Here is a 72089-nt window from a genome sequence, read left to right as displayed (position 1 = left end):
GTTTTACCTCCTATATATATATACAACTTCTCTGTATATTTAATGATTAGGACATTTAAAAATCTTTTGCCAGTTAGAGACAGGTATTACGAAATACTCCTCAACTGTATTGGGAGTCTCTATTGGGTGTCTGTTAAACAGGGAGTACCAGTCATATCGTAATAAAAAAGTGATAAATTTGTTATTGAACCACAATGTAGCTGCTCAGAAGCACTGGCTCTATTTCCTGCTTTGCCACTCTTGCTCTATAATCCTGCGAAATTTGTTCAAAATTTCTGGGTATCTATATTTGGTTTTTATCCCATTTTGGTTTTATCTACTTAAACTATTTATCACTGTAAAGACTTTTCCTCTGGCTTTCTGTGTATTTTGCTCTGCACTCTAAAACCCGCATCTAATTTGGGACCTGGGCACTGCTGTAGTCCAGAAATAGTGAGAGATAACAGTAGCACTAAGTTAGGATTGAAAAAGGCAGTTCCTCTGACACTCGGCATTTCCTGTAATGTCAATACGCAGAAAGGTTTGAAGAAGGTGTTCTGAATCATGCTGCTGTCACTGGTGAAATCTCCGAGCCTTCTGAAATTGAGAGCGGCACGTGCGGCTCATGTTTGGATGGAGAACCCCAAGAACACAAGGAAGTTTTACTGGAGCCTGCTCTTGGTAGCAATTGTGTAATCAATGGGAAGGACAGACTTTGAGTATTTTACAAGCATGAGATTTGACATGACTAAAATATTTTATCAGTGGCCTCTGCAGGAATTTCTTTAAGCACCACTGATGCACAGTTGATTGCAATGGGGAAAAGGCAAGACAGCAGGAAGCAAAAATGCTCGATGCCTAATGACATTAGAGCTTTTACAGACCAGTAATTCTGAGGCCACAGTGAACTGCAGCTTTGCAGTTAACTAATAATGATACATCCTCAGGCAACGCAGGAAGAATTTTTCCGTCTCAGACTAGATCGGGACAGTTTATCATCAGCAAAGACACTTTCTGTAAGGATATAGGCATAGTTTTCTGATATCTTAGTAAATTTAGTGTGCCCAGTATACACCAAAGCACAGTTTAATTTAAATTCAATAGGGATTCCATACAACTTTTTACAAGGGTAGACAAAGCTGATCCCTTGCACAGTAGGATTGTTTCATAAATTCCCTTGGCAGTTTCACTTGGATCAACTGTTCCCTTATCTGCTATTCAGTGTTATGAGCTGCTAGAAGATCTCACCCGCAGCTGTCTGTATGTCACTGATAAGTGAAGTAACTGCAGTCACTTATTTCAGCAGAGTCTGTGGGTCCTGTTTGAGCTCTGGGTCCTGTATAGCCGCATTCTGTAGAAATCTGTAAGAAGCAGCTGTCAGCCTGGAAATGGGCAGATTCCAACAGAAACTGGAAATCTCACAACAGCAGCACCACCAAGCTTAACCTTCTGAACTGGGATTCCAGAACCAAGGGATCACAAAGAAATGCTGAAATGTGCCTTGACCTCAGGTTATCTATAATGCAAATGTACCCTGGAATCACAGCCTGCACAGCAGTGCCAGCTAGGAGTCTGAGACTTTGCAAGAAACCATCCAGAAAAGTTTTTGGGAAGCCCAGCAGCTTCCAGCAGGTCTCTTCTGATATGACAAACAGGTGTATTTTGACAAACAGGTATTTTTCAACAACAGCAAAATTATTAATTTTTATCATTTTTATCATTTTATTATTAATTTTTATAATTTCTACTTCCAATTCTGAGTTGGTCCTGATTTTTTAGTGCAGATGACAGGCATCAGTTAGAGCTATTCATGTGTTTTCCATAGAGAGCACAAAACCTAAAATCCATGCCTTGCTTGCAACGTTATTCAGTCATTTTTTTCTTGAGAAAATCTGGAAAAACCCAATAAATTTTGATTTTCAGGTTTTTAACATGATCGTTTTATTCCCTTTTCCACTGTGAGCTTGACATTTTTTACAGGCTGCATTTATACTTCTGTTGTAAGGCAGTTGCTAAGTAGAATCACAGCAGTTAGAGATGGTAAGAGCTTCCTGAGTCACGTAGTTCAAGCCCTCTGCTAGGTTATATTTGAAAAGTAAAAGAAATGGGTTTTACATAAGGATTCTCCTGGTTCAAATGATGACAAATTTGCAGGATTGGTGACATAGGATTTTCAATTTTGTTCAATAGTTTTGTCATATAGGAAGCAATACCGTTGTTGCTAATGATGGAAAATGAGGTTTGCCATGTTGCCTGGCATGATTTATGATGGGGTGCAGCACACTATAAAGTTCTCTAGCCTTTAATTCCACAAAGACTTACAATCTTTACAACCAGAATTCTCAAAAATTAATTAAAGTAGCAGTTGAATAAGTGTGAAAATGAAGCAGAAATTATTTCCTAATGACTTAGTTAAAATGTTTATTTTAAGCTTCAGAAGGGACCTTGCTTTTCAAAGTTAAGACTCTTCATAAAGAACCCGGCTTTGAAATGGGATTGGTTAAAAGACAAGAAACTATTTATTACATTCCTAACAAACTGACAAAGTTTTAGAGATACAGATTTAATCTTCTCTAAGTTTGCAGAAGGAATACATTTTGAACTTCATCTAAATGTGGTTTTTCTTCCCTTCACTCCACCTAAATGTAGCTACACTGCAGCATTTAGGTGTTGCCAGTGAACCTGACTCAGATTTCTTCATCATTATTGTAAGTAATGGCAATGCTGCAGGCCAGACAGTGCCACTCCTGATACCTTTGGGACTTCTTTATTGCCAATGCAAAACAAATGGCTTGAATTCAGGAGGCAAACCTGATGGAAAAGCAAAAATCACAACAGCAGGCAGCTCCGGGTCCTTCAGCTGTGACTCCTGAGTAAAACTGTGTTTTTGTAAGTAGCAGAAACAAGCTGTAATCTGGAAAACCAGCAGTAACAAATCTTTAGTGTGCAAAGGTAACATTCGTAAATATCTAATTTTAGAGTAGAAGGCACGAGTGGCTTTTGAATATGAGGTTACTTAGTGATATATCAAGCAAACTTGTGAAAAGGCTGGTTACCCAGGGGGTGGTATATTGCCATGTCTTTGGAAATATGCAGAAGGGATGATAAAATAGAGTTATGCAGAGCCAAGCTCTTTTGAAAGTGTTGCCAAATAGCTTTCAGAAGAGTTGCTCCCCTAAACCACTGTCTCCAAATATCCTTATTATCTTTATCTTCCATATAAATGATGGACAGAAAGTAGGATATTGCAGCCCTACTGGCTGGGCAATGTAACATGCTTTCACAAGAAGCTTAGACTGAGAGAGACAGTTATCAAATTACCTGGAAATGTGAATCATGTTTGCTTATTCCATTGCAGTTTTAAAGAGCCAGAGAGAAGCATGATCCATTTTTATGGCCTGAATATTCCCCGTTGTGACAGAATCCTACCCCTTTTTCACTATTGGTATTGAATCAGGCAAGCCCATGCACTATAAAGCAAAAAATATATGCATGTTGTTTTAGTATGGAAAAGTAAATACCCCATTTGCAGTCAAATTCATGTTTCAGTGCAAAAGGATCCCAAATGTGCCAGTCACTACAGGAGTGAACAGTAAGTCACCACATTTTGCTGCTACAGAATTTCACCCTTAAGAAAGGACAATCAGAGTAAGCCTCAATCTCTTTTGGATGTACCTTCTCCAGCTCAGGTTTATTGTCCTGGCTGCCTTCCCTCTCCTTCAAGAGAGGAATAAACCACAGCTCTGAACTGCTATCTGTGGGGCAGTGAGTTTCTGTGCTAATCCTGTCCATCACCCCCCTAGCATTACCTCTGCAGGTTCCTACACTCAAAGCAAAGCTATATTTTTCCTACACCAGTGCACAGCTTCGTGCCAGTTTTCTCAGTCTTGCTTTCAAGCTTTGTGAAAATTCTAATGGAAGCACTAAATCATTATGGTGTGGAAAGTGAGCCTGCTTTGGCTATTAACTGCAATTAGCATTCGCCCTTCCTGTTTTAAATGAGCACACTGCCCTGGGATCCCCCTCTGAACACAACATTTTGCTCATCTTAGGTCTTGATTGTCTTTCTAGTAAATAGGTACCTTGAGAATCACTCAGCAATAATCGCTATCATAGCTCATCGTTCTGCAAGACTGGGGTTTTATGATAAATTTATGCAATACTTATATAAACAAAGGCTAATGGAGTTATGCAAATAATTTCCTTTAGTACTGAAGAATAGAGTATTAGCGTGAACTTAAAATCCAGATTGTATTATCATTTAGATTCATGAAATATGGCTGCAAGAGGCTTCCAACCACATTACCTTTACATCACGCAGCTCTAGAGAGCACCTTACAAAATGCTGGAAAATCAAGCCCACTGAGTTAGATAATGGCCCTTTCTAGCTCCATTCTGCCATTCTGGGGACTAAGCAGCAAAATACTGATATGTGTGGAAATTTCTTCTTAGGAAATGGGCCTTTGAGTTCAGAGAGTAACCAAGTGGCAGCACATTATTTGCTGCCTTCTAGCTCCTCTCCTTGCAACATGACCAAGGAAAGCCTGTCAGACACAGCATATCCTTTGCTGCAAGAATATCCCTTTGGGGCTGTGCCAGCCCATGATGTACTAAGGCGACCTCTATTAGATGGCTTTGTGCCATGAAACTGGGCCAATCTCTAGCTGCAGACTAAAGTCAGAGTGCAAAAGATTTATGGCTATACCTGCTTGAGTGCAGTTTGGAGTTCAGAGTTGCTATAGGAACCTGGTCAAAGCACCCAGGTTCCCTCTTGTTCAAGTGTCATTTTAAATCCCGTCACAAACACAGGGGATATGGTAACTGGGCTGATAGGCTGTTGCATTTATCCGTGTTGGGAAAATCCACTGAAATGGATTCAGAAAAGGAAGAATAAGAATTTGGGGGAGGGGAAGAAGGGGAATGGGGACTTCTTTTTTTTTTTAATACATTTTCTGTTCTTCAGTGTTGGAAGGCAAGATAACTTTAGTTGAGCTAAATGCAAAAAATGTAAAGTGAAGAAAACACAATTTGGACAGGAGAAGAAAGGCTGTACAGAACAGTCTGTGAGCAGCAGGAAGGCGCTTTGCTGTACCCAGGTGCTCTGTGACAGCTCAGGTAACATCATCTGCCTTGCACTGAAGCACACAATGCTCATTTGATCTACTTTGCTGTAGTAAAATTCAACAGAGGGTGAAGCACAGAGCTGGGGTTGGTAACTGCTTCAGAGACACTAACAAAAATACACGTCTTGTCACTGTAGTCACATACCCTTTAAAATGCCTGTTCCCGTGTTCACTAAATTCTGACCACTACAGTCACGTGCATCTGGGAATTAGGGAATGAACCATTTTGGTCAGGAACAAACAGGTCTGCTTTAGGTTAAGAGTTTACCAAACTCTTTACAGACAAAGGTACTGGAATAGCTGTCTGCTCCTTCTTCTGCTGTTTGCACAGTAAATAACACAGGCATACAGTTATCCCCGAGGTATGCAGGTGTTCTCAAGGCACAAAAGTCTAAAGCCTGGTTTTCTGCCTTCCTGGGCAGGCTTCCAAGACACAGACAAGAGTGAACCAATGAAGAAATATTTGACTGTCAAAGGAAACTTCTACCCTTCTGTGCTCACATCACATTCAGAGAGACAGTTCTTCCACAGAACCCTTTTTTGGGCAAAAGAACAGGGAAGTAATCTCTTTCTGAGTGCCCAGATGCTTTGATAAGCTAAATATTAACATAGACTTGGATTTAAATAGTTATTATGTAGCAAAAAAAAATCTGTAGTTGCCAGGTTATACGGAAATAAATATATGGCTTGTAAATCTCACTTATTTTCCCATCTAAACTGAAAGCACATGAGGATCAATAGGAAAAACTCACCATTTTTGCAAACTACCACAATCCCACAGGCTCCAGCAACAGTCCTTTCACATAATATCTCTCTGCTGAGGTTATGATCTACTCATCCCATGGCAAGCATTAAAGCAGAAATAGCAGAACTCCTCACATCATCTCGCTAGCACTTGGAGTGCTCTTTAAAAACATGTTCTCAATCCTCAAGTATATAGCTAGCTCAGTCAAATCTGTGTCCTGAGCCAAAATTTTGTCCTGAAACCACTATTGTGACTAAGCTGGGGGTGGTATTAGAAGGTATTAAATATTTATTTGGGGATTCTGATGATGCTGAACATTTTTTCCTGTGGAAGTTCCTATCCCAATGACCGTAAATGAAGAACAGGGCTTGGATGAAGCAGATGGTTCAGCAGATGGTGACTTGCTCCTTTTTTTAACCAGGCTTTTGTGTAAATGGAGTATGGCGTGGATCTCTTTATGCCTTTTGACTTTGAGAGTGTGTATATGTGCTTTTAGGTTTTAATAAGTTTTTAATTGTGAAATCATGTGTCATGGTGATGATACAGATTTTAGTGGTTTTGAGAAGTTCTTGAAAATTTCGTTTGTTCTCTGATTTCTGAAACAAACACTGTCTTTGTAAAAGGGGTATTTTTGTGTTGATCGTTATTAATAATTAAATGGGAGTAGCCCACAATCCTTGAGTGTGGGACTGGACAAAGCAAGATTCTGTTGCAGTCTTTAATTTTTTTGCTCTTTTCTGGTTTTGTTTCTCCACCATTAGGCTTAGCTTTCCTGAGCATCCACTGTATTAAGATTTCAATGAAACTAAAAACCAAAAGAGCCAAGAAGTAACTGAAGAAGGGTGAGATGCGAGGTTCACTTTGCAAAAAGGTCTGTCGAGCTGTCGAAAGTTCAACAGCCCTCAGCACCTACTTACTTACTTATTTACTTACTGTGGTGAAGGTAACAGCCCCCTGAAACCTGCCAGCAGGACAGCTTGTGCATGTGCTCCCTAACCCATTTTATTCAAAATTAGGTGGATTAGTGAAAACATATACTGCTGAACCATTTCAACTAATGTGCTTTGTATAAACTAATGCAGGTTAAGGAAAAGTCACATGAGCATCAGCAGATCCGAGGCAGCATAATTTCTACCACAGGAAACTTCATGATTTGCAGTGAGGATTAGATTGAGGGTGGCAGCATATTATACTGACATAGCTGGAACCAGAAGAGAATGTCCTTTTGCTGTCCAAGAGTGGTTAAACCAACAGTGTCATCTGTTCCCTTGAAGTTCTTATTCCTGTAATTCACCCATGAACTTGCTTCTGATTTCACGTTATTTCATTAGGCCATAGAGTAGTCTTCTAGGATCCAGCTTTGTATTGACAGTGGTCTTCTTATATCTCATTTGATGTAAATTCTCCTACCAGCTAGTATCCAAGTGCCTTGTAACTCTTCAATGGGAAAGGGTATCTTTTAGCATTTGAGATTTGTTCGTTTGCTCATTATTTTCCCAGATTGTATAGGCAGAGCTGTGTTTTTGCTGGCAGAGTTCATAGGTTTAACAGACTGTTTTAAAGTAAACTAGAATATATTTTTGTTCCTAAGCCAAAAGACAATCTACTTGCAGAGTTGTCCAGCTTAACTTTGTCTCCTGCTTGAAGTGTTTCTAAGCTGAATATAATCAAGATCTATTCTAAGAATTCCTAAGGGATCTCTTCACACAGAATTTGGAATGGATCCATGGGTTTCCACACTTTAATCAATGCACCGTCTAATATTGATTTCCTCCAGGAGTCAAAGTGATTTGTTTCCCTTCCCTGGAGAGTTTGGGTTTTTACCTTTGGCTGCACTCCTTGAATTAATATGGAAATTGAGAACATCACTCAGGACTAGGCTCACATGCAAGTAAAATGTGCAGTTTCATGGAGCCAGGTATCCCATGCACGCTCAGATGATTGCTCTGTCTCCTTCTCTGGCAGCTGGACAACTCATACAGCTCTTTGCTCTTTTCTCTCTAAGCTTCTTAGAGGAGCAGAATAGTAAGTGACTTATTACTGATCTCCTTTTTTCCCCTTTCTTATGCTAGCTCTTCCTCCTCATGTCACTCTGGCGTAAAGGTCAGCACAGTTCTCTCTGGAAATCTGCTCAGGCTGGTAAGGTAATAAGGAGCTGATTACAAACCAGAAAGCAGCTAGATGGAAAGCAGCCATCTCTCCCATCATTAATCCATACTGACCTACAGGTGACTGTCTATCAAGCAAAAAGTTTCAGATTTGCAGCTGAAGCCTAATAGCTTTCTTCTAATCAGCATTTCTAAGCTGCCAATATGAATGATTATAACATTGGCTGTGTGAGGTTTCCTTTCATCACTTGGCAGCATCAAGGCAGAGTAGCTCTCACTCGCTTTCTATCACATAAAACTGGAAATGAAATACTGGGGAATCAGATGTCAGCATCGGGGTATTCCATGTTAGAACTACTCATGTAAGCCTCAGTATCACAGAGGACCGGGGACCTTGTGGTCTTCTCTTCCTCGTCACAGTCTCTGTGCGCTGTGCACATGGAAATACAATTGAGCATAAAGAAATACATGGCATGATGAGAGCAAGGGCACTTGCAGCAGTGTAGAGGTCATCAAAGTCATTTTTTTAAATGACATACATGATTTTGTGAACTTGTCAAAATGCCAAGAGAGTTGTAACAACTCCTCCTGGAGACAAAGACACAACTGCAAGCAGTGATGTAATCAGGGTCATATCCAGCCTCATTTGAAGGGTAAGGTTCTTGGTGGTGGTAAGTGACAATCTGTCCTGAATTTGTCATCCCCATATGCCATCAGCAACAACTTACAAAACACACCTCTCGTTTTAGATCCAAGTTTGCATCTGTTCCAAGTAAAACATGTGCCATCTCCCTGTATATTCCTAGCAAGTCTATATTAGACAACACATGAGTAAGCTGAAAGTGAAACAGGAAAATGTCATTTCTATATAATGACAAAATAAATTGCAAATCACTGTCATTTTTACCTGTCTTTACATGAATACAAAATCTCAGTGGAAAAAACATGTCAAAATACCATATTTGTGTACGAAAGGTTATTGCAGCTCATATACAATCTCTTAGGAGAAACATATTTTCGTATGTTTTCCAGAATGTGATGATAAACAATTTGTCCTGGGGGGAAAATAAATCAAAAAGGTATAGAAATGTAGTAAGCAATGACATCACAGATGATGCTTCAGTGGTGATTTGTCTGCCTGTGTTTCATTGGTCAATCATACAGGTAAAAGACATTTTAAAAATAAAGACCCAGGCTGAGAGAAATCTATCCCTGGATACTGAGATGGTTTATGAGAGGTTGGAGCTTCAAAGGAATTGATTTATAAATGTTTTCTATTTTTAAATATGCAGCTGGACATCCAGTATGATTTACGGAAGCAATCTGACTGGCTTATATGCTTAGTTTTCATTGACTAACAAGCAGTGTTTAGGTGCTTCTGTAAATCTCCCCAGCTGTTTCTCTTCATCTTTAGGCACATAAATGTTCTGTAAAGGTGAAACAAAAATCCAGGGCATCATTTTCAAAACCTGAGATCATGTGTGACATCAATGGTGAGATTTCAAAAATGTTCTTTTATCAGCATCCTGAACACTTGCAAGTTCTGCAAATTCGCTATCATTATTTGACACATACTTTTCCAGGAATTTTGAACTTCTAATCTGAAAAAAATCAAGCCATATTACAGAGAAATCTGCAACCACAGAATAGAAACATTTTAACACTAATGTGTTAATGTGTCTTTTGCTCTTTTCTGGTTTTGTTTCTCCACCATCAGGCTTAGCTTTCCTGAGCATCCACTGTATTAAGATTTCAATTTTTTGTTTGTTTGCTTTTTACAGTTACAGTGATGCAGAACAAAAGACCTTTGAACTACAATTCTGCTCTAAATAAATACTGTTGGTGCTTTGTTTGCTTAGCATACTGGTTTTCTATATCAGATACACTAACTTTACATTTTAATACATCTTTTACGAAATGACAGGTCAGGAAAATAAAAAGTCAAATATGTTTTGATATGTTATTGACAAGAAGAAAATTTCTCTTTAGATTTCTAGATCTATGCAACCCCAGTGTCTTCAGGGAGACCCTACGAAGGGAGGTAATTAAAATATAGTATTTCTGCTTTTGTACAAGGTAGTAATAGAAATAAATTGTCATCGTCTTAGATGCATCAATTCCAGGAGGTATGGGAGAGCAAAGGTTTGCTTTTAGCATTTGAGCAGGAAGCCTTGTTGAACAAGAAGGTGTCATGATTGCTTATCAAAACAAGATTGCTTTAAAGGGCTTAAATAACTGTGCTTTATTCAGTATTTAGAACAGATTTGACTTTCCAGATATTTTTCTAAGGGAAGTTTCTGCTGAGCTGGCACTGAAATTCCAAGTTGCAGAACTGAGAAGTTTTTAAGATCCAATTATAATGCAAAAAAAGAAAAGCAAATGATGTCCTATAGAAATGCTGACTCTAGTGTAAACATGGTGGCATTCCCAAGTGCTGCCTTTGTTATAAATGTTCTTATTTTTCCCTGTATTTACAGTTTGGTGGTACAAGGTTCTGCCATATGCTACTGTGATTTTTTGAATTGTTTTCTGACATAAATATTGATACAATGTAGAGTTCCTTCTCTCCTTCCTTTTCTTGCCCCATCATCCTTGTTTCTTGTTAGCGTGTCGATATGAATCCAAATTAGGCCAAAAGGATCTGAGGTGATAAAACCTGAGATGAGTTATAATTAAAGTGATGGAACTATATTGCTGAGCTCTGCTGTGCTTTGAAATATTCTGCCAGCTTACTGAAAGTGGATGAAATGCTCCGTGCCAAATTATCTGCTTTCTAAACTGCAAGTCCTAATAGGAGAGTTGTTATAAGTTTCCAGTTGTTTTACAAGGGTATAGTTAGGGCTGCAAGCTCCTATTTTGGGGTACTTCAGTGACTACTGTGAGAGTTTGTGTGATATGCAAGACTGGGAAGGCAAATTCACATCTTCCCAAATTAGCACCGTCTATGCAGCCATTTTTCTGCTCTTTGTCCCACTTTGTGCAAGACCAGCTGCCCTTGCAAGGGTATAAAAGAAGGTGTTATCCATATGTATGCGGTGTTATGGATTGTAGAATCCCTAACATCTAAATGGATTTCCTCAGCGAACGCTTCAGACTGCCTAATAGTATCAGGGTTACAGTCAGGCCTGGGATATATTTTGTTTGTTTCACTAGAAGTTTACTGGTTTTCTGATGTTTCTTTAGAACTAGCGTAGATACTTTGAAACCAGACAATATAATCAGAACGGTTTTTAGGAGAACTTCATAATTCAAGAGAAAGAAAGAAAATACTCAGAAAGTAAAAAACAAAAACAAAACCAACTTATCTTCATATATTGAAACCCTAACTTTAGATGTTAAAATCACAGCAATTTGCTTTCATTTTAAGAAGAGTCAATAATATTTTAAAAATTAGTGAAGATCTAGAATTGTCTTCTTGTTGAGATGCCAAGCATGTATAAATCTGACCTGGTCCAATACAAGATTTCCAAATTCAGAATAAGCCAAATGCAAGTTAACCTCAATTATACATGAAAATGACTCAAGGAATGTACGGTTTAAAAAATTGCAATAAATTATGTATGAAATTGAGTCATTCCACCACGTTGTTGTCACAAATGCAACATGTCAAGGACACCACATTAAAAAAAAAAAAGGGTGAATATAGAAAACACAAAATCCAACTAACTGACTGCTGTTAGACTCACATTTTTGTGCCTGATTAAAATTTAATCCAAATAAATTTAAAATAATTGAAAAAAATCTCCCAGCAACCCGAAATCTCTTCCTAAGCTCTGCGTACTTCCTGAGGTTTTCTTCCTGTAGTGGTGATGACTCCAAACAGATAACAGCTGTGAGGGTTCCAGCAGGTAAATATGGCATTTTCATGAAGGTCTTAGTAGGGAAATGTGAAGAATATAGTCTTATCCCAGTAGAGCACAGGGAGAAATCATGGTCAGATGAAGGCACAGTCACGATCCCGGCTCTTCTCACTCTACCAGTGCTGCTGAAGGCAAAGTGTGTTCCTGAGATCAGCTCCTACATCCAGGTACCTCTTCTCACCCACCCTGCTCTGGCAGTGAGATTTAGCTCTTCTTAATTCAAAAGGAACACGGGTGATTCCACTCGCACCTCTTTTATAGGAAGGCCCAGTCACCTTGCCCTTCATTTCCAAACACAAGCGGTTTCAGCAGTTTATCGGTGCTGCTCCCTGGTACACGTGAGAGGAGAAGACGAGAGGTTTGTGGCAGAAATAAACCCACCCGCAGCTAGGACAAGCTGTAGCCTAATTAAACTTAACTGTCCCCAAGTGCTTTCTTGAGAAGAGTTGCTCAAAATTACCTAAACTAATCCACTTTCTTAAAACCCCCTGAGGTTTTGTTTTCCTTTGGTTTATTAGGATTTTACCTTTCTAATACCTATGATGGTGATAATGTGGCTTTAGGTTTACGCTGAGGAATCTGCGAGCAGAATTTGACCACTAGGCATTAAGACAGAAGTACTCATCTTTAGAGAGCTCTTCAGCCTGAGAATAAGTTCATCGCTTGCTCGCTAACATTAATCGCAGCACTCTCCATCTGTTAGCAAGTAAGTTGCAAGCTTAACTGATTGTTAGAATTTTTTGAGAAAAAACAAAGACACTGAAAACAAAAGTTCACACTGACTTGAACAGTAGATTCAAGGCCCCAGAAAGAAAATGAAAACACTTTCTTGTTAACGAGAAAATATCATCTCCTATTTATATAACTCCTTTTTGTTCTTGAGAACCTCATCAGTTTGGGCTTGACCTTATCTTTTTCCTACTTACGTATTTTCTATGCAGTGTCTCAAAATTAAGGGGACTGGAAAAGCAGAATTAGGCCCTTTAAAGTGAGTATCTAAATGACTAATAATGACTTAACAAAAGCCTTTAAGAAGGCAAAAGAGCACTTCAGTGTTGTATAATGACTGTCACAGCTGAGTTCGGGACAGGAAACAGAGGAGATCCCTAAAGGAAAAAGGAGAATTTAGGTGCTTGGAAAATAATACAACCTTAAAAATGCTATTTTATCTGCTTGGCAGCCAATTTTCTGTTGGGGTAAAGCTGAGTAGTCATAGAAAGGCTGATTTTTCCCTTTTCAAACATATGCGACAGCCTTCTGCACCCTTTCCTAAGTAATGCAAGACATATCTAAGCATTATATTCTGCCTTCAAAGTGTGGATTTATGCATAGAGGAAATACTTCTGTTCACAAAAGCAAAGCCTGGGGCCATCTACATTAACAACTGCTCTCCAATATTTGCTAAGGACCTTTGATGCCACTCACCACTGTGCCGTTACAGCCGCACTTTTGTGGTTACAGAGTTTGGCAGTTGAGAACTCAATGGAGAAGGTAAAATGAAAGCAGTTGTGACCCTAATAGGTTTATGGGCTGGATTCTAGTCTCCAACACCCTTGAACCCATTCCATTTGCACATATATAACAAGCACTTTGTAGGTGGAGATGAGAGACAGAAAGAGGATAAACACAGACTTATGTACCCAATAAACTAGAGGAGATTATTTTTCTGTTTGTCAGCTGAATATAGCTGCATCCCACCAAATTCAGTCTCTGCTCAGTGTGATTCTCTGCATACTTTGATCAAAACCACAGGAATGTACTAAAGACAATAAGACTCCTTCCTTGCACCCCTTTAATTTTGATCGGCTTTTATCTCTGAAGCAGCTCTTACCGGAAAACTGTAAGAAATAGATTTCTAATTAGTAGCAACAGAGCCAAAATTGTGAAACTCTGAAGATGTAAGAAGGATTTTTTTAATAACAAAGAGGACTATAATTTTATCTCTTCAAGGCAAATACTAATATTTACTAATTTTATCTAGCATACTTAGCACATTAGGTTCCTCTACCTAGTTAAGGAGGACAATGTAAAGTGACAATACCAAATGCTCGTTTTGAGTATTTGGGTACTTCAGGAACCTGAATTTGATATTCAGGTTATGAATGGATCTGAATAACAGCAATTGCTCTTTGGAATTCTTCAACACATGAAGCTGTTGCAAAGGCTTTGAAATGTGCTCTTTTCACTGAGATTTCTGACCCACTGGTGGATTTTAGGCAAGTGACTTCACCTCTATGTATCTCAATTTCCTCATCTAGAAATTGAAGATAATCATATTTTTGGAAGTTACTTTGAGCGCTACTGATTGCAAGTGCTCTATGAGAACAGTACTATTTTTATAATAATTTTTTTTTTTTAAATGTCTACATCTTGATTATTTGGTTTGGCTTTAATTCAAGGTGACAAGAAGAGACTTGAATGAAAACAGGGCAATTTGCGGATATACAAGATAATTTTTTTCATATATAAATCTTTTCTATATGAATGTATGCATTTACTCTATATAAAGGCTTCCTGAAAAGTTCAGACCTCTCACCTCCCTTAACTGTAAATTATTGCTCTGTGCAACAGGTCAGACTGTGTGCTGCCCTGAGCAGCAGCTAATGATACTCTTAGAAGCCTGTTGTTAATCATTTCAGAGAACTGATAATATTTTGAGCACTTTTAAAGATGCAGTCTATCAAAAAAAAACCAAAAACCACCACTAAAACCAACCAACCAGACAAACAAAACCCCAACAACAAAAAAATAACCCCAGAGATTAAAGTACCCAAAGAAAAATTATATTCTGTGTCTCCATCAGGCAATAATCTCAGTCACATTCTAGCGCTGAGTTGGGTAAGATTTCCTCCAGCCCCCTTCACAGACAGTGGAGAGGGAATTTTTGGCTATAAATAGATCTGAGGAGCTGTGTTCCTGTTAAGAGTTTGCTCATGAGCAAGAGAGAGGTGAGCTCTTGTTGTTCGCATCTTTGCCTGCTTTTCACAGCTGGGGAGCCAGCAGTAACAAGGCTGTTCTGGAGATAAATAGTGCCCTGGTGACACCAGATGGAACAAGAACAGCAGCAGCGGTGCTGCAGGTGACCCTGTGGCCTTAGGCTTCGCTGATCAATCAGCAGAGCCTGGGGGAGCCGGCAGCTGGGAGAGCATCTGGCTCTCTGTCCCTGTCTGTTGATTCCTCCTCATCCTCACCTTTGGCATCTTTTAGTTTGGGCCTTGTTAGATATGTGGTTCAAAGCGTTATGTATTAGAGCCCAAGCGTACAAGCATGTGCAATTAACAGTAGATTTACAAATGTCACTGGCTGGCATTTTCACTGTTGTGGCACACAAAAGGCAGTTCAGAGCTCTGGACTCCTGAAGGCACAAAATCAATGCGTAAAATTGTTTAAAATATACATAGCTATAGAGCTTTAGGTCCTTGTGCTTCTCTCCGGAATGAAATGCATTAGTTCCCTGGGGAACCGTGGGAAATTACAACTGCTGTTCTAATTTTCTCAATAAAAGAAAATGTTAAAAGCCCTCAGCAAGCACTCAGGAAGTGGCACTTTGCAGTTGATGCTTGATGATGATAAAAATATTTATTCAGTGGAAGAATAACTGTAAGAGAACATTTTAAGAGCTTTTATATAGGCTTTTTCCAACCAAATTCACATTGTATGTAGGCCTGTCAATCACATGAAATGCACATTCCAAAAACCTTTCCAAAAAGTACAATGAAACTATTCCCTGACAAACAGGAGAGTTCTGAGTTAACCTTTTCCTTTTCCTTCTTCTTCTCTCTTCTCCTTTCTCTTCTCTTCTCTTCTCTTCTCTTCTCTTCTCTTCTCTTCTCTTCTCTTCTCTTCTCTTCTCTCTCTTCTCTTCTCTCTTCTCTTCTCTTTTCTCTTCTCTTCTCCTCTCCTCTCCTCTCCTCTCCTCTCCTCTCCTCTCCTCTCCTCTCCTCTCCTCTCCTCTCCTCTCCTCTCCTCTCCTCTCCTCTCCTCTCCTCTCCTCTCCTCTCCTCTCCTCTCCTCTCCTCTCCTCTCCTCTCCTCTCCTCTCCTCTTCTCCTCTCTTCTCCTCTCTTCTCCTCTCTTCTCCTCTCTTCTCCTCTCTTCTCCTCTCTTCTCCTCTCTTCTCCTCTCTTCTCTCTTCTCTTCTCTCTCTTCTCTTCTTTCTCTTCCCTTCTCCTCTCATCTCTTCTCTTCTCCGTCTCCTCTCTTCTCCGTCTCTTTCCTCTCCTCTCCTCTCCTCTCCTCTCCTCTCCTCTCCTCTCCTCTCCTCTCCTCTCCTCTCCTCTCCTCTCCTCTCCTCTCCTCTCCTCTCCTCTCCTCTCCTTCTCTTCTCCTTCTCTTCTCCTTCTCTTCTTTTCTTTTTTTTTTTTATTTACTTTTTTTAATGGTAGATGTTTCCATTGTGACATTTGAAAGGTCAGCTGTGACATTAATGGTTCGTGAAGATGAACTGGCTGGTGACTCACAAATGGCTCCCGAATTTGCTGTTCTGGGAAACAGCAGGCGAAGGAAAGCCGCAGAGTCCGTCAAGAGTTCAGCTGTTTGATCTGCTGCCTGGTAAAATCTCCAGGCACTATGCCCTGCTCTAACCTGGTTCTTATTATTTGTATTGAAGTTATTTTTGAGTCAGTCAGCAATTATGTATTGTGCTTTCTCTTTGCTACAAATTCAATGTTTAATAATACTGGTACAGGATCTATAGTTACGTATTTGCTTTTTTTGGAAAAATCTTTGCCTTAGCGGAAATTGGGGTAACGTGGAGGCCACAGTGTGATAAATTCCAGCCCTACTTTGCAACCTAATACTATACTCCTGAGATTATATTTTCTCAAATGTTTCTTTTGCTCTGAGCCATGGGCCTCAAATTCAGGGAGGAGCTGTAATAACTGCTGGCTGAAAAAGTTATAGATGATACAGATATCCATGGGAACTGGATTTTAGAGAGAACATTCAGGTTATACAGAAAGGAACACCAAATTATATGTCATTAGGCAGGGGTACCGTTTCCTGTAAACGTTTTGAAAAATACAGCTGTGGACTAATACATTTGGGCTAAATTTACTGCTGCCCTAAGTGTTGTGAACTCCGTAGTGTTTGCTATTGTGGAATTCTGACCTTTCTATGTCAATATTATCAGAAAACTTGTGGGGAGTGCCATAACTTTCAGAATTCATGGAGATTTCAGCATGTTTTGATGATGTCCCAGAACACTGCAACATACATTCAGGGGATGGTCACAAGAGAATGCAGAGGCCATTCCTTAGCAATACAAACCCATTCAACTTACCTCTTAAACATATGCTTGGTCCAGAGGCTCACAGATCACATTATCCTATACCATGATCTCTGCTGATTTCTTTTGTCTGTGATAAAGCCTGTGGGTTCTGTTGTTAATCTGACCAAAAGAGGTACAATAGCAGAAGAGAGTGCCAGCCAGGAGAGAAATTCCCATGCTCAGGAGTCATGAAGGGCACATCTACGCCACACAGTGAAACTGAGAGCAGTGTAAATTCTTTAACACAATGTTCCTGAACTAATGAGCCTGCCTGTGAAGCTGGTGTTATTGCCTCAGACTTGGCACCGCACCAAAGCAGCTGCGTTGCAGTCGAGCCCTTGGCGCTGGGTGCACTGTGTGCACTGTGTGCGTGTCCCGGTGCTGGTCAGCAGCAGCCATGGGTTCTCCTCATGGTCCACCTGTTGCCATAGAAAGCTGCCTGCAGGATTTTTGAGTAAAAAGGCACAATAATGTTGAAGGATATATTGTAGGTTAGACTGTATATTGATTTGTAGATTCTGAATTATGTCACAGCCCAGAGAGCTGATCAAACTTAAGTTGAATCCCCTATGAAGCCATAAAGCAGGTGTTCCCAAAGGGGACTGAACCCACCACAGGTATCACCCAGTGGGGTCAGGTACTGGGAGCAGATGCACAGCACACCAGCACCGTTGCAGCCGCTCCAGCTCTGCATAAGCTGTGCCGTGGGCTGGGATTGCTGTGCTGCATCGCTCGGAGGCGCAGCACAGAAGATCACCATTCATCTTCCTCCCCTGTGGTTTGGCACAAACAAATAACAGCTGGAACTAAAATGGTTAGCATAGGTTTATTAACTTTGAGGGAAGCAAATCATAAAAGGGCAAATTGAAATTAACTGGGTTGAACACAGGGTAGATCAATAGGATTATACAAGGGTCACAAAAAGGGAGGACTTGCTTCTATTCTGTGACCTTTTTTGAGGACAAGCTTGAGGGAACACAAGAGACAGAAAAGATTCTGAGCTCTAGCTAGTGGCAATAACCAGATGTTTTTAGCAGGTGCTGTAAGCCCTGAACAGTGGGGTTTTGCTACATGATATCTTATTTGTCTAAATCCAAAAAAGGACTTAGAGTAAGGCCAGAAATATGCAGGTGGCTATGGGATCTGATTCCAAAAGCTCAATGGCATCTCATTTGCTCTGGCTGGAATGCAGAAGGAAAATTTCTTCTCAACAGGCTACTGAGCTAAGAATAACTGCATGAAACAGACTTTCAGGCTTCTTTTGTGCATAGATATTAAACAGAAGTAATTCTATGACTACTGAGACAAATTTTTTTACTATGAATTTGCAGAAAGTACTTGAGGATTTCAGTTCACCATCCAGGGCAGTTTATACTAAGATTGCACAGTGTATTTTAATAATGTCTAAGGCTGTGAGCTGAGCTTGCATGAGCTGTTGCTGCAGGCAGCAGTTGCTGCAGTATCTACTATATTACTAGAACCTGATTGAAATAATTTTGAGTATGAAATATAAAATTAAAATCTCTGCAATGAATCATACTCATTTTCATAAGTGTACCTGTGCATATATACACCAAAATTGCAGTTGTCTCCATTCCTGGAATGGGATTTTAATGTAAGCCAAACAGTTATTTTCTAAAGCTAATGGTGAGTCAAGAGTATTATCAAGATCCAGTATGATAAAGGGGTGAATGCTGGGTTAGAATAAGGTGACTAATTGTACAGTAGACATCACTGGTAGCTCCTGGGAAAATATAGTCACTAAGAACCTAGACAAAGAAGTAACTCACATGTTGATGAAATCATCCGGCTGTGCTTTGGGTATCCTCTGGATGAGTTATGAAAAAAAAATGTTAGCAACTGGGAAACAAATAATCTGTTTCTTGGAAGTCTTTAAAACTTGATGAAATGCAACAAAAATTGGATTCAACCTGGAAAAATGCAAAATAATCTATATCAAGAAAAATAATTCTTGCTGTACATGCTTACTGCGAGGGACAAATCTGGAAAGCAGTAATGTGAAGGACCAAGAAACTGTTGGAGTGCCTGTGCTTGTGCAACATGGATAAGGAGGTAATTGTTCATCTCCATACAATGTGGATAGAATACATGCATTTCTAGGTAGCTCATTACAACAAACAAATTGAAGGTCATCCAGTGTACAGCAGAAATAACTACTGAGGGATTTTTTAATAGACAAAATAGGGTAGATTGGAAGGGAACAATATTTATGGGTTAAATGGTTGAGAATCAAAGAACTTGCCAGCAATGTACAAATGAAATAAATAGTAAGAAGGATTATTAGGATGTTCTGAGGCAGAAGGAAGGAAGAAATGAAAATTTAGGCTGGATACTAAGATTAAAACTCTGATACAGAAATGAATTATACAGTGTAAAATTCTTCCAGGGAACTATTTAAACTTCTTTGCTTGAAGACTTGGACAGTCTTGACTAATCTGTTTCAGCAAATAATTTGTTTCTATTAGCATCAGGACACAACCTTCTCACAAGCTCTCAGTAACTTCAATGCATTTTGTAGGTGCCGTATGCAGCGGCAGCAGGGGCTGGGCCGCTGTTAGTGCTGGGCTGGGTGCAGCCAACTCCCAACAAACGCAGTTCAGACCCATGACAGGACCTGGGACCAGTCCGACCTCCAAGATGAGCCTGTATAGATCTGCTGGTGTTGTGTTCTAGAACAGGTGAAGAGACCATTTTCACTGACAGGATTCTATTAGTTTTTGAGTGTGTTTTGCCCTGTAGAAATGTTCTCTGGTGTCGTTTGCTGTGGTTTCGTTTCATTGTGTCTTTTTGTTTGGGTTTTTTATAGTTGTTGGTTGGTTGGTTGGTTTGTTTTATGTCAATATTGGAGTACAGCGTGTGTCTGGGAGCAAATAATGACTCTAAGATGATTACCATGTTATTATTAAACTATGGGATAATCACCATCCTGTCAAGTGTCAGTGTGTGCATTTCATCAGCCCCCATGTGACTGCGGCTCCTGCACTGAACTCCCAGTAGCTTTTTGATGGAGAATATTTTTCCTGGTCTGCTGCTGAATGTGATCCCTCTGGAACTGCAAAGAGCACAAAGAAAACAAAGATGGATAAACACTACTAAGTCACCCCCCCAAAATAATACTTTTTTGTACTATTTGAAATGAAGCTAGGCTGACTTTTCAGATGGCAACATACTGATGTGACCGGTAACAGCTGAGGCATTAGAAAGTATAAACTTCTTAATAATCAGATAATTTGGCTTTTCAGACTGCTGATGGGTCACCTGCAGGGTGAAATGGACCTGTACCTCATGCTGCAATTGCTTTTCCACTCGTCAAAGTGCAAAGCCTGAGTTTGTGCCAGGGCCTTGAGTATACGTCCTTCTGGAGTTTAGTTGGCTAAGTTAAGGGGTTCAGTGGGCTGAGCTCTAGATCAGCTCCTTTGCTGACAAGAACTTCTGTGAAGAAAACTAAAAGACAGGGCCTGCCCCTCCTTTCCCTTGGGAGTTGCTTTTCAGCTTTTCCTGTGCCAAGCTCTGACCTCCAAACTTAGACCTGGGCCCAGACCCACTGGCTGGGCTTCTTGGCTGGGAGCTGCCTTGTCACTGGGGACTCACTGGGTGATTGCTGGGCTGTGTCTGACCCTGCCCGCTGTCCCCAGCCCTGACCCTGACCTGCTGCTCCACCTCCCAGCTCCTTGGTGGGATCAGTGCTCCCACCCACCTCCTGGTCGTGCTCACTCCCCACTCACCTTCCCTTCCACACCCAGCTGGCCCTTGCTGCTCTCTGACAGTTTGTCCCTTCACTGGTTTCATGTACCTGAGTGACTGGGCTAATGCTGTTTGGGGGCTCAAAATAAAACATGTGGGCTTCCATAATAATTGCTTTCCATGGTCCAGCATGTTGCATAGCCAAAAACTGAAGTCAAGTTTGTAAGTAATGGTGTAGTTTGCCCAAACAGATGAGTGAGACTGAAGGCAGAAAGGGATTCCCTGTGAAGTGGTATGTTCAAACTACAGTTCACCTGCTGACAGACTTTAATTTTTACCGTCCTGCTGCTGTGTCTTTTCATCTGTGAGAGCCACTGTACAAGATAGAGAACAGTGGATTTCTCCACCAAAAAATTCCTTTAGTTTGGTTTTTGGGTTTTTCCATGGAGCTGGCATTTAATCACTAAGATGTGTCATGCTGCTAAGCTGCATGACAGCTTGATGCACCAAAGGATGCTCCCTACTGAAAATGTAAACTATCATGCTGTATATTTTTCTACCTATAGAACCTTGATATTTGCTAGTAATAGTTTTCCTTTTTCCAGCTAAATTACAAAAAAGTGTCTGCATTGCCACTCTGGTATCGGTTAAGCTAAACAGCTCTTGTACTCTTACCTTAACAACACATTTTTCTTCTCTGTGATCATTATTTTAAAGCAGGAAAGCAATAATATGTTTTCCCTGTGAAAGAAATAAAGACTTGTATATCACACTAGCCAAGCTGCTCCTTTGTCCTGCTCATTCTGGCTTCTAAAATAGCTCTTAAAGAGACCAAATGACTGTTTCATCTGCCAGCTGCAGGAGTTGCAATTTCTGAAGTAGAATACAGAGGATTATAGCCCATTTTAGGTACCAACAGGAACCTACTACTGCTCAGGGTCTGCAATTACAATATCTTAGACTTCTCATTGCAGCCCTTGTTGTATTTTGATATCTCTGTTTGGCCTTACTGGAGATATTATGTACCCTAATCTACTTTTCCCCTATAATTTCCCTGTCCTACATCTTCCCTTGTTGTTGGGTTTTTTGGGTTGTTTTTGTTGTTGTTGTTGTTGTGTTGGTTGGTTGGTTGTTTTTTTTCAGTGCTTTGCAATAAATGATTTGTCAAAGACTCCAGGTAGTTTCTGACGAGGTGATAGTGTAAATCTTTTCTCTGCTGCTCACTCACCCCTTACCCAAAGGCACTGCCAGCTCTGGTTAGGGAAGACTTTTCCTTTCACCTTGGCACTCAATGCCAAAATGACCCTTGCACTCTGTGGAAAACCTCTTCTCACATATTGAAAAACCTCTTCTCACCTATTGAGGTTTCCAAACCTCTTCTGAATTGCAGGACCCAAAACTCTATTTGGATGCTGTTACATTATTTGAATGAAGTGATTTTGAAGAAAAACTGTTCCTTGTATTTTTCAGATGTACTTTACGATCACTCCTAACACAAGGCAGATGTTTTCAGTTTTCAAGAAGAAAAGCACTACATTTGCATTCTAAGATTAAAAACAAAGAAGTGAAAGATAAAAAATAATGGAATGCTGCATTTAAGGGCCTGACAATAATCTATTTCCCTGTCTGCCACTTAAGTTCCTTAGAGACACATTCTGGCAGTGGGAACCAACAATGCAGTTCAACCGCATCTGCTTGAAGTGTTGCTCCTCAGGACCAAGTTTCTCCTGGAATATTAACCTGCTGTTTAAGCTTCTGATCGCATGTATGCTACCTGTCATTAACCAAGCCTTACAGGTGTAAAGTGCTACATCGTTTCCTTCCAGCTTCTAAACTTAAGGAAACACTGTGTTGGAGCTCTGATTAACTCTCACTGTCAGGGAAGATACAGAACTTGACCAGACTGAATTGTGCTTACAAGGCTTTTGTTGAAAGCTTTTTATAGACAGTCAGTTGACATTTTGTACAGATGGAGAAATGTGGATTTCTTTCTCCCACTTACTGTTCTCCCACACACGTACACACAGTCCCTCACATATATATTTGCCAGTTTTAGGAGGATCAGATCATCACAATTACAAGAGGGGAGTTTTAAGCACCAGTATTTTAAATTTGTATGTTTATTCCTCACTCACAATCAACTCAGCACAGAGCTACATCTGTAATTAGTTGTGACAGCAAACAATTCCATTTGCATATGTAAGAACTTCATTTGTGGTACTAATTATCATCCTGTCTTAGGGCAAAATTTGCAAAGGTATTTACATGCCTAACCTGCTTTTATGGGTTTTGAAACCTTATTAGGCACCATTCTGTGACTTTACCTGCCAAAACCTTTAAAAACAGAATTTGGTATCAGTGTCATAGAATATGCTACAAAAGAGAGATGAATGGAATACATAATTTCATTTCTGTTTGTTTCTGTATTTGATTTGGAAGACAATTTAGAGGGTTTTTTTTAAAAGAGATAAATTCTGGCTGTTGCTGACATGGGTCCCTTCTACTTTAATTCCATTACCTGCACACAAACACATATTTCTTTTTTTCACAGAAATATTATATTTTTCACATTTCAAGCTGCTTCTTGTTTCTGCTTTAGATTTTCAGTTGTTGCAGAGCTTCTGTTCCCTGTGATTATGTATTTGAGTTAAACTGCATCAATAAGACAAGAATATAGAGAAAATCAACAGATGTACATTACTTACATTTCAACAGTCCCAACCAAACAGTGTCTGGAATTTGACACTTGATTGCACTGATGTGTTGTAATTAATGCTTTCCTAATTGCAGACAGAAATGACTGATTTCTGACTTTCATGCTTGACCTGGAACCTGCTGAAGTCAATGGGAGCCCTCGCAGACTCCATCCAAAATCCATCAGCAGCACTACCCATAAAAAACAGTAGCAGTTGTTTCTGTCTCAGCCTTTGTGACTTGTTCACTGAGTCTGAAGGCAGACTGGGACACCAGGCAACAGATTTTACAAGTTTTATGATACAAAGTGGGAACCTCTAATAATACGTTATAAACCTAAGGATAATGATGAAGTTCAGAGCAGATAATTTTATTTTTTTTTTTTCCATGACTTTTTAATTTACTTGCAAATCAGTTTAGCTTTCTGGATTTAACACTCTGAGGAATTCAACCAATTTTTAAACAAAAAAACATCAAACACATACATCAGTTTGGCATTTCACTGTTCCATTCAGCCTCTGCTTGTGGTTGTTGACTGGAAAAACAAACCTGATCTGTCAGGAGACCAATGAATGTCTACACATGAGGGTTGCTACTTATGGCTATTAGTTACTGGAATTATACCATACACATAATACTGCAATTAACTTCTCTTTCTATTTGCAAAAGTATTTGTTCATCACTGTATTTCCAGACAATTCTAATTGAGATAAAAATTAATTGGAAACCATATCAGACCAACTCAGCTTATCAGCTTTAATGGGAGTTTCACCTGCTTAGGACGAACCTTATTTTTTAAATACTTTTAATTTGTTTTAAATAAAGGTAAGCTTATGTATTAAATGAGAGCAAACATGGATGTAATTAATCTGTATTGTGAAGTTGCCAACTGTTTAATTCTTCATGAGTTAATTAAAGCAATTTTTAACTCTTCAATTTTAGTTTAGTTTAAATACTGATAAATTGTAAAGAAGTTAAGAGGCTGATATTTGGTTTGTGACAACGGTTACATGCCTGGTTCACTGTAAGCAATTAAGAAAACAACTTCTGATATTTGTTAATTGCTCTTTAGTCAGTATTTATTACATGTGCTGTGCAGATGGAATGTGAGAGCAACTGACCATGGGGTACAAAAGCAGCACTTTGCTTTACCATGAACAGAAGAACTCCAACCAGTTTAGATCTTCAAAATAGTTCAGAGACTTCTTTGAACATCTTTGGAAAGTTCATTTATGTGACATGACAATTTAGAAAGCTGACAATTGCTGGAGAAAGTATTTTACGATTTACAAACATGTATACAGCTCTATTATGGATAAGAGACTTAATAATTCAGAGTATTAGCATGTTTAAACATCTCCTTGTAGTGCTTGTAGACTTGAGATCAAATATTCTTACTGTATTTTGTTATATGTTGGAAATATGATTTGGGGTTTTAAGTAACAATCTACTCTGCTGACTGGAAAGTTGTGATGCTGACTGGAAAGTTGTGATGCTGTAAGCTGCAATGACTTTAAAACTCAGGAACAGGATGACTCTCCCTTTCTATAAAGCAGTAGATACTATCAGTCTGTGAAGTGTTAGAAGCTGGGAAAATCATTACAAAGAAAACCCTAATCCTGCCTGTTCGGCGTGCCTTCTGCTGAGTCCCTTATGTATCATAGGAATTTGCTCCGTAGGCAGTATTTCTAGATATGTGGCAAGCTGTACAGGTGGGTGTATACATATTGTCTCTGTCATGATTACCACTAAGTTGCCTGACTGGTGTTCCTGTCAGAAAAGCAAACCTTCATTCATGACAGCCTGTTTTTTCATAGTTAGGTTAAAAAAAATGTCAAATCCAGTGTTTCCTTTAGTAACATTTTCACCTGAAACCTTCAAACACTTGTCAGTAATCTGCAGGCACAAAACACAGCACTAAGTGCACAAGCAATAATCCTTGCAGCCACACAAAGGCTCAGCAGTGCCACTGCCTGCGCTTTGACAGAAATCACCACAAGTCAGAGGGGGTTCTCACTTGACATTTCTTAACTATTATTTCTGTTGTTTTCTAACAGGGCCTAATGGTTGATTCAGAGCCTGGGCAGTTTCCACGGTCTGTCTTTGCATATTTATCATGTGCAACTGACTATTCTTTGTCTACACATTTCCAGAAATCCAAGACACCATAAGCAGGCGCTCAGCTTGTCTCCAGGTGAGTCACTGGAACCGTACTCTCTCTCACAGACCATGCCAAAGTTGGCTTGAGTTGTTGCATCACTCTGGGTTTGGTGTTGTTTTCACACCTTCATATTTGGCAATCATGACTGCAGACATAATGTTTTGCTCCAAGTAGAGCTACTAACTGGCTAGCAATTATTTTGTGCTGAACTTCACTTCATCACTCTCGAGCTAAAATAAAATCTTGGATATCATGTCATCTTTGAACAATCCGTTTGCTGCTTCATAAATTAACAGAAAGTCTGGGCAGCAGGACAGCTTTTGGCAGAGTTCGCCAAAAATCCAACAACACAGCTGGAAGTATAGTTCTTCATGTTAATTCTCATTAGTTCTATTAGTTTCATCTTTCTTTGCCCAAAGAACATATTTAGCTTCATATTTCGTTCCCACTTGCAGGAGGCTAAAATTTACCTCAAATCTGCTGAAACTTTGCAGAAAATAATACTTTGACAAGCATGATCTTGGAGGATCTAATCTTTTTGTCAGAGATAAAATGTAGTTCTTGTCACAAAATCCTTTCCTCCCTGTGATTTTCTTGTAGGCTTTACCACTGATAATGGGTACTTGGGAACATTTGAAAAGCAACTTGACCTTGTTGCATTCAAACTGTGCTTACTCAAGTCTGATGAAAATCTGCGTAGTTTTCACATAACTGCTTTGAAATTCTATCATGCCTACCGGTTTTTGGGTTGTTCAGGTGACCTAACCCTGTGAGTGTGACCCTGGGTTCAGAGCTAGCTTGGTGTAAATTCACACACTTGTTCAGACATGCCTGTTTTCAGAGCACCTGGAATGTTCCTCTTCGAGTAGGATGATGTGTTGACTTGTATCACTTTATTCTCCAGAATCAGGACTCTTCCTGTCAGCTTTGTTTATTTAGCATTTGGGATGAAGCACTATTTGTCCAGGCAGTTCCTAAGTCAATGGAGCAGAGGATTAATGATGTTGTAGGGTATGGAGCATGTCCCCTCCCCAGGCCTGGGTCTCTTAACTTGTATATATTCCCCTGGGTTTATTCCATACTGTCTCCTTTAGCATTATCCCTGTCTGAAGTGTGGTGGCTGCTATGACCTTCTATCAAAAATATTTTCTGTTGGGTAACTAAAATAAAACAAGTAAAAACTGAAGAGAAAAAAAAATCCACCGCTGAAAACATGCAGATATTTTTAAAAGCACAGTGGATATCCAGGCAGCATCCCATGAGATAAAAGGATGGCAAAGGCTCGTGTGTGCCCTGAGTGAGGCGGAACAACACACAATGTGCCATTGCCTTGCTTTGCTTCTGAGTTCCTTACCATAACCTGAAAAACAGGAAAGAAAATTACAAGTTCATGCTCACATACCCTGCTCCAGCAAAGCTCTTTCTAAAGATCACATTATTTGTAGTATTTTAGTTTGTTTAAAATAACTTCAGAATTTGTTTGGCCCAGTTACAGAAAGGATCACTTTAAATACGATGCTAATCCTCATGTTCAGGGGCAACTAATCTACATTCTGTGTATTAATATGATATAAATAATCGAATTTCCTAAAAAGCAAATGATTTCTACTTAGAGATGAATATGTCTGTAAGAAAAGTCCATAATAATAGCTGGTTCAGCTCTCACAATGATTTTTTGCTGGTATGTGAAGTCCAAAAGCCACAACACATTTAAAGTATTTATTCATAATGTCTTACTTCTTGTATGTTGTGCGTGCATCTGCATATTAGACTGGAGAAAAGCTTACACAAGCAGAGTTTGTGTTTCAAACTTATTTTATTGCTGGTTCTTTGTATTTACTAAGCAACACAAGTTAGCTCTTCCTCAAAATACCATTCCCTCAAATAAAACTGCCATTATTTGCAATAGTGCAACACAGTTCAGGACATTGCACTTGCAGTCTGATTCCCTTTCTGCACCAGATCTTTGCAGGTGCATTAACCTTTCCATGTCAATCTCTCTCTAATCCATCTTAACGTCTAGAAATTTCCATCTAGCATTCAGGGTTTGGTTTTTTTTCCACCATGGTAACCGGAAATCAAAGTATGCATGTGGTCTTATATAGATCAGGAAGACTTTAAATCAAAATCCTGACAGCTGTTTGGTACATAGTGAGTGTCCTTTATCTCGTTATATTAAAACAGGAGGACATGAAATGAAAAGATAAATTTGCCCTTCTAGTGTCTTACTCAAGTCTGCTATACCAGCAATATCCCTGCTGGCTTTGAACTGAGGTTCTGAGACCAGTGTCTTTGATATGATCCCTGCCCTCTCAGTCATGCTGCTTCCTAGAGGAGTCTGTGTCACTGATCTGCTGACAGCCAGATTGCTATTTTTTCTTCAACGTTGTACTGAGGGTAGAAGTGACATTATGCTATTTGCAGTGGGGTTTCTTTTCCTTCCCTGCCCCCACCCATGCCCTTTTAAAATTAATTATTAAATGCAATGCCACGGACAAATTATTCTTGGTGAGTGAGGGATCTTTTTAATAGACTGAGATTAATTCCAGCTGGTTTTAAGCACCTTTCTCCATTAGCTAGAGGAGGCGATTAGCATGAAGAGCCTCCTGAGTTAAGTGTCTTTTTAGCATCTAAAGTTGGCGCTGGTAAACTGAACCACCGAATCCTGAATTAGGCCTGTTTTAATGGCTCAACTATAATCTCAGTGCATTATCTTTTCCTGAGATAATTGCCCATTTTCCCCTAGGTTTTAGTAAAGCTATTCTGATGAAGCAAGCCAGAACACCTCTCACCCGCACACTTTGTTTCCTTTGTATGAATGTCTGATGAGGAACAGACCAAAGAACCTGCATTATGGACACGGTGGTGGTTTCCTTCAACCTGAGCCCTGTCACCCCCTGGGGTGTCTGTGATACCCCTTTGTTTATTCTCTTTGCCTTAGTTAGTACAAACATGTACAAACTGACTGAAAGCTAATTGAGAACTTATTGAGTGAAGTGTCTCCCCAGATCTGAATGATCATAGAATCATTTTGGTTGGAAGAGACCCTCAAGATCATCGAGTCCAACCATAACCTAATTCCAGCACTGAACGATGTCCCTAAGAACCATGTGTATGTGCATTTTAAACCCCTCCAGGGCTGGTGACTCCACCGCTGCCCTGGGCAGCCTGTTCTGATGCCTGACAACCCTTTCTGTGAAGAATTTTTTCCCAATATCCAATCTAAACCTCCCGTGGTCCAACCTGGGGGCATTTCCTCTCGTCCTATCATTTGCTACTTGGGAGAAGAGACCAACACCCTCCATTCTACAACCTCCGTTCAGGCCGTTTCAGAGTGAGCAGGTCTCCCCTCAGCTCCTGTTCTCCAGGCTCAACCCCCCAGTCCCTCAGCCGCCTCCATCACCGTTGTGCTCCAGCCCCTCACCGCCTGTCGCCTCCTCTGCACTCCTCCCTCTGAAACAAACACCACCCAGAAGCAGCGCCCCCTCAGGACGAGATACACAGGTGAGGAAGCGCTGCCTTTTCTCTATAAACATCTGTATTCGGTGCCACTGTTGCACACAGACACTCGGCCCCGCCCCGCCCCCTCCCGCCCGCCCGCCGTGCTCCGCGGGGCCGCAGCGCCCTCTCCCGGCTCCGGGCTCGGGCCGCTCCTCAGCGCTGCCGGGCCGGCGAGACTTTCCGCAGGCGCCCGCCATCTGGGTAATTTTTACTTTGGATATTTTTCTCTTCTATTATTCTCGTGGTGCTATTCTAACACTGGCAAGGGGAACACTGGAGGGGGCCCCTCAGAGCGAACCCCGCGGTCCTCCTGTCCCCAGGGGGCGCTGAACACGAGGGTTAACTTTGGCCCCTCCCTCTCCGAGCGGCGCACGCGCGTTGCTTCGGGGGGGGGGGGGGGTCTTCCCAGGCCGGCGGGGGGTGGTTCCGGTTCCGGTGGAGGCGGCAGCGGCGCCATGGACCGGGAGTTGCTGCGCCAGGCGCTGAGCTACCATGGCCCCACGCTGCTCTCGCTGCTCCACGCCGAGCAGCACGACAACCCCGACTTCCGCGGGCTGCTGCCGCCGCCCGGGGCCGCGCTGGAGCCGCCCCGCGGGTCCCCGCACCCACCGGCCTCCTGGTGAGGGGCGCCGGGGCTGCGCGGTGCAGGGGAGCGAGCGGGCGAGCCCGGAGGGGCCCGTGGGATGTTTCTCACCGGGTTCTCCTTCCCCTAGGAAAGAGAGGACGAGCATCGACACCGAGATCAAGCGCTTCATCGCCAAAAAAGCCGATCTCCTTTTCGCTCACGCCTGGAAGCCCAACGGGCCTCCGGCCGACACGATCGAGGAAGATGAAGGTGAGGCTGGTGAGGCAGGTGTCGCTCTGTCCGCCCACCGGGGAGTGCGGGGACCCTGCACGACGTTAGCAGAATGTTTAAAAACAAGGTGAAAAATTTTTGTTGCTGCTTTTAGAGACTGTGCATAAACTTTCTGTTAGTACAAATAAAGCAGATTGCAGCGTGTTTTGGTATCGTGATGCGTTTTGTGTTTTCAGGCTGTAGCTTGGTCGCTTCGTAACTGAGTTTTTCATGTGTTGCAGAGTGTTACGCTGTTATGCCTCCCCTGGAACGGTTCATGGACTTTCCCAGGGAAGACAGGAGAGAATTATTTTTTCGAGACATCGAACGTGGTGACATTGTGATTGGGAGGATTACTTCAATTCGTGAATTTGGCTTTTTCATGGTGCTGATATGTCTGGGAAGTGGTGTCATACGGGAGATTTCAGATTTAGAACTCACTGTAAGATACAGCTGTAATCAATATTTTGTTCTTGATAAGTGGGAAGTTGTTGATGTGTTGGTTGCTTCTTGCATCTCTTAATGGAGTGGTACACATACAGGTAAAACTGAATTTTGGCATAGTTGATACCTGAATTTGTAGACACTTTATGATACTTTACTGAGTCAGCAAACGCTTCTTTTATGACCTGTACTTAATATTTTGTCATAGAATTACAGAATAGTTTGGGTTGGAAGGGACGTTCAAAGCTCATCCAGTCTAAACCCTGCCATGTGCAGGGGCATCTTCAACCAGATCAGTTTGCTCAGAGCCCCATCCAGCCTTGAATGTCTCCAGGGTTGGGGCATCCACCACCTCTCTGGGCAACCTGGGCCAGTGTTTCACCACACTCATCGTAAAAAATTTCATTTAGTCTAAATCTTTTTTCTTCTAGTGCAAAAGCATGACCCCTTGTCATGACCCCTATCACAACAGGCTCTGCTAAAACATCTGGCCCTGTCTTTCTTATTGGCCCCATTTAAGTACTGAATGGCCACAATAAGGTCTCTCCGGAGCCCTGTCTTCTCTAGGCTGAATAACCCCAAGTCTCTCAGTCTGTCCTCACAGCAGAGCTGTTCCATCCCTCTGATCATCTTGGTGGCCTGCTCTGGCCCCTCTCCAACAGGTCCATGTCTTTCCTCTGCTGAGGGGTCCTGATCTGGACACAGGACTCCAGGTGGGGTCTCACCAGGGCAGAGGGGCAGAATCACCTCCCTTGACCTGCTGGCCCCAATGCTTTTGATACAGCCCAACATACGATTGGTCTTTTGGACTTAGTTCTCTAGAGTTGAAAAGTTCATTGTATATGGCTGCATAGTTTTTATTTGAGCCAAGTCATGGTTTTAACTATCACAGTTCTGATATGCATTAAGATTAAACTAATCTTCTGTTTTAATCTTGGAGAGGGAAATACATTTGGCTTTGTTTCTGATATTCCTATTTTATTCCAGGCTCTTTGTCCTTTGAGAGATGTGCCTTCTCAAAGCAACCATGGAGATCCTTTATCTTATTATCAAACAGGAGACCTTATTCGAGGCAAGTAGCCACAAAAGTTGTCAGGAATCTGTCTGTTTTAGTTTTGAGACATTTCTGTAATTTTATCTTAACTTCTATTGTTTGTGTAGCTGCAATCAAGGACGTTGATCGTTACCATGAGAAGCTCACGGTGTCACTTTACAGCTCAGCTCTTCCACCCAACCTTTCCAGTACAAAACTAGGTGTAATTACTTCTGATGACTTCCCATTACATCATAAGTAAGAATATGTTATTCATCTCTACTTGCTAGGTGTATGTAGAGTGTCTGAAGAGCATCTTTAAACTTGTCAGTTCTGATTTAATTGGATAATTACATACATTTTGTTGTTCATCTCTTCAACATACTTATTTCTGGATATTTCAGGTGTGGTTGGTTTTATAGCATCTTTCCCAAAATATAAGGAAAGCAAAAAGCCAGTGAGGTATCTGTCACTGTGGGACTGTGCTAAAACAAAACAGAACAAACCAACAAAACAAAACCAGAAACCTTGGGAGACTGGAATGGAAAATGAAATTCATATAAATTTTAAAATTATCCTTAAAGACAGAAGGACATAGCTATCTGTGTGGTTTTGTAAGGTTTCTGTATGTTCTGAAGATACCTAGATGGGTGACAAAACAGGTTTCTAAAGCTGACTTGGGTTAAAGCATGTAAGGGTTGCTAAATAGTAGGAAAATACAGGCCTGTAAAAGAGAACAGTTTGTGAGCTGTAACAAGTATCAACGTAGGCAGTTTTGTCCTAAGCATAAGCATCATAAAATGGAGTGTAGTGTCTGCAATTGTGTTTGTGTCCATTGGTGCTTTTTTAAAGGCGAAGCATGGAAGTTGCTAACACAGGGGAGACCTTCGAAGAGGTTTTGCATCGTTCCCCAGGATTTGCTAATCCATCGATAGTTGAATATTTAGCAGAAAAACTAGGACTAAGTGAAACAAATCCACCGTCTTTGTTGAGAAGTCTTCAAATGTAAGTGATTTTTTATCTTGTTCCTATCCTACAGCTTTGTGGAGATTATTCTAATCTATTGAGATAGACTTGTGAGTGGAAGTCCTAGACCACTTATACTTAAACCTTTTTCATTTTGATTTGCGTGACTGTAGCTTACATGTCCTCAAATATTTAAAAGCAAACTTCTCTAGAGTAAGAAATTTACGTTTGAAATTCTTTTCCTCTGAATAAGCAAGTCATTTTATCACACAATGTTTGATACCAAATGCTTTAGGAATGTATTGCTTAAATCTCGTCAATATCTTTGGATTGAAGTAGGATGTTTAAGTTTTAATGTTTTCTGTCAGATGTTTATTTACAGTGTTTATTTTAGCAACAGGTCTGACCTTTTTAGTAAAACAGGCTTAAAGATATGCAATGATTGATGTTGTGAGCACTCTCTATATATAAGGCCTCAAAGATGTGAATAAGATATATTTTTGTTATATGTGCTGCAGCTGTACTAGTTTGATTCAGCACTTATAGAATGGGTTCAGAAATGGTTTCAGAAATATGAAAGAACATTGTTGACTGATGGAGAGTAGTAAAGCATTGTGTAACTAACATTTCAGTTTATTTTAACTGCATTGCATATTGGAAGTTTAATTTCGTAGACTCAAAACCCCAACTTGGTGTTTTTGTTTTTTTCCTTGAAGGAAAAATTTCAATGAAGAAGATTTTGCCCCTGCATTGAGGAAAGCACAATCTGCATCTTGGGCCCTGAAATGGTATGCAGTACTTCTTGTCAGAGCTTATTGGTAGCTTAGATTAGGTTACAGCTTATATTTCTTAACAGAAAGTACACATTGAATGAGTTTGTCCACTGCATGTGTAGTGATGTAACCAGGAAGATCTTATTGAAAGTAACTGTAACTGTCAAGTGGGTACATGATAGATGAATTCTTATGATTCAGTTCCAAAATATGTCAGGTTTAAGGGAGAACTTCTTAGAATATTTAGAATATTTATAATACACTGACCTACTGATGAGATGAGAGCAAGATTTGTGACAATACCAAGTACAGGATTTTCCATTTTATAATTTGGTCTTGAATGACCTAATGCTGTTTGTTGTGCCATTCAAGTCTCAACACATAGATGTAACAAGTGCACTTGCTGTCGTGGAAAAGTTAAATGTATTTCCCTGGCTGCATTTGGAACAGCAGCTCCGGACCAGGGCTGTTGCCTTTACACCATGCAGTGTATTGGGACATACTACAGGATGGAGGCAGCAGAAGTAAGAGATTTCTCCTAAAAATGTAAATTTCTTTGTGGAAAAACTTGAATCTTGAATCTACCAGCTCAAAAAAAAAAAAAAAATCTGGGCAAAGCCTCAGTATTTCTGGTTTCTGTGCTCACAAAGCAGTGTTTTTCTTAAAACAACAGTGTTTTGCTACTTTCTTTAATTGCAGAAAAAGGTGCTTATAATGTTAAAGGAAATATAAATTTTAATTTTTAAAAGAAGTATGTAACAAAAAGTTCTGAAATTCAAGTCATATCAGTTCTCTTCCAAGAAGTTCATCTCTTAGTAAATGTACAAGAAAGGTTCAGGTAATATGAAATACAAAACCTCAGAATATTCTCGTTTGAGATGAACTGGTTCAGAGTTTATCATCTAGCCATCTCACCTTGTGTCGTTCATCTAATAGTGATTTTTAGCTTTGGATATAATTAAGGTTGTTACAGTTTAATGGTGGTAGGTAACACGTAGCTTTGTGCAGAGAAGTGCTTGAATATTAACTCTGTAAATAAAACACAGTGAAATACAGATTTGCAGAAGTGCTCTCTAGTGCCTTAAGATTTTGGATTGAAGACAATATATTGTTAGGGAACTACGTCAGTATCATATTAATTTCAAATAGCACTGTTAAAACTTGACCTTGTTATCTTGTACTTATTAGCCATCAATTTCTGGAACCATATTTTTGAGTAATTGTCAGTATAAATAAAATCTGTATAGGCTAACTGTACATAATAACTTCTAAATATTTTTCTGCAGTGTGAAGGCTGGGGTTGATTATTTTAAGGTCGGGCGCCATGTGGAAGCCATGAATGAGTACAACAAAGCTTTGGAAATTGATCCACAAAATGTTGAAGCTTTGGTAGCACGTGGAGCTCTGTAAGTCTGCTTGTTTCATTGTTTTTTCTACTTTGTGAAAGAGAAACAGCACTAAATTTTTTCTGTTATTCTAGGTATGCAACAAAAGGAAGTCTGAACAAAGCCATAGGTGATTTTGAAATTGCTTTAGAAAACTGTCCTACCCATAGAAATGCAAGAAAATACCTTTGTCAGACACTTGTGGAGAGAGGCGGGCAGTAAGTCTTTAGGCTGTATTTTTTGTTTGGTTGTTAACAATTTTTCTCCTAATATTTTTTTAATAACATTCTAGTTAGAACACAAAATGGGATGTTTCTTTCTTGGCTATGTGTTTAAAAAAAAAAAAATTGGAAATACTTTTAAATTTGCTTGTGCAATTGGTTGACACTTTCTCCTCTATCCCAGTTAGAATCCTGGCAAAATACTTGAGGTTTAATCCTTGATATCCTTTCACTGATAGGTTACCAGGCTTGCATAGTGTCTTGTGGAATGTTTGAATATATTCCAATAGGTTTGTTGTTGGGTTTTTTTAAGAAATTTTTTGTAACAAAATTATGTTCTGTTACTCTACTGAAATATTGGTTAACCACCGTAACACTGAAGTTTAGTTTTGAATGTTCAGGGAATAGATTTCTTTTAAGCTGTGTGTTAAGAAGAGAGAGACAGTATCTTGGAAACTGAAATTTCAAATTACTGATGACCAGGAGGGAATGTGTCAGAGATACTGTTTCATTTCTTTACTGAGGCGGGCTAAGAAAACTATGATCCATACCATGTTGGATGGATACAGTGGTAGTGTCGTAGTGCAAACAGGAAAAGTAGTTCTAAAAATAACAAAAAATTGTCAAAACCTGTGGCTTAACCCTGTATGAATTATCACTTGAATTTTAGGTTGGAAGAGGAAGACAAACTAGTAAATGCTGAGAGTTACTATAAAAAAGCCTTAAGTTTGGATGAGACGTTTCAGGAAGCAGAAGAGGCCTTAACGAAACTCCGTAAGCATATGCAGGTGATTCTTTACTTTCTCTTCATATAGTGCTCTCAATAACAATAAATGAACATCAAAAATTGTATCGAATGTTTTGGACAAGGAGAGTTTAAGTTGGCAGTTTGTCTTATTCCCTGCTGATCTCGAATAGGCTTCAGTAGTTTAAGGATTGTTCATCTGATGAGATGCCTTTCTGCATTTACATGTATTTTAATACATAAGTCTGGTACTGTCACTGTTGTGCTAGGATGGTTGAAACAACACTGAAGTCTGTTTTCCTGTAATACTGATTATGTGTTTTTCTCCAATGCATTTTCTTCTGAATTGGACCGTTGTTGCTGTATCTGACATCTGGTGCTGCTCATCACCAACAAACCCTTGGAACATGATTCCTTACGTAAACTATGCATCAAACTGGTCTGTGAAATTGTTACAAAACGGTTTGTATTCAAACACGGCCAATGTGAATACACTTTTCAATGGGTTCTACCATGTTTTACTTGTGAACTACAATAATGATACTTTTCCTCAAATGTTTTTGGTTTTGTTTTGGGGTTGTTTTTTTGTTTTGTCTTCTCCATGTTGCTAATATTGTTTTTTCTTGCATATTCTATCTATACCTTTTGGGCTCCATGCTTCACGGTGTGCTGGATCATGGGTACCACTACAATGGCTGGTTAAATATATTTTTAATGGAATAAAAACTGCAATATGGTCCTTAATGTAAACCCGATTATCACAATGGCCAATGCCAAACTCCTGAACAATATTAATTCTTGATCTGGGAATCCTGGTAAAACATCCCTGATGTAATTATAAATTTGAATGGGGTTGGGAACATGGGGGAAAAATACCCGTGTTAACACTTTTAATGTAATTTTTTTTATGATGCTTGGGTTGAAAAAAGAAATCTTTGGAAATGAGGGAGAAACAAGCTGCCAAAGAAGAGAGACAGAAAGAAAAGAAAGTAGAAACAAGTGCAGAAAAATTGCGTAAGCTCTTAAAAGAAGAAAAAAGGTAACTTGGTTATATTCGGTATACTGATCATGTGGCAATAAGTGGAGACAGGACTATGAACAATCCCTTTCCAAACAGACTCCAGCAGTAAGCTAGGTAGAACTTCTACCTAGGTAAGCTGCTTTTCCTCCAGAATTTCTCTGTGGGTAGTATCCTTTAGTGCATATAACCTTTAGTAGAGATCTATGTGGACCACTTTGCAACGTGAAGCATTTGCAAAGTGTAATGCCATATTAAACCGGGAAAGATGAACAAACTTTTCAGTGGATTTAATCTTAATTTTTTTAAGAAGAAATGATATTTGAAAATGTCTTGCCAGATCAGGCTCAGTTTCCATTCATGCTTTACAGTCCAATTTCAGCCAGACTCTGGGGAGTACAGATTTTCTTTCTACATGTATTTTTTGTCTGATAGTGAAGATTATCTCACGTGTTAATTACATTTTTTAGGTTGAAGAAGAAAAGGAAAGTATCAACTCCTTCCTCCTCCTCCTCCTCCTCTTCCTCATCAAGTGATTCTTCATCAGATATATCAATTTCTTCTTCCTCCTCTTCCTCTGATCACAAGAAACGTAAGAAAAAACGTCGGCATAGATCTGAGTCTTCCCGCAGTTCCAAAAAGTGCTCATCTAGAGCTTCTTCCCATTATAAAGATCAGAGTAGGAAAGAGGAGTGGTATTCACCTCCAGCTGATACCTCTGCTTCCTTTCTTAACCAAAATTTTGAAGTGGAAAAACTGCTGGAAAGGCAGGACAGCTTAGTGTGTCCAAAAACAGAAGTAAGAGAGAAAGGCAGACACTGTTCTTTTTCGAGGACGTCAGGTGATGATGAAGACACTTTTGGAGGTAGGTCTGAAGATTCAAGGGATTCTTACAGTAGCTCCAGAACTCTTCCAAGTTGTAGCAAAACTGAAAAATACAGTAAAACTGACAGATTTTTCTCCAGTCGGAGGGGTCCTTCAAGTTCCTATCATAAGTCAGATGATAAACCCAGGGTGCATTATTTTAGGAAATTAGAAAGGGATGTTGAGGGGAGAAAAGAGCAGTTTAAAAAACATGGTTCAGGTCAAGATAGGTATTATATGTCTCCAGCAGGGTCTGACCATTCTGGCAGGTCAGTGGGAAGGTACAGATCGTATTCTAGCACCTCCTTTCGTGAGGGTGATAGAGGTTATGATAGTGATAGGCATGTGGTAAGTGAGTCTAAGAATAGGAAAAGAAATGATGAGGAGTCTGATGAAACAAAGGAACCAGATGAGGAAATGTCTTTAAATGGTACAGCCCAAACAGAAAGTGGCATTAAAAGAAACCTGCCCCAGAACTTAGTTAACATATTTAATCAAATAGCTGAGTTTGAGAGGGAAAAAGGAAGTAAGCAAAAGAAACAATGAAGTACCCAAGAAAACACTATTCTGATGAGTGTAGTTAAACGAACTTTTATCTGAGTATCTCCTGAGGAAATGCATATGGAGAGTGATAGGCAGAATTTGTTCTGTCTTGCAGAATGTCAAAGGATTCTTAAAGATTGTGTGGTGGAAAGAGATGCAAGGATATCTTACATAAACTACCAGTTATTTAAACTCTTAAGTTTCCTATGCTCTCAGTTTGAGATGTTCCTGTATCGTATTCTCTCTCCGATGGGCTGAAATCCTTGGACGGCCCCGGACTGTAGTTAGCTGTGTAACTCACATCAGATATGCACTTTAACAACAGATGGCTTTTGTTTGTTTTCATTCCCTGGGGTACTATTGACTATTGATATTTTTGTATCAAATTTAACTTCGAGCTATACAAAGGGGATAACCGAGTGAAAATCACATGCCGTCAATGTATATAGCTCATTTGATCATTAAATTTTCTTATTTTTTCTTGATTTTGTGTCTTGAGTTTTGTTTGGGATGTTTTATACTGGTGCACTGGTTATATATGCTGCTTAAGTGAATGGAACCTTCCCGTGCCTGTGGGAAGGCAAGTGTATTATGTTCTTTAAATGCATCAAATGCATTCTCTAAATAATGTAAAAAACCCAACTGAAGTAGATGAGAGTTTTAAAACAGTGGTTGTTGTGTAGGTAAGTCGAGGTCTGGACTGTTTGGTGTTTGTGTTTTTGTTGTTTGGTATTTGCTTTACAAGTAGCTTGAAGGCAGCGGTTGCATTCATGTGGAAAAAGTCACGCTCTATTTCCAGTGAGTTCTCCAGAGATGGTTGGCAAAACACCTAAGGATCTAATATCTGGCACATACACAACACTAATTGTACGTCAGCTGTAAGTTGTCCATGTAATTCTGTAGATACTAATCAGTTGTAAAAAAAGGTATTGCGTAATTTTGAATAGAAAAAGTACAGCTTTACTGACTTTAATTATATTCTGTCATCTTTCAATTAAGATTTGATCTGAGATGACTATTTGATTAATAGTCAAGGTTGATCTTGAAACAAAACATACATTTTCTTGTCTGAGTTGTTGCAATGTAATCTAGAACTATTCTGACAGCAGTGAGATACCAGTTCACTAAAATTAATGGCTTTAACATAACTCTCTTTTTCATTCTATGATTGTAAGAAAAGTAAATTAATGGCTTCTGAAGGGTTTTGCGAATTTTTAGTTCTCCAACAGCAAAATGAGAAAGTAATTTAAAGGTTAATTTATTTAATTATATAAAGCATATGCTTAACATTTCTCCAAGATAATTCATTGCATGCTTTAGAAGAAAGTTGAAACATACATTTCTGAGAGAAATTAATGCTAAGATTGCCAGTAGACCTTGATAAATAAGTTAAGGCTTCTTAATTAATTAGTCTAACTAGTATGAAGCCCTTACAATGGCCTTCAAAAGATTACTTAAGACTTTTTTTGCGTTTACAAATATCAGAGGTACTATCTCTGCTGGACGGAGCGTCCACTCCAGGAGTGTCGATAGGCAAGCTCAGGTCTATGACTTTGAGTGATGACGTCTGACTAGAGCCTGAACTTGTGCTTCCGGAGGATCTGAAAGACACAAGTTTATTCCTCAGTACGCAGAAATCCCTGTACATAAATGAAACAGGTTCTCACCCTGGCTTACAACAAAGCCACCCGGCAGCAGCGTGTGTTCTCGGTAAGATCCCTTGTAAACATTCCCACTAGTTGCTGAAGTAACCTCTGAGAATGTTGTTAGATCGTAACCAGTTCAACGCGTTACACACACTGTTAGTTGAGCATATGTTGAACAGGGGAAAAAGGAATCGGTAAAAGCATACACGGCTGTCTTTCCTATTAGGAAAGGGAGCTCACACTACCAAGCGCAAAACGTGGCTGGAGCTCAAGCATGATGTGAAACCACTTTAATTAGAGCACAGTTAGCAAAATTAAATGTAATTATTCTGTAATTACAGTTTTATTTTTATTTTATTGTGATGGATGCTGAAGTAAACCGAATGGCATGCTAAAAAATATCTAGTAAACTTAAAGGTGGGACAGCATAAGGAGAAAGTTTTCACAGAGCGCTTAGGAAGGTGAGACTGGAAGACCTTCAGAAGTGAGGATTCAAGTCATTTAGGGACTAATTTTGCTGGTTTAAGCTTTAAAATAAATTGAAAAAAAAATAAAGCCAAGAAAACGGTGCTAGCACTTACCTGGTAGAAGCTACTGAGCTTTGTGTGGATGATGATTGAGAACTCCGACTACTAGCAGCAGAAGCAATTTTAGGAAGCTCTAAATTGTACTAGAGAATTTGGAAAGAAAAAAAATGTTGGCGTAATGGTTGTTATAATAGGACGGGGTATATAGGAGGGTTTATAATCCTTTGTATTTGAAGAGATGTTGAAAGCAGATGAACACTTTTCCTGTCTTACCCTAAGTATAGTTTATTGTTGAATTGAGGACTTGCCCTTGAAAGACACTCATCAGTAGACTAGAGCCATCAATCAAGATTTTGGGGGCAGTTAACTGGAAAACTTACCTGGTGAAAGTACATTTGAAAGGGTGCAATTAAATCAGGATTTGCTTCTAGAACATCAGCTAGCAATTTGTTGATGGTTTTGTTGAAGACTTTCATTTCACGGAGATCGATGTCTCTTTCTTCCTGTGTTTCTGTTTGAGTTTTCTTCAGGGACTGAATTTCTCTGGATAGTCTGGAACACTTTTTAACACAAATATTTTTAAAGCATTGCTAGAATGGAAGTTCAGCACTTTTTCATAAACCTGCCAAGTTTGAATTATGTGGTTTTAACCATGCTACCGTCTTATAAGATTACAAGTTGTCTTTAATGAATATACAGACCTGTTTTACAACCCTTTCCAGCTTTGGCTTCTGTTCTTCTATGTCTTTGTTCAGCTGCAAAACAAGCGCTTGTTTTTCCTTCTTTTGCTCCTGGAAGAACGCTTCCTGCTTCAGGAGTGTATCAAAATTTTTTTCCATGCTCTGCAAATTCATTTGAACAGCAATTTTAATTTATAAAGCAGTTCTGATATTCTTTAACTATTCGTGTTACTTCGTGGGAGGTTCTGTTATTGCTACTGCTTGCTTCTAAATGTAGCTCAAGCAATTAGTACTAATGGTAACACAACTCAAAACTTCCTGCCTGTCAAACTCTTTAGTGGATAAATACCTGGATAAAGAGACCACCACCTAATTTACTTTCTTTTAAAAAAATAATGAAGTTATGTATTTCCAGATGTGCCTCTGAGCAGCATCTACTTGGCACAGTACCAACTCACCAGTGCAAGCTCTCCTGAGAAAAATAACATTGTTTCCCATGAGAAGAAATTGATACTTTTGGCTGGAATTAATACCTTCAGCTCCATAAAGGTGGCTCAGATTTTTAAAAAATAAATACATAAAAAGGCCTTAACACCTCATTATATCCTACGACTTACTCCCTGATGAAGATATGTGTCTCTTATTTCAGAGATATTATTTATTAAGTAACGTATATGTCCTATGGTGGCAGAATAAGCAACAGGAGTGTTTGTTGACCTGTAGCCAGTGACTTAGGGATTAGAGTAAGATACAACAAGGATATAACAAGGTGCCTTTGATTTCTTCTACCTAAGAAAATTTTAACTCAATTGTCACACATCGGAGTTAAGTGTTGTTCCTTCTTAAGGGCTAAGTGGGCGTTTTGATAACAAAGGGAACCCAGAGTAAGTCCTTATGTGGAGCCTGAACACAAGCTGTCCTTTACCTGCATGTAGTGCTCATCCTGCTCAGTTAAAAGTCAGCTAGCTTGCTTGAGCTAAATTAATCCTGTTTAAACTGAAGCACCCTGAAAGCTAATGAAACAATATGTTCTCCTAGAAAAATTCTGTGCTGTGGATGCCAGAGACACCAGATGTGTGGATTTTAACCTCTGCAGTACTGGACAGGATGATACAATATAGCGGTGTATGCTGCACAAAAATACAGCTGCTTTCTTGGGTGCCAGAACAGAGCATCTGGCACTGAGCATCTGGCATTTTGAAATTTCAGGCTTTTTATTTTCTTTTTTTTTTTTTTTACAGCTAGAAGTTTCATTGTGATTCGAGGAAATTGAAAGAAGCACTCAATTATCGAAAGGAGAGGTAGAGCCTTCTAAAATGTTGTATCCATTCATACAAAGCACAGGATATCAAAGAACAGACAAAAATTTCCTCTTCTGTCAATAAGATGGCTTGCATGGATTTAACTATGTGCTGCAGCCTTCTCTGTTCAACCAGAACTTTTGCTTGTATTTTACCTGGAGATTTTCCTGAAGTTCCTTGATCTGTCTTCGTTTGTATCTGTATTTTTCATCAACAACCCTTTTCTCTTCCTCTAGTTTCAATTTTTCCTCATATTCCTCACCTGTGATCCCAAACAAAGAGGCAGCATTAATGCTGGACAAGCAGCATATACAACTGAATTTTCACTTTAAAATAAGTTGCACTTTATAGTAGCTGCACCCCAGAGTATTACTATATTAGTCTTGGCAGTATTACAGAGACCTCAAGGTTTAAGGGTTTTTTTTAAGTACTCTACTACTAATTCCAAATCACTGGGAAAAAGTAACTGGATTCATGAGAATGATTTACGAGCTCCTGTTGCCAGAGCCAGCAGAGGGCACAAAAGTTAAATATTTTCTATAATTAAGTTTATGTTATGGTGATGCTTTTTATATGCAAAACGAAAAAGTTCCACTGAAGGAGAGCAACCTTATGAAGTGTGAGTGGCAACCGAAACAACAGATGAAGATATTTTCCAGAATTCTGAGGAATTTCCAGGATCCATAAACTTGTAGTTGGATAGTCCATATTTTAAAGTCTACTGACACTACACTAAAATAACGCAGTTTAAGGGTTAATCTTCCTCTTCATTTTCCCAGATGACAGTTTGCTATTTTTTCCTCTCTTCCCTGTGAAAATCAGAGATAATGCTGGTGTAGCTGTGGGTGAGTAGCTGTGTGTGACACAGCACTACAGAGAATGTAGTGGGGTTTGTTCTGTGCAGTTTTATCCCCTATGTACTTCAGGGGGCACTTCTTTCTGCCCATAATGACTTTTTTTCTCCCCTCAATAATTGTCTTTATGCTTTCCATCTTCCAAATGACCGTTAACAAAATGTATATATGTATATTTTCACATAAATTAGATGTGAGAACATAAACATCGGTTAATTATGCCTTACTGCACTTTCTTGTGTGCTTATTCTGCTGAACTGTTCACAGTAGCATGTGAATTACACCCTGCTGCTACTACCAGTTTTAGTCTCTCTCTGTGATTCATTCTTTTGTGCCATGGAATTTCCCCACTCTCTAACCAAGTTATACCATCATCTGTAACTCACACAGCAAATAGCAATTTCTATTTTACATACTTGTCTCAGTGACTTCCTTGAAAGAGTTTCGGTAATTGCTGTTGCAGTTATTAAGTACACACAAAGTGTTTTCCAAAGCTACAATTTCTTTTTCAGCTGTGCAGATCTTTGCATCTAAATCATCACCCTCACGTTTAAGTGCTTCCTTTTCCTGTGCAGCCTGGAAATAAAACTGATACTTTAGGAGATTGCACGCATACTGAAAATATTAGGACAATTATACAGGAAAAAAATACCTGCAATATTTACGGATTAAAATCCTAGGTAGATATGGGGCTTATCTGTGTTGTCAGGCTTGAACTGAGATTTGAGTTACTAAGTAAGTGGAAGGAGTAGTTATTTACAGCACGAGAATCTTTTTGAGATATTTAATCCACATGCATTTCATTATTGGTGTCTGTCTCTCCATCTCAGCTCACGAAGTCCTGGTCAGCAGCATCCACACCGTACAAAGCAGTTTCCGTGCTTTGCACTGCTGATGGGAACTGCAGCACGTGCTTCATGTCTGTTTGTTTTCCTTACCCACAAAAGCCAAGTAAGATTTGAGACTGTACATTATATAAAACCACTGAGAGCGTTAAAAGTAAGCCAGTGTGTCTGGGAGTTACTCACCTCAAAGCCTTCATTCATCTGATCAGCGAGATGTAAGAAACAGGCAGTTGGTGAAGAATTTTCTATAGCCCCTCAGAAAATTTGAGGTGGTGAAAATATCTCCCTACTTGCAGAGCATAAACTACCAACCGTGAGCACAAGGGTTTTACTGGGACTCTTCTGCTGTGGTAGATCTCATAGTAGCAGAAATACCATAATTCAGAAATTTGACACTTAAGAATGAGAAAAAGATGGACTTCAGATCCAAGATCACATCTAGAAGCATTTTGCTTTAAGAGGAAATAAAGAGAATTTGTGGACCTCAAAAATAATAGATTTTTATTCTAGAATCGGGGCATTACGTTATGGATAAAGGCTGATTTATTTTTTTTCTCCAATGAAAAGCTGAAGTATACATGGGTGAATGGTAAGTAAAGGGGAAAGTTGACATTCTGCAAGGTTTAAACACCATAGGGTGAAATAAATACCTAAAAAATAACTCCAAAGGGTAGAAAAAATTAAGATCATGTGAGGATGTGATAATCAGTCACAGATTACCACATGACTTCTTGTCTTTGTAAATTAATGAGCACTGGAGTGAAAATTTTCAAAGTGCTCAAAATTAAGGCTCCACTGACATTAGGACTGACCACAGAGATTCATGTGAAATTGCTTTATCATCTGAATAACAACAGCGTCATATAGTGTAAAACAACTAGGTGGAAAGTAAGCAGTAGGTAAGGAGGTTGTCTTATTTACTTGAATAGAGCCCAGGGAAATCTATAGCTTAAATACTCAACTTAGAATGAATTATGTTAATAAAGTACCTTTATTACATAGTAGGTAATGGTTTTCTCTTCTCCGTCGGATGGCATCATGACAACAGTAAGAAGTTCATATCTGCATCTCAGTTTATCAATTTTACTTAGGCGATCTTGAAATTCGGCACTGATTTATTGAGAAAAAAAATAAATGGGTTGTGAAAGTATTTGTCTGGTAGTGTTTTGCAGCAGTTCTTGCTGTAGCAGTTTGAATTACTGGGGTTATGGCAGCAGTTGTGCTGCTGCTGTTTTTTGCTTCTTTCTGTGGTGTCCCAGCTACAGTCATCTTGTTCTCGTGGTTACCCACACTTCTCTTGCAGTTCTAAACTGAGACACAATTGTTTTCATATTCCAGATCATTGCATCGTGAAGGACTGTGCCACAGTCCTTCCCCCAAAATTTTAAAGGTTTGGCATTTAAATTGTACAGCTGCACAAGCTGCCTCCTGCTGATATTATCTTAATATTGCCACTACTAGATGAGCATAAGCAACAGTAGGCAACAACCCCAAATCAAATTACACGGAAGTATCAATTAGCTGTGTAATTATCAAAGGAAAAAAGCCACACAGTCTGCACTCTCGGTGAGCAGTTAAGCTTTAGTCACACTAAATCACTCTAATTTCCTATTGTGTGGGGTGTGGTTAGCAGAGGAGGGAATAAAAAGCCTGCCAGCTTTCCGCAGCTCAGCTGCTGAAGCATTGATTTGACGGGCTACAGATACTGGGATTGCAGAGCTAAAACTGTCTCAGATACTTAGCACTAAATATTACAGAAGGGAAAAGTTATTTCATACATGGTTACTTTATAATAGTGTATATACATAATTCACAAGGTTTAATTTTGTTATATAGGACACACAATGGAGAGTTCATTTGTTAAAAAGACAAAAGAAATCCCAAACCAGACAGACATGCTGTATGAGTCAAAGAAATCACAGTTTTATCAAGTTGGGAGTAAACCCTCTTTAAAAGCAACTTTCTGTCATACCTCCAGGCACACTGATTTAATCCTTCCTGATTATTTTGGAGAATGCACATGACATTTACTTTAAAAAGTTGTATTTAACTGAAGTTTCCTCTCAGTACTGTAGAGAATCATCAGAATAAACAGTAATATCTCTTGGTCACCAAGCTGTTAAAGATGTAGGCTGCATTTCAGAGAGGGATTTCTTGCTAACCTCAAGTGTCTCGGTAAATATATAGAGACTTATTTCATCCTCAATTTCTCTAATTGGTGAAACTGGATAAAATGCTTCACTTTTTTCAGTAAGTCCCCATGTAATCTATACTCAGCAAAAGTTACGAGTTAAATTTATATAAGAATAGTTACCTTATACGTTGCCGTTCCTGATCCACAAGTCTTATCTGGGAATCCAGCATTGCCTTATGAATCTTAATTTCCTCAGTTCTTTCTGCTATTGCTTTCTGTAACTCCAATTTTTGTTTTTCCAGTGTCAGAACCTTCTCTGTCTTATTATACAGAATATCTCGAAGACGGTTCAGTTCTAGTTTTAAGAGATTATCGTCGACCATCATCTCCTAATAAATGCCAAAAAGGTCTCAAAATAAGAAAGCATTGTTTATAATTGAGTTATCTACAGCAGTTAATAAGTTGTTGTTGTGTTGGTGTTTTTGTTTGTTTATTTATAAAGCATCCATTATTTTACCTTTTACATATACAACTGTCAGACTCATTTTGCTCCACATTTAAAAATGTTCTCAATTTCTCGTTTGCTAACAGTTCACATGGTGAGTGCAACAGGGGTACTTTCTTTCCTGAGTGGTTTCCCACAAACTCAGACCGAGATAGGGGTTGTGAGGCTTTTCCACCTAGAGCTTTCAGTCAGCATTACCAGTGGTAAGACTATAAAGGTGGTTTCAAAGAAATCAAGTAGATCTTACAAGGAACTTTCTGAAGCAGTTAATATCTCACTGGAACCATTTTAACTCTCTTGGAATGTGTTATAGATTTTGTAGGTCTAAAAGTCCTGTTGTTATATGAGCAAATTTATATATACCAAAACTCATGAAAAACAGTAAGTGGTGAATTTGATTACCATGCAAACACTTGGAATCACTAAAAAAAAATAAATCTGTTATGGATTCCAAACTCTGTACCATTTCTTCTCTGAGGTCTTTAATGCCATCAGCTGCTGCTTTGTTCCCCTGAATTTCATGCCCAAAGCAGAGTTCCAGGTTAGGGAGCATTTTCACTGAAGAGCAAGTGGCCCAGTGAAGTCAATAGCAAAACTTCCTCCTGTTACTTAGACCCTGTATTGTTCTGCTACCTTAGTGCTTCTTTTAGGAAGGCTAGAGCTTATTGCAGGAAAAATATGTGCAGTAACTAGAGGACTAGGAACTGGGTTTTTTCTGTTTACTAAAATATGGGGAGAAAGACTTCCATTTTATTCCTAATACCTTAAATTGAAATATAGGTAGATCCAAACCATCTGCTGAGAAAAGTCCCACAATGTAATAAGAGAACTGAGCCAAACTTCTTAGCTGGCATCACAGATTGAGAATAAAAATTCAGTGCAAGGTAAAGATGTCCTTGAGCAGTAAATACATTTTCTATTTTAATGGCAATCATTTATCAGAAAAAAAAAAAAAACAACCCACACTGACCAAGTTGATATCATGGTATAAGTAATATACAATTAAATTAATAACCCAAATAAGCTTTATGCTGCAGATATAGGAGAAGCATCATGTTGACTAGTAAGACAATAGTGACAAAACTGACTTTAGAGTTTGGGAATGAAGGCGTAAGGCAAGAAACTACAAAGAGGGTTATTATGGATATAATGATGTAGCACAAGAGGGAGGCAGACAACAGCCTGCAGAATAAGTCATGAGTTTATGTGTTTTAAGAAACAAATGTGTTCAGTGTTGGTAAAGCTGCAAAACAAAACTGTACCTGCTTAATGGCTTTCGCTTTTTTCAACTCCTGATCTGATCTCTCATTGAAAAGATTTAGTTCATTTATCTTCACCATCACACCACTTGTTTCTTCTCCTGTCTTATCCATTGCTCTCTTGAGGAAATGGACATCGCTCTGTTTCCAAATGAAGTTATGTTTCATTTATTTCAGCGAATGTAGTTTGCACCAAAAGCTACCAGTTAATTTTAAACTAGACATTTTTAAGTCCTGAAACCAGCAACCATCATCTTCATGTGTCTATGTGCTGCTCTGCAAAGTGTCTAGAGCATTGCAGTCCACATGCAGAGTGCTGTTGCAATATTAACGTCATTGCTTGGTTTATTTGGAGTGTAGCAATTGTTATTTATACAATATAGATATTTTAGCCAATAAGTCAGTTCTACTATAATCATGTAGTTTGGTCTGGATTAAAAAAAAAAAACCAAAAAAACTGGTGTTTCTGCCCATGACTTTGATATTTGTAGTGCATCTTCATGAAACCATCTGTCTTTGATAATACTCCAGAGTATGAATAAATTCTCAGAGGCATGTTTCAATGTTTGATTATACTCACTGCTCAAATTTTGCATCTCCCCAAAACTGAAGTGTGGGCAACAGTTGCCCAACACTACACCTTGTTACTGCATGCAGCTTCAGTTAAGGGGCTCTTCCATAAGCAGTTTCTTCCCCTCACTAAATTTATCAATTTTTTTCTTAACTATCAGTTTGAGAAACCAGTTGTGATGTTTTATTAAAAATCTGACTTCTGTCTTCGTAGGGTTACTCTTTGAAAAGAGGTTTCAAAACGTGCTAAAATGTAACTGATTAATAAACAAATACATTACTTACAAAAAGAAATTTTGAGTTGGCTACAAAATAACTGACTGGTTCGCATCTACAAGTGCATTTTTAGCGAATTAATGATGGTCGCTAGATAGTGGAAAACCAGACAACAAGCAAGTAAATGAAAATTCTCGCACAGGAATAAAGACAGAAAAATAGTATTTCTGAATTACATAACAGGATGGCATCAACTAACTCAAATACTTTATCTTCAATTCAGTAATGTTACTTCATACAATTTTAAATGCAACTGTACTTACAATTGTATGAAAACTATAAAAGCAAATAGCAGCATCACAGAATAACAGTCTCCTATTTCTGCGTGGTGCTAATGACTAATTCTGACATTTACAAGCAGTCAGTCACACCTTGAAGTGAAAGCTAAACTCGCCCTTCCGACATTTCAATGCTTCTCTTTCTGCTAAGGTGCTTCAGTTGTACAGTAACGACCTATTTTTCTGGAAGGTACAGGGAATGTATGAAGTTTTCCACCTGTTACACAAAGTTCAGATATCTTTTAATCTAATACCAAGTTATTAATTAGTAAGACCCAATCTACTTTGTTAGCTGAGGTTTCTAGATGTTACATAGTCAACCTGATGTTCTAAGGAAGTTACCTCAAGTTTCTTGTGCTGCGCCTGTAAAACATCATATGTGTTTTTCTTTTCTTCTAAGGTTTTCTTAAGCTCAGCAATTTTTGCTTCCAAAACTTGTCTCTCATCTGCATTAACATCTCCTTCTAACCGTGACAGCCGTCTCTGTACTTGCTGAATATAAAAATCCTGTTAAAATAATTGTAAAGAGAATTAATAGTCTGAGATAAGCAATTATAACCTTCCTATAAAGCTAAAACATTGATATAAACTTGGATCTAAATGTTAGCTTTAGGACAGTCACCCAATTAAGCTATTGTTTTATAATAATTTATGGCTTATAGACCTCATTAGCAAAATATTCTTAGGTAACTGATGTGCAGTGACAGTTCAGGAATAATCTTCTAGAAGAGTAACAAAGCATCCTCAGCACAGTCTGCTGTAGGGAGGCTCACAGTTGAGTTGCCATCTTGCTGTTACCAGTAGATGCTGATATAAAAGAGCAAATTTCAAAGTGGTGCATAGGAAATATGCACAAAATCCAATTAGTAAATAACAGGATTTGGGCATGTACCTCTTGTATTGCTTTAAAAATTTACCCTGAGGTGTCTTGTGGTTCAGAGGGATCAAAGTAAAGAACTCATTTGAGAAATTAGTGGGGAAAGCAGCAGATCCAAAAAAAAATAATGAAATACACAAGTGCATAATGTAGGTAATACTATAGCAAGTTTCAGTTATTTCAATTTTATCCATACATCCAGAGACAGAAATAAACACGGACTTCAAATTATACTGCATGGCATTTCCAAAGTGTTGACAAAGATTACAGAACTCAAGCAATTTATTCTCACTAGACCCAAAAATCATAGTATGAAAGTGCGTCAATATTTTACCTGGTTATAGATGTGTTCTTGTTGTTTTAATGCTTCTGCATCAAGTCTGTGCAGCCGACTCTTAAGATTTTTAAGTGATGTTCGACTTCCCTCAATTTCTGCTAGAACACACTTCTCTTTGTCCTTCTGTGCCTTTAACTCTTGAGTCTTCTTGAAAAGTAGTTCTTTTAACTGCTTCACTTCTGTTTCTTTTTCCTGGTGACAAGTTAACAGTTCAGTAGTAAGAACTGATTAATCACATAAGAAGTAATTTCTGAGGAATTCTTTGCCTTTATTAATCATACATAGGATGATTTAAAAATTTCAATACTATATCCATTAGTGTGAACACAGAATTTCTTAGGTCCTCAAAATGGTTGCCAAGAAAATCTTTGACTTTAAGTTGTGGGGGGTTGTTGTTGTTGATGTTTTTGTTGTTATGGTGGTGTGGGTTTGTTTTGTTTTGTGGGGTTTTTTGTTTGTTTGTGGTGGGTTTTTTTGTTTGTTTGTTTTTTAACTTGGATCCTACCATACTCAGGCCATTCAGCGTGCTGCTTTCCTGTAAGGTACAGCTCCAAAACGAGTGCTGTGGCATCACAAGCCTGTTCCGAGAGACTCATTTACATTTAGCTCAAGTCTGGTACAGAGTTTGAAGATGCACATTTAAATTAATATAGAAAACCACCTTAGAATTCACTTCTCTAATTAAAAATGTGTTTCTTCTTGATTTTATATGTACACATTATGAAATTTGCTTGTGAACCATTTCACTGGGTTTAATAACAGCAAAAGATAACTCCTTCTCTAAGAGTTTGTAATTACAGTCTACCAAAGTGAATTTTTTTGTAGTTAAACTTGCTGTAAGTGCAATTGTGATTTGTAGTTAAACTTGCTGTGAGTTTAATACGAAATTTTACAGTGATGTCAGTGGGCTTTGGATCATGCCTGAACAAAGGAATTTAATTTCAGAAGTAAATTCTTTTTATGCAGGTGCCCAATACTAAGCTGTATCTCTGAAACTAATGACAATAATGAATTCATCTCCTAAAACTGGATCACAATCAGACCTTCATTGCGTAGTCATTCTTGCATATCTAAATTCATTTACTTAATGGAAATTGTTTCTCTCCCTTTAATTGAGGTTGTTAATAGAGATAAAATATTCAGTAAGCTTCACCATGCAACAGTGTTTTGCCACAAATTGAAGAGGAAGAACTATCACAGAACTAAAGTGCAAAATGGTGACATTTCATCCACATTGTTCCTGCAAACATCTCTTCACGGTAAATTAACAGATGCAGCAAATAGCTATGTGTGTCTAATGGTGATGGGAAGCACATTTCTGATTAATACGTCACAGACATTGTTCAAGAACAGTTCATCCTAGTTAAAATATCACCCTGAAGCTGTGGAGCTGCCGAGCTCAATGTCATCTTAGGTTATCCGCCAGAGACACAAGTAGAGAAACCCTGCTAATTGTTTAGCTGCCCCACTAACAGTCTTAAGGGGAGCAAATGAGATTTTCATTTCAATGAAATGTTATCTCATTCTAACTTGTTTTCAAATTATCTGAAAAAACAAAACAGTAAGTAAGGCCTGTAACTTAAGAAACTCTATAAAGGAAAGACATCCCCTCTCTAGATTCTATATGTATATTTAAAACTACAGTTAACTCCTGTGGAGTTAAAAGGTTTGAAAAATAACACTCCATCCTCTCAGTTCCTATGTTAGTATGTGTGGACACCGTGTTCTGAATTACTAGTACCACTTATTTTCCTCCAGTTTTCCCAACACAGGTGCTGATGTGTCTACATGCACTTTACTTCATCATTTGATGAAATAGCTACATGTCATATTAACACTTAGATTCCATTTTAATCCAACAGTGTTTGTTCTAGATAGGGCTTGCAAATTAAATTAATTTTCACTTGCAGAAACCATGAAAAACATTTTACCTTGACAATTTTTTCCTCTTCCTTTAGCACTTCTTCCATCCTCAAAGCTTTTTCTTCTGAACTGAGTGTCTTCTCAGTCAAAAGTTCCAGCTTGTCGGAAAGACTTGCATTTCTTTCTTTAAGAAAGCTTGCTCTAAACAAAATTACATGATTTAACAAGTTAAATGTATGTTGCATATAAAACACTGCCAAAGTTTATCAGGCTAAACTTTAACCTATGATAAACAAGGCCCTGATTTTTTTCACACCCTTTAAAAAGAAGGATTACCAGGAGTATTTCCTAAATTGCCCAGTGCCAGAAACTATGCAGAACATGAAATAATCAGAAGGCTGGAGGCTTTAATCATCAATGTTATTTAAGGTTCTTCGCTAGCTCAAAGATTTGATTATATTACTAATCCATACAAATTATGTTTTAAAAGTCTGTTTCTTACCTGTCTTGTTTTTTCTGAATTTCTTTCTTCAGATTGGTTACTTGTGTTCTCAAAGACTCCAGATCAGACGCAGTTTTGTCCACAGTGCATTTCAAAGTATCCAGCTAATAAATTACAAAATGGAGCAACCAAGCTCTTATTTACTTGGGTACGTGTTAGGACAGTTAAAATATTAAGGGACCTATTTATTGCAAAGTATTCCGTTTCTTTCTAACACTCTTTTCCAAATGAGAAGTGCTGCAAATTTTGAAGTGCTGTAAATCACCACAGCTAGTAAACTCAATAGACTATTTTACTTAATCTGAATAGACAAAATACTGAATAATTAAGAATTCACAAGGAATCATTAAGGTGCTGTGGGCTGCAATTCTTCTCCAACAGCATCTGTGTAAGTGGAACCATAGTTTTATAGAGCACTGCTCACTTGAGTGAGGTTCTTTGTGAACATAGATAGCCTTACATATCAACTAAATACCTCTAGTTCAAACTTTGTTGGGTACGTAAAACTATTTTGATTAAGGGAACACTGTGACAAAAATACACAGACATTTAATTTAGTAAAAAAACCATGACAGCATACACTCATTAAACAGGATAGGAATATTTTACAATCACTAGCTCATTAATCTTTACAGAATCACTTAACAGTGTAATTGTCTTCACTTTCACAGATGAAGAAACCTGATCAAGGCTGTACATAGAGCAGGTCTCTCTCTGTACCAGGATGAGAAACTGGAAGGTCACAAGCTGTCAGCTGAACAGTAAGTCTGTTTCTTTCCTTGTTTCTCACTTACATGCCACAGATGTTCTAACACCTAATAATGGGAGACTGTCCTCATTATCACATTACGTAGTATTAATTGGGAAAAACATCAAATAAGAATCTCACCGTTTAAGAGACTAAACCCTACCAATTCTGGGAACCATCAAATTTGCATGAATTATAGGGTAATCTAATAGCCTACACCTTGCATGAGCTACCTGCAGTTTAATTACTATATCAGTTTGTGAACCACCTGCCACAGCAAAGCTATCTGAAGTTAAGGCAAAAGCAGATGCAGGGTTTTTAATCCCCGAGATGGCTGAGTAGCCCAGAGTTACCGTTTTCTTGTTAAGAGAAAACTTATGTAATGCAAGTGTATCCCTTCTCAACAGGGCCACAAGACTTGAATTACCTCTTATAGAAGTACTTTTACAGGCATTTAAGTAATTAAGCAGTGCTGCTCATTCCTAGTTTTAAGTACAGATTAAACATAGGTAACAGAGTTAAGTATGGACAGCATCAAGTATGGCTCATTGAGAGTAGCCCTGTCCTACTGCCTCTGGATTAGAAAGCCATGTGAGAGCGTTTTTTTTGTTTGCTTGTTTGTTGGTTTTAAATAATTTCAGCCTGATCACAAGGGCCATCAACACACACTTCTGACAGCACAGGATAGGAACTGTTTAGAATCTAGAAGAGGTTTCTCTCATCACTGCAGCCTGTGTACCCTAAAGGCAAGACACGCCTCCTTGTGAAGCATCTAATAGTGATTCAGAGAAAATTCATCAGTTTTATACCAACACAGAGAACACAAGCTGATCTCTTTACCACTACCCATGAAAGGATTAAGTTGAGGGTTCAGATCCCGATAATCACAAATAGACTGAGAAGAGCAGACATTTTGTTGAATTATTAAAAGCCTAGTATAAAAACACAGAAAAACAAATGTGATTCCTGTATTTCCTCCTTGTAGTCAAAAGTTAGAGCTAAAAGTTCTAGTTCCAGTCTGTTTTTCTGAACAGTTTGTTCATGCTTACCTCATCCTGCAGCCGAACTCTGTAAGTCTCCTGAGTTTGGTATTCATTTCGGAGACCGGCAGCTTCCCGTTCAGCCGAAGAAATTTTCTTTTCATATTCCATATTATTAAGAGTTTCATTTGCCAAAAAGGAAGTCTTCTCTTTCAGCACAGTTTCTTTCTCTCTGATCTCCTGTTTTATCTCTGCTATTAGCTATCAGGGTAAAAACATTTTAGATTTGCTTGCATTGCTTAAGATGTGTTAGATTAATAAAAGGTACAGCCAGTAGATAGATTGCTGTTAAGACTATTCTTTGCATGCAACAGCCCAGTTAGCACATCATTTTTAAATGACTTCCTTCCACCAGTCACAACACCAAATATAATTGTTTTGGATTGGAAACCTCCAAAGTATTCCAATAATTAAAAAAAAAAAAAAAGACACTGTAAACTTGTATGAAATAAAAATAATTTTTGATTGATGGAATAGTAAAAAAGAAAAAGTCTATGCAAAGAAAACTTCAGAAAGATTTGAAGTGGAGAAAATGCAAGAGGAAAATGACCAACAGTAGCTGACAGATTTACAGCTATTCAGTGAAAAAAAAATGTTTACGAAACCATCAGTAGGTCTGTTCTATAGACTACTAATATATACAAGGTTGGCCAGAGCTGGGTTTTTTTGTTGTTGTTGTTGGGTTGAGTTTTTTGTTTGTTCTTTGCAGGAGTCTTCTGACCTGAAATACTACGAAATCCAAACTATTTCAGCTAAATTAGACCACTACATTTTCTGTTTGGTAGTATTTCTTCTGGCTTGCCATTTTCTATTAGTACATTTTTTTAATGTTAGCAATGCTAATTCCTTCAATAATAATTGTTCGGTTTTCTTTTTTATATTGCATTTCAGACATGGAATCCCCTCCTTGCAATTGAATATCCTTACTCTCTCAGAAATAACACTTCATCTTGTTGCTTCTAGGATCACAGAAAATACTGAAACTGGCATGCTTTGCATTTTCCAATGACCTTGAGATTGAAAATTAAATGTTGTATAGTATCAAGCAGAGCAGCATTACTTACACTGTGAGATACTGCTTTCAAAATAAATTCTGAATGTATTTCAGTAATATCTGAACTTCTAAACACCTTAATAAAATTCAGAGGTAGACACAAAGAAAACACTGAACATCTAAAACACCAAGTAATTCTGTGTTTGACTGGCAAAATTCCTATCAATATCACTGATACAAAATAGGCTGATATCCTGGCATGGATCAGTTACAGCGGTTTTACCAAAGCACAATGATCAATCTGTTCATCTCTTTTCTGCATCTGCTGTATCGCGTTCTCCCACTGCTTGATGACTTCTTGCCTTTCCTGATGAGCTCTGCGAAAATCTTCAGCTGTCCTGTCAAGCTCTATCTGTTTAAAAGAAAGCGCTCCCATGATTTCTGATTTTAAAAATTTCATATGTAACAAGATCTCTTCAAGAACCTGAAGCACAAACCTGAGCCGTTATGGTTTCTGTAAGCTCATTATCAAGAGCTCTGCGCTTTTGATTTGCTTGCATGGTCAACTTTTCTACTTGAAGGGTTAATGCCTAAAATGAAAGGATAAAAAATATGATGTATTTGAATACAAATATGTGATGTCTTATAAATTCTTAAAGCTCTGTTCTAATTAGAGGTGAAATTACTGAGGCATCAATTTTATTGTGTTTTAGAAAAAAAAATAATAATCTAGCTTTTCCAGTTTTTGGCTCTACAAGAGCCCAATCTCGTCAGCCTCTGGGACCAGACTGGAGCTACGTCAAAGTAACCCTTCATCACATATAAACTTGTATGTGGTGTCCTCAGCATCAGCTATTTCACTTCACTCTGCCAACTATGCTGTGTCACTTGCCGATGTAAATGGTATCAGTAAGACTGTTTGTGTAAGCTAAACTTTTGGGGTTAAGCATTTAATGAGTAGAAATAAATTTTCTCCTCCCTGTATTTAAAGTCTCAAAAGAATATTAACCCGGGATACTTATCTCTGAATTAATATACTTGAGAACTAACCCTTATGAAGTCTGAACTCATGACTGGAGGGTCTATTTAGACCTTCTTTCATTATTCCAGGCAGCTTTACTGAAATAGATATACTTTGTTCTGAGTATTAACAAATTCAGTTCTAATGGGAAAATCTACACTATTTATCCATATTTGGCATGCATTTTTGAACAAGCTCCTCTCTTAATTCAGTGATACTGTTTTCTAGACTTTATTATCCATTTGTGCACTTTCTTAGAAAAACTCAAACTTGAGTTTTACCCAAATGAACAAACAAATTAATGTCTTCAATTATGGCTTTCACCTTTTGTAAAACCTGTTCTCTGTCTTCAAATGCTAAAATGGTTCTGATTCTGAAAATTGCTGTCATTTCTACTTACTCCTAGTTTCCCTTCATCTTGTTGTGCATACTTCTGGATTGTGAGAGAATCATTATCTTTACGATTAGTTTCCTTTATCCAGCTCTCCAGAACTTCCTCATCACAGTTCATCTGTTGTTTTAAGTTTTCCAACTTCTTCGTGGTTTTATCTATAGTATTCTAATAAAATAAGAGATAATTAAAGGCTTAAGTTAAATATCTACTATTTTATTTGAATAGTAATTGAAACAACCAGTTTAAGTACTGTAAAAGGTTTACATACATCTTGTTGTCAACAGAACTGTTAGCTTTCTTTGTTGTTAGTTGTGTATTATACTTGAGGAATGCTAATACATTTCCTGGTCTTAAAGAAGAGACGAGACAGTAAATTACCACAAACTTAAAACACAAATTATTTTAAACAGAAAAGTCAGCCTCTGGTGAGATATACCTATATGTGGGATCTTTATTCTAGATAATAAACTCATCTGAGGCATCAGAGGGTGAAGTCCAGTTCTTGGATCCTTATCCTGCATATCAATTTACCAGTGGCCCCTCATGACTGTGAAGAGATTTCTGACACAAATATGAGAGAATCTGGATCCAGCTGAATAGCAAGGATACCTCCATCATGCTACCCATTCTGAGGGACTGGAGATTACAAACAGACTTGATGAGAACAAAAAGAGCAAATAAAAAACCGAACACACATAATTTAAATTATTGGTAGAAAGAAAAAGATACAGTCCCATAAAACAGAAAAACACCTGTAATTAGATAGCATTAGACTACTTTTTAATGTAAAGCAAATTTTTGACCTTGAAATCATGCACCCAATTTATTTATGTGGGGAAGAACATTTGCCACCAACAATTTAGTTTTAAGAACATAAAGAAAATACCTGTGAGGATTAACAAGACGGTGATATGGATGTGCGACTGTGTATCTGGCATTAAGAACTGCAATCTTTTAATATCTACTTAATATTTGCTAAGCCTTGACCAATCTATGCAAGGAGACGCTCAGTGTCCCTCTACTTGTCTACACAGGGAAAAGCACATCCAGATCATTTATTATACTTTAAAAGATTTAGTTATAATTAGTTATTCTTGACTTACACTATTATTTCTGTAAGTGCAAGTGAGGACAAGTCACTTCAATACGGGTGTTCTACAAAAATTTTAAACCTTACTTCTTTGCTGTTTTTCTTTTCTCTTAAGGAAACAATCTCATCTTCCAGTCGTTTGATCTCACTTTTGAGACGTCCTTGTTCTCTTTCAGCAAGGGCTTTAAAGTGTCGTTCAGTTTCAATTTCATTCTCTTTGGCTCTGTAAAGAGACTAGAGAATAACACACTTCAGCATTTTACAATAATCAAGAGGCATATATGGATTTAAAAAAGCAACTTTTTCTACATACAGCCAAATCCCAAGTCAGAGATGGTATGATTTTGTCATGCAAATATAGGAATTTTCAGAGCAACTCTTGTATGGATTTTAGTATCACAAATGTATGTATTCTTATATATATACACATACACCCCCATTGTATCAAATATCCACAGATCAACCATTTATAGCCCTAAAAACTCACTTCAAAGATATTTCACCCAAGATTCTGAATCTTCATCTTTCAAAATCAAAATCTTAGTGTCTTGATCACCAGCAGCTTTATGTCAGATTGAGGAGGCACAGCAAAAGAAATCATTTTATTGTCGTGTGCAGAGACAGAGACCAGGCTGGCCTACAGTAGTATCTCTATATTGTCTAATCTGTCTGACAAATGCAATTTAACAGGCGTTTTCTTCCTTGTATAATAACAAATCTATTACTTACTAGAAGCTTCTCTTGAGTAGAGACTAGTATGTGCTTCTTCTTTATGTGCAAATTAAAACTTGAGCTGCAGGGAAGTTTCTTAAGATTTTTTCACCTAGGATATTTTACCTGAAGGGTGTGCAGCTTTGACTCGGAACTCTTTAGAAATTTAAACCACCCATTTTGACCAATTAACAGAGAGTGTAAGTGAAGACTTGCACCTTAACCATCTCACTTCATTTTTAATGTCCACAGAATAACTCTTCACTAGCATTTCACAATTAACTCTTGGCCATTATAAAGGTTCTAAATTTGTTTTTCCCCTTACACTGATGTTTTATTTTAATTGAACATTTTTTTCTTATCCTCTATGAAAGTCTCCCTTAACCAAGGATTCGAAAATGCATCTTTCTTGGCTGTCTTCTAGGTACAATCATTTGATCTTGAAAAGTCTTTTTAATGATGATCACATAATGTCACTGAGATATAGTTTAACTTTTGTTTCTTGTGAAGGTCCTGACAAATCTCCAAGAAATCTGGCAAAATATATAGGGTCACCAGCCACAGAAAGATACTCAGATTACAAGTCTGTCTGATAAAATGGATGTGCTAGAGGTAGTGATTTACCGCAGTGAAGCTCAGCTCTTCTCTCACGTTTCTCAGATGAGATGTCATTGCTTTTATTCGCTCTTCTAAGTCAGTCAGCTCATTTTGCAGGTTCAGTTTTTCTTTTTGCATCTTCTGCAGCTATTTAAGAGTTACACTTGTCAATTATCTGGTTTTAGTTGAGTGCTTATTACTTGCAACTACTTAAAAATATAGCCATTGCAATTACTAATACAAAAAAAAAGTAACAAGTATGCACTGCATTCCTCCAAATTAGTGAAACAAGAGATTTGGGAAGAAAAGGTGGTGACAAAAACTCTTTTGCCATTAAGTCCTGCTGTTTATTATCGGGACAACCAGACCTGCCCAGGCGCTACACCTGAGGCCAAACGGGGGCACGTTCGGGCTGTCGCTGCCCCCGCCTGGCCGGGACCCCCGGGTACCGCTGCCCTCGCCTTACGGCCGGGACCGCGCTCCCAGTTTCCCCGGGCAGCTCGGCGGAACTCGGGGGTTTTCCCGGCGGGGAAGGCGGGGAGGGGCAGGGCGCCGGCGGCCCCCAGAGCCAGGCCGATGGCTCCGCGCTCCGGCGGCCCTACTGGGGAGCCCTCCGGGCCGCTGGCGGGCGGTGCGTCCCTCTCCCCCCCCGGCCGAAGCCCCGCGCTCACTTCGTCCTCCAGCGCCTTGTTCTCCGCGTTGGCCACGGGGATGGCGTAGCCATCGTCCCAGTGGAGCTCGGCCAGCACTGAGGCGCTGGAGCGGCTGCCGACGCTGTCCATGCCCGCTGGGGAAGCGCGCAGGGCCCGGCCCGGCCTGGCGTCCCCGGGCCCTTGGCAACGGCGAGTCCCGGGCAGCTCCGGGGACCCGCCTCCCGCCCCGCCCCGCCCCGCCCCGCCCCGCCCGGGCCGTTGGCGGCTCTGCCCCGTGGTTTGCGGTGGATTCGGGAATTTCTGGTGTCAGTGCCTACATCAGCTCCCGAGTGGGGCTGTGGTCAGCGGGGCTGTCTGGAGGCGATGGCCTCGGCTGCGGTCACTTGTCACCTTGTCAGACTCCGTGCCTCGGGCCGACAGGCCGCTGGCAGCACCTCAGAGCCCCCCAGGCTCAGCTGCTCCCGGCCGGAGCACCAGCCCGTGTCACAGCTGAGTCAAACGCAGGGCAGCTCAGCTGCGGCTGCTGGCCCCTCACAGCACATTCTAGGGCGGTACATAGTCTGTGTCCTGGTTCTAAAGAGGCCTCTGGTGCTATCACAGAATGTCAGGGATTGGAAGGGACCTCGAAAGATGATTTAGTCCAATCCCCCCGCTGGAGCAGGAGCGCCTGGATGAGGTTACACAGGAAGGCATCCGGGCGGGTTATTTCCTAGTGACCATCAGGTGTGTTTCCTCAGCCAGAGATTGAATCCAGGTGACCATAGGCACTAATGCCATATCCTTTGTAAACTTGGCTGCTACCTTTTTGAACTTATCTGTACTTCTGTGTTGCAAATCATCCTGTGCTATTGAGTTCTTTCACTTGTAGCTGGAGGAAGGCTTGGTAGGGAGCAGAGTCTTGCTGCAGAAACCCTCTGTTGGTGACTATTTGCAATATTGTCTGGCCAAAACATCTGAAAATACATAGAAGGAATCAATCAAAGCATGATTAAAAAGTGGATGAGCAAAACAGCCATAAGCATTGAGAAATGGCTGGGAGGTGGTTTGGAGGAGAGAGGAGTTTGCAGGGAGGTTTGTTACAAAACATGGGCCTATGGCACAGGAGCAACACTGACCATAGCCGATGTTATTCTTGCTAGATATCTGCATATGTTATGGAATAATATTTTCAGAGAGGGAACAATTGTTGAAAAACAGTGAAAGTTTTCCTTGATTAAGATGCCCCAAAACGGCAACTTGCAGTATTGTGCAGGTTATTGTTGGGTTTTGATTGTTGGTCACTTCACTGATCATTCCTCTGAGAAAAGTCCTGAGTTGTTCTTAGAAGTGTTGTTCTTTTTTTTCTTTCAATGTGAGGAGTTTCTTAAAAATAGAGGAATGGTACAGGGGTCAGTGCCTCAAGCTACCTGTGAAACAAATCCAGAGGTCATGAGGAAAATATTTTGTGCCTCTATTGTCTTACCTGGCATGGTGACCTATGGATGGTTATAAGATGTGCTCCATAATATTTTTTAAGCAAGCTTAATGGGGAAATGTAGTGGCTTGGCAGCAAGAAGCCTCCTGTCACCTTCCTGTTTGCCCTCTGGGGTGTCTGAAGTTGTGATGGCCACAGTCCTCTGTTTTGATCTCCTTGCTACGCACTTTTACAGCCTGCACCTCACTGATGCTGTCTGTCTGATCATGAGAATGATGTGCACAGTACGGTTTGTGTCTTCCAGAGGACTGTGGGATGATTTGACCTACATTACCAGCGTGGACAAGACAAAGATGGTCATCTGCAGGAGGATAAAAGATAGCTGAGATATATGGCCATTAAGAAGAAGGGAATTTTCTATAGACAGAAAAATCGGGCCTCTTAAGACACATGTATTCTTGATTCCAGTATATGTGGAGGAGACTCGTAGAAGATTGACATGTGCAGACAGCTGGCTTTTCAGCTGAATTCTTAGGACCAGCAGCTCTCAGCGCTGTCTCAGGAATGGGGATATGCACAAAAGGGATCAGTGCAGAAGTGATGTATCGGTGCGATAACAAGGCGGGAGCTCCAGCTGTTGGGAAGGTGTCAGGTGGGAGGGCTGCTTGCTAAGTACCGGCTTTTGACCCGCCGGAGGGGAGGTATTGCGGAGTGCGGCGTGGTGACCTGCTGAAGGGAAAGGTTGAATTCCAAAGACACTACAAGCTACTAGAAAAGACAGCAGAGAGTACAATGGCACATCACTGTGTACAAATTAGGGGCCCCTTCATTTCCAGCCCAACATGAGAACCTCCTTTCACTCACTGTATGGGAAAAATAAATGCAACTTACTTTGCAGGGACTTTAAATTAACATCTGTAATGCAATGTGGCATTACAGTGATGAGCACCTGAATGTCTTGTGTTATTCAAGCAGGGCTTGTGTGTTAAATAACACATAAGACCACACAGTGCCCACAAAGAAGAAAGGAAATTATTGGGTAGCTGTCTGTTATTAGGTAAACAGTCAGTCCTATTCACTAAGCAAGACAGGCATCCAGTGAAACAATGGTAATTTATAATAATTTACCATGATGCATACATGCAAGAAACCAAATTAAATCATTCTTGATGCAGTTATTTAAAACACATACCAAACTTTTGAATTTTTGTAATTATAAGTGTTTTGTTCGTATGTTTTTGTGAGTACAGTATTTATACATAGTGCCTGAAAAGTATAAAGTGTTATATGAGTAGAGAGTATTATTTCACAATTTTCATGGAAATTCCACACCCCTTGATTTCTCTTGCCTGATCCTGACTAAACAAATCTCCATGATATACTTTTGTTTGTGTGGCTTTTCCCTTTTTCTGCCCGTGGTAACATATTCAGTATGTGTCTGTGTCTGTCAGACACTCTGGTCCAGCAGATGGCGCTGCGCGTCTGTGCATTTCAGGGGGATTTTTTTGTTGTTTTCTTTTTTAACAATAGTTATTGACTCCCCAGTTAAAAGGGGAAATATAATTCCTATTCTTAAATATATATACACACAGAAGGGTTGTTTTTTTTTTTTTTTTCGAAATTGTGTGTGTTATTTTTAAAGCTGTTAGAGAAACAAAAGTAATTGTAACGTGACAAACTATTTTCCCGTTAACATTCCTTTTGGATTGAATTTTCAATTATGTAGACCACTGTGCCCATTTGTTCAAATTCCATAAATGTAAAGCAACTGTTTCTGGCCTTTAAAAAGACCTATAGCTCCTCTTGTGCCTGTTAAAAAATAATTTTTGTTTATTTGTTTATACCAAAGCTCCTGAAATGGGTGTCTGTGTGAAAACAAAGATTTCAATTATGATTTGCTTTCTAGCAAACGATACTTTTGTTATCTAAAACACAGGAAAATATTTTTTCTTGGCTTTACATATAAGCCATCTCCTGAAAAAAGATTCATCTAAAGGACTATTGGATTATTTACAACTAAACCAGTGCAGACAGTTATTGTCATTTAATCACCACTTATTATAAATTTCACATGTGAACCTTTTCCTCTGTAAGTCACAGGGTGTTTTTTAACGGGATGTAGTGGGACACATTATATCTTTTCTTTCAAATGGGTGCACTAAGACTAATGCAATGGAAGGAGCAAAAATGGGAAGAAATACTGAGTGGACTGTGCAAGTGAGTGTGGATCAGAACATGCAGGAAATTTGAAGGATGGAGAATCTGGCATCATAATTTAGGTACTGACTAAAAATCTGTTGGGTTTATTGAAACATGGATCTTCTGACTTAGGAGAAACACAGTTGCATAAAAAGGAAAATTGCTCATAATCCAGGTCTGATGTGTTATCAGTTACTTATCGCTAACCAGTGAATCATATAAATTGACACCAATTTTAATATATTGATCTTAGAAAAAAAAAGACAAATAGAAGCCAAAATCAAATACTTCTGAAGTTTGAGGAGGTTTAAATTTCTCACCAATAGATTCTCTTTGGCCTGTTCTATGCTTTTTGCGTAGTCGCGCTGGTGAAGGCTGTGACTTTTGCTGGTACAGTGCTGTGGGCAGGGGCTTTGGTGTGGTAGATATGGGTGCAGAGCAGAAAAAAACCCCTCCTTTTGCTGCAATATTCTTTTGAAAAATTACTAGAGGCCTTACCAACATAGGGTCATTTATTTTACTTGTACAACCTGAGTTTTCACTGAGAGACTGCTAGGGCAGCTGTGACAACAAATCCCTTTAAGCATAGACAAAAGCTGATTTTATGTCAGTGGCGAAGGGTCCGTACGGCCCCTTTGAGCATCAGCCAACAGAGGGCATTGCAGCCAGCAGTCTGAATGGTGCCCAGTGGGTTAGGATGTACGTTTTCAAAACACTGTTCAGAAAATGTTCATGTAAAACCATTACTAGGTTTTATTTAATAACCTCCTAACCCCCTCTCTCTCTCCTCCTCCTCCCCTGTGTTCCTCTAATGCCTTTTACAGCTCTTGCTGCACAGCGTGAAGCCTTAGAGCTGTATTCATCAATGACTCACACCCTTGCTTAGGGGCCAATTTTCATGGAAGCTATACAGGAAAATCTTGAAATGCACCTATCTCATGCAGGGCACAAGATGATTTCTCTATTCATTACTATTCCAAAAGGACTTGTTGCCCTTTGGAAATGTTCAGATATTACTTACATTTGTGTGCGCATGCATACGTGTGCAGAGGTAACTTGCCTTTAGATTTGAGTGTTCTAAAAATAAAAATGTATTGTTATTATCATTGATGCTTGTCAGCTGAAAGGTAACTAAGGACCTGCTTACAGTGACTGGAAGCAGGCAAATGCAAAAGAAAAAGCAGCGCTGTGCTTTAGATGAGCAAATCCTACAGACTCAAGCACAAAACTTGTTAAAAAACACCCTTTTTTGAATGCTACGATTAGCAGCCTTCTGAGGAATTTGGGAGTAAAGCCAAGGACTTACTCGGAGAAACCAAACTGCACTTTTGCCTGCAGAAGTTGTGTAGGTCGAGGTTACAGTACTTTTCTAAAACACTGAAAGAAAACATGTTCTTTTCCCTTAAGACCTTTCTGTTTAAAAACTGACAGGGAGTCTTGACTGCAAAATGACCACTCATAGAATAATTACACTCTGAGGGGTTGCCGATTGTAACCAAAATTACTTTAAACAGTTTTAAGGAAGGGACTGAGACTTACTGCTTAGCATAAAGGAGTTTTATTTACGCATGTACAAAGTAGCTTACATCCCTACAGGATTATAGTAATTGCAATATTTTACTGTAAGTTGTTGTAAAAATTGTGTCACACAATGATGAATCAGAACTGTAGAAAAAAAAAAAAAAGAGGGTAAAATTTTCTTTTCATAATTTTTCTGACTTAGGCATTTCAAATCATAATTCTCAAAACAGCATTTTCCTTCTCTTTGTTTCTTAAACAGAATGGAAAAATCTCTTTCTGCAGATCAAGCCTATTCAGTGACACTAATTTCTACCTTCAGGCTGCTCAGGTGAGTTACTCTAGAATGCTAAAGATCAGATTTGTTTTTTCCCTATTTGTGGATATTATTTTGCCTAAGGGAGTTTTGCTAACATAACTTTTTGCTTGGCAGATAGTTTCTTCCTTGTTAAGATGGCCTAACGAGAGAGCGTTGTCTTACAAGAGTGCATACAATTACCAAGCTCTATTTGTATGTTACACATAACAGGAAAATTCTTGATCCTATCAGATCCAAGGAATAGGAGGCAGTGAGTCCCATAAAGGCAGTGGCATGATCCTTGTTTTAAAGGTGATGAAACAGGGGCAAAAGAGGTCAAGTGACTTGCCTGACATTGCCCAGAATGCAAAGTAGGAGATGAGAATTTTTTACTTGCGTTTTACATTCAGACACAACCATAACACCTATATGAAAGTAATTGCTATTTTGTTTCCGTAGGGTAGCCTGTTCCATTTCTTCCTTTCTAAAGTCCATTTGTGCTGTAGAGAATATGTAGGGATTGTGAATGTACTCGTAAGTAGCATTCCACAGTTGAACTAATTGCCAGGCCAAGCAAGGGACCACAGTAAATGGGTGAATAATTTGATCCAAGATGGATTTGTACTCTACCAACACAGCCTGAAATCTTCTAATGCTTTTGGATTTGGCTGTGAGCTGTTCATTCTTGTCTGAGCCTGTTCTTTTCTATTGCCATATTTTCTCTGGATATCATTTCTGTTCACCTTATCTTTGTATAAAAGGCCACATCTTTACCATATTTCCAGGGAGTAGTCAGTAGTAGCATATGAAATTTACTGCTATAGACCAAAATATGACAGATAAAGGTAGTGCATTGCAAAGTTCTTGCCCTCAATCATGCAGAAGGTGCTCTCTGCTTCTGTGAGCAGTGGTACAAATGTGGCTACACTGTAATGGGAGAAAGGTTAACAGCAAACCAAGACATTTTCTGCAGCAAAAGGAGCTGGAGTCTTCTCTAAGCAATTACCTTTTATGTAATAAACAATGTCAGTGGTCAATAGAGGGAGTTTTCTTACCCTAATCCCCTTCCATTTAACTGAGAATAGAAATGCTATTAGTTTGACTAGCAGGTTGGTGTATTGTGAGGTATGGCCATACATGGTTGTATGGTAAACTTAACTGCTAGCAGAAGTGCTACTACAGTAGCCTCTGTCTATCCTTTCCTTGAATGAAATACAATAAACACATAAAATGCATGCTAGAGCTTCAGTGATGTTAGGTGCTTTTGGCAGACGTGTCTATTGATAAACTGCAGTTTCTCTGGAATACAGAGTACATTGCCTTTTATTACAGATTCCATTGGCATCATGAAATTGTGAGTAGCTTCTCCTGTAGTTTTAGCTTCTATTGACTCTGAAAATCCATCTCTAATTACTAATGGATACTTTCCAAAACATAAACAATGTTACAGTAAAGCAAGGGCAGTGCCCTGGAAGGCCAGTGGCCTTGTAGTTACAGGAAGCTGATCAAAGAGAACCTTAGGCTGACCTGAGCCATGGCCTTTCCTGTGTTTTGCTGAAGTCTCAAGTAACTACAGTTTCTTCTGTTGCCTCTTGTGTCTATGAATCCTCAGTGCTTGAATCCTTCTGCTTCTGGCTTATAAAATCCTGTGTCTGTAGTAAGATTCTTCATTTTCTTCCTCATTTTGGCAGTACTGAGGGAATCAGAACAGTTGTTAATTGTTTATTTCTTAGCAGTTCTGGTTTTTGTGGAAGGAAATTTGCCTGCCTTCTACTGGCATATGTGGAGCCAGAGTTGTCAAGGCAACAGCTTTTGCTTGGGGAACAGCAGAAGAGAAAGTGACAGGAATGTCCTCCTGAGAACCAAGGTCTTTTGTTGTATGTCATATAAACATGTGCGTGCTCTTTTTACTGCAAAGAGTATCTATTTACCGATTAGTGAAAATAGAAGTTACACACAGTGCAACATAATGAGACAGAGCTTATGCTTCTGACAAAAACATTCTAATGTATACACAGGTGTATAATTGCAGACCCAAACTGGGCTTCTGTTCCATGTATTTGTTCTGTTGTTCAAGGTCATTACATGGCCATATTAAAACACTGGCATAAATCAAATGGTTTTAGACTTTTGGAAGGGAAAGGGCATTCGTTTTTCTTTACTACCTAGAACTTTTAGCAAGCAAAACTTTCTACTTAATATTTTTATCACTATTCAGTGCTCCAGAAGAAGGGTGTCTAAACTACTAACTGGATTTTTGTGGTGATATATTGCTTGCCTTCATGGGGAGATTTGTTTCTCATGCTTGACAAACTTTAAAAGCAGTGACCCAAGATCTTTAGCTAGTAAAAATCACATAGCTCATACGAACCAACAGAGTTATGCTAAATTTTATCTGGTGCAGATTGTGGAATGCATGAATTCAACAGGGAAAATACCATTGCAAAAGTGCTAGAAATACATATAACCCAGCAGAAGTACCTTCTTTCTGTCACTAGGGCAGGATCCTTCTGCATTGTAATATTTTTGGAATTTCTATTGCCTCAACAGCCAACAGTTAGAAAATCTTGCATCTGTATATCATAGTTGGAATATTTGATGCATATTTCTATAATGCATTTCCCATTAGACACAGATTGAGGCTATCAAGAGTTTAACAACACATTTTGTATTGGGAGACCAGATGGTCCTAAGACTTGTTGCTCTGCTTAGTATTTGACACACAGTGTTACCATCTTCATGCAATAGTTACTTGACATCTCTAAAGTGCATATTTGCCGTTATGTGTAGTAAAATACTATATAGGACATAGCATAATCTTCTTTGATATTATGATCCTGTAATTTTCTTTAAAAAGATTAATCTTGTAAATACGGTAAAGTTATTTTAGTAGTTGCAGTAAGCTGTTTAAGATTAATGTGCAGCAGCATTATTTGTAGTCAGTGACCTTGATAGCTTGCTCTTATAGTTGAGATATTTTTCTCTTACTTTGTTTCTTTATTTTCTTGGCCTTAGTTAAAAATAACCCCAAACACTGTTTGATTTCTGATTTAGAGAATAACTTCTAAACTTTTACAAACTGTGACACACATAGATTTTGGAGCTATTTTCACACTTATTCCTATTTCTTGTAGTCATTCATGTCACTAGGGAGTAAGGTACACCCACAGATACAAAACATTACCTATGAGTTAGGGTCTTTGAAGTGCATTTCATTGCAGTTATCAGTCATTGCAGAATAAGGTTCTGAGCCTAGAAGTACAGATGAAAATATATACAATCCCTTTAAAAGGCAGAATATTTGAATTTAGGTTGCAACACAGACAGTTGCATGAAATGATCTCTCCTGACATGTCAGCTGAAATATCAGAAATCCTATTTCTAATCCCTTCCATGTAATATGGCATGGGGACATAGATACATATCAGCCATAAAGAGAAACAGCACAGCCTTTCAGGCAGGCTCCGCAGGCTGCCTAGAATTCAATCCCCCCTTCTCCAGCCTCTCCACCCACTGGTTGAGTCTCTTGTTGCCCTTCCAACACCTAATGCACTCCTGACACAATGGAGGGAGGGCAGGAGCAGTGTGGTGAAAAATTAGACACTGCAGACAAAAACTTGACAGACTGTCTTTCTCCTAGTGCCACAATATGAACTGGCCAAGTGAGAAATAATGGCCATTATCCCGTCTCACTGAGTGACTTAAGTGACTTACAGCCACATGCAGAGAAAGTTCTGTGGACTATTTCCATGGGGTTTTTAAATTTAATTTGCATGATAACATGTACTAGGTGGGTTTGTACAGTTTAAGCAGCTTCATTTTAATCTGACCCCTGTGTAAAGTGAGGATAATTTCACTGAATTTATTGGAGTAACTTCATTATCAAGTGGATGTTGCGAGAGCACTTTCGCAGTCTTTAGGCAGCTTTCCAGTTGTTGCTTCTCTATGCTTATGATAAACTGCAATTTACATCTTCCCCAAGACTGAGGTTTCCAGACCTGCTGGGCATTCAACCAGCGCTGAAATTCTGACTCCTGAGGCAAGGGGGCTCTTTGTGAATGGTGGCAGCATTGTGAAGGTTGTCAGTTGTGTCAACATCCAGAAGTCTCAAGCAGCCAAGCAGCTGCTATACTGATAACACTCCGGAAATGTAGATATTCTAATAAGTGCAATGCTATATTTATAACTTTACAAAAGCCATCTCAAGTTCACTTGAACACTTGCCTTTGGTATTCCAGACTAGTACCTGCATCCCAGGATGCTGGTCAGGCCGCTCTTTCTTACCTTTGTCAGAAATCCTGTCTTTGACTTGAGATACTTTCCCCTCTGAAAATTTCACTAAAATTGGTAAACTCCAGTGAAAAGTTTCAGTTCTGAGAAGAACAGTTTTCCTGAAGAATTCTCAGCAGGATCTGTACAAGACCTGTGATAAAAGCAGCTGTTCGCTGCCTCCATGTCCAGTTTCTCCTGCTAATTCAAAAGCATAGCCATGGACTTGAGACGAGCGGCCGTATGAGCAGAAGCAGCCAGAGTCTAAATGTAAGAAGAGAAGGACCAAGAGCCGTGCAGTACTGTGACTGCGAGATCACATGGGAATTGGAGCCACAAAACCCAGCTATCCCCTATTGTCTGCTACAGCTCCTGTAGCCTGACCTGACCAATAAATCCTTTAATTAATTACAATTGGGGCCATACTTTTATACATGTACTGAAGCCCGGAGAAGACTGCTTGTAGCTATTCAACCAGTTGCTGTTAGTCTACACAGCTCTTAAAAATTACACTCGGGGCAGCCACAAGCATGTTGTACGTCCTGAGCTTTCCATCTCCCACCTGTGCTGACGGCGTCTGCAGAGCCCATGGACAGCGCGGGCACGTCCTGGGTGGAAGCCCTTCCAACCCCCTGCGGCGCTGCCTGGAGGTGATCGTGAGGCTTTTCTGGGTGTGCCTGAAGCCGTGTCTATACGAACAGCATGTCTGCTCTTGAGACGACATTGAAGTATGACTTGAGAGGCAACAAAAGATGCTGTTTGTCTTTTATTTGTTAGAGAAGATACTGAAAATAACGGCAAGCCAAAAAAAAAGTTCAGATTATATTAAGTGCAACACACCAGAAACTGCTTCCTTCCCTTTGCAGTGGAAATGTGTTTATCAATCTCTTCCCATTTATTATTTCTGATGGAAGCATAATCTTGCCACAGAATTAGCCACTATTTTATATTCATTCTACCATCAGCATCCTTCATATTTTCTTCATTCCTTCTCTTTCTTTTTGGAATGTGTGGTTAGACAGAAGAAGATGTTTTCTCAAAGTACATTAAAAAATGTCTTATCTCCTGGTTGTTATTCTTCAAAAAATGCTTACTGTATTTTGTTTGGTGGTATGGAAGTGAAATAAAATAAATAACCCACTGCAATGAATATAAAACTATGAAAGATAAAAACTTGAAATCCAGTGAAGGAGTTATGATTCCATATTTAATATGTCTTAGAAATTAAATTTATAGTAAAATCATATTTTAGTGAAATATTACTTACAGAGAATCAGACAATAATCTGTGCTCTTTTTTCCTTTTTTATCATTGTTCCAATGTGCTAAAATCATATTTTTTTGCGGTATAGCACTCCTGTTGATGAAGCCTGAAGTACATGACAATATGACTGAAATTCATTATCAAGCAAATAGTGTAGTGAACTTTGCAGCGATTCATCACCAAGTAATCTTGCTTTTCTCTCTGGCCTTACTCTGAATGTGATTTGCACCCTTACGGAAAGAGGACCTTGTGCTGGTTTTAATGTTACACACAAATGCTTTTGCTTTATAAAATTTCCACTATGCCTGTTTACGTTTAGTAGCAGTGTTATTGATTTAAGCTGTACTGATTTGAAAGCAGAAGTCTTTAACACTTAAGCCTCTTCAAAGTTTCTCATAAATTTGTGGCATTTTGCCAGCTTTGCTCACAAAACAGCACAGAGCTGCTGGAAGGAACTGCTCCAGCTGCAGGAATAACTGGAGCCAAAAAGTAACGTCCAAATAGAAATTATCTAGTTTGTGATTTCGCTTTGATCACCAGATGTTTGTCATGTGACTTCAGCATTAGAAAATAAGAGAGAGGAGAAAGTGGGTGCTGTGATGCTCAGCTTGAATCTGACACAAGAGCTCATAGCTCAGCAATAGATATACACAAATAATTATTGGCTTTATCTGTTTTGGTGGAGAGATTCCTTGTTTTATCGTGATGTAGATTACAGCAAACATCATCCCCATGCAAAGTTTTGTTTTCGTGTCTTAATTCTTAAAACCCTGAAAGACTATGGAAGCAGGGCGAGGTACGCTCCAGATTAATGGTATTGATTACTCTGATTGGTAATTTGACTCTAACAAAGCCAAACTGTTCTCTGTGTACTGGTTTATAACAATGTTAGTAAATTATACAGAGTACTATTCTCGGCTTCTAAGGGCTGTAAAATTAGATTCATATCTTCTTCCTGGTTTTAGCATCGGCATTCATTTGATTTAACTTCCTCCAATACAGTGTACTTGAAGGAGCTTTTTTCAGCTTCTTTTAGTTATGAATTAGTTGAGCCATTTCAAAATGCATGAATTGAAAGTCCTTAGCCTTTAACATCTCTGTCAACTATCTCATATAATGCAAAGCTCCATCTAAAATCTGCTTATGATTTTTGCTTACATATATACATTTGTATATATATACACATATTAACCTCACAGAATGGTTGATGCAAACTTTTGGTGATCTAGAGATTTAGAAGTGTCTGGAAATGTCCATTCTAAACTTATTCAGGATCTGTTTATAGCTACTTATTGATATAATATACATATTACATGATGCGTGCCATAGAATTTCTACGTGAACTTGAGTAAATGACTTAATCTGTGTGTGTGACTGTCATCCCAAAGCACGAGTCCTTCCCCTCCATCCTCTCCCACCTGGGCCACACATTTGTGTCCCCTGCTGCCTCCAGTA

General features: G+C 39.1%; 2 protein-coding genes across 2 annotated transcripts; one reads left to right on the top strand and one right to left on the bottom strand.

Annotated features, from left to right (window-relative positions):
* Nucleotides 1-29566: 29566 nt before the first annotated feature.
* On the top strand, nucleotides 29567-38456 carry TTC14 (tetratricopeptide repeat domain 14). Its single transcript, XM_082056648.1, has 12 exons — nucleotides 29567-29763; nucleotides 29858-29979; nucleotides 30222-30421; nucleotides 31411-31495; nucleotides 31585-31714; nucleotides 32309-32461; nucleotides 33139-33210; nucleotides 34482-34601; nucleotides 34676-34798; nucleotides 35472-35589; nucleotides 36476-36585; nucleotides 37035-38456. Exons 1-12 carry the CDS (start codon nucleotides 29600-29602, stop codon nucleotides 37972-37974), a joined length of 2337 nt encoding a protein of 778 aa, XP_081912774.1. The 5' UTR covers nucleotides 29567-29599; the 3' UTR covers nucleotides 37975-38456.
* Nucleotides 38457-39421: 965 nt separating this feature from the next.
* On the bottom strand, nucleotides 39422-59802 carry CCDC39 (coiled-coil domain 39 molecular ruler complex subunit; the record flags this gene model as incomplete). The annotated part of the gene is given in 20 exon segments (XM_082056019.1): nucleotides 39422-39572; nucleotides 40199-40287; nucleotides 40525-40704; nucleotides 40846-40986; nucleotides 42281-42387; nucleotides 43396-43555; nucleotides 44814-44934; nucleotides 46139-46347; nucleotides 47726-47863; nucleotides 49189-49353; nucleotides 50058-50252; nucleotides 51992-52124; nucleotides 52426-52529; nucleotides 54223-54414; nucleotides 55491-55613; nucleotides 55702-55797; nucleotides 56629-56787; nucleotides 57800-57946; nucleotides 59048-59167; nucleotides 59692-59802. Coding segments are annotated over 20 exon segments (2841 nt in total).
* Between the last annotated feature and the right edge of the window lie 12287 nt (nucleotides 59803-72089).

The sequence above is a fragment of the Streptopelia decaocto genome, assembly GCF_964273445.1.
Source record: "Streptopelia decaocto genome assembly, chromosome: 6".
NCBI classification, from domain to species: Eukaryota; Metazoa; Chordata; class Aves; order Columbiformes; family Columbidae; genus Streptopelia; species Streptopelia decaocto.
This window is presented reverse-complemented; position numbering and strand designations above follow the sequence as displayed.

Bases quoted from the DNA above. Each gene is read 5' to 3' on its own strand.
- TTC14 (XM_082056648.1), top strand. From the start codon at position 29,600: ATGGACCGGGAGTTGCTGCGCCAGGCGCTGAGCTACCATGGCCCCACG. The intron at 29,764-29,857 runs GTGAGGGGCGCC...TCCTTCCCCTAG, and splicing joins CCGCACCCACCGGCCTCCTG to GAAAGAGAGGACGAGCATCG. The intron at 31,496-31,584 runs GCAAGTAGCCAC...TTGTTTGTGTAG, and splicing joins AACAGGAGACCTTATTCGAG to CTGCAATCAAGGACGTTGAT.